This window comes from Cupressus sempervirens, chromosome 5 (genome assembly GCF_028749045.1).
Source record: "Cupressus sempervirens isolate cs-2001-9-10 chromosome 5, ASM2874904v1, whole genome shotgun sequence".
Classification (NCBI taxonomy): Eukaryota; Viridiplantae; Streptophyta; class Pinopsida; order Cupressales; family Cupressaceae; genus Cupressus; species Cupressus sempervirens.
Window position 1 is genome coordinate 1,023,032,268 of NC_143122.1, and position 72,089 is coordinate 1,023,104,356.

Genomic DNA, 72,089 nt, shown 5'->3' on the forward strand with positions numbered 1-72,089 from the left:
GAAGGGGTAGCTGAGGTAGAAGAAGAAGAAGAGGAAGAAGATAATAATGATGAAGAAGAACAAGGACAAGAGCCACTAGCACTGACCCAAGGCATGGGTGAGGATTTTGAAGAAGAAGAAGGTGCTGAACAGGAAGCACCCAAGGCTGAACCTAAGAAAAGAAAGGCACAAAAATAACCTACTGCACAACCCAAAGGGAAAAAGAAAGTAGCTAAGTTGAGCCTATCCAAGCCTACTACAAGGGTAGACACTAGGGCAACAACAAAAGTGACAAAGGAACAAGGGAAGAAAAAAGATACACAATAAGGAGGGCCAATAGAAAAGAAAAGAAGAAAATATGTGGCACCCCCAGTGTTAGATGAAGAAAGGACATACTTTGACAATGATCAATTTAGAGTGGTAAGTCATACCAACAAATCTGACCTTGAAAATGTTTGTGATAACATTAGGGATAATGCAAATTTAACTGGATTAAAAACTATTGATTTTAATAAATTGAGTAGAGAAGAGCATAACATAGTGGAAGAATCTATCTACACTACGATGGCCAAGTTCAAGACTACTCCACTCAAACTGGATAATTCTATGCCTAAAGAGCTAAGCTCCATTGTTGAAAATAAATGGCATTATTGCCTAAACATGGAGAAGGAAATAAGGGAGTCAAAATTAGCTTGTGTAGTGCTAAACCTTACAAAAGGTCAAATAAGTAAGGCTAGCAAGAAACATGGGATCAAATTTGCACCTAAATACAGAGCCTTCAACATTCTACAGAATAAAATTGAGGATGTTGTAAAGAAGTCCACACAAATGTGGAAATTGATTTATGGGCTAACTACTATCAAAGAAGGAGAAGAAGATCCCTTTGAGGGAAGAAATGATGATGAGGAAGGAGAGGAAAATGAGGAGAAAGAAGAGGGAGAGAAAGAGAAAGAGAAAGTAACAGTGGAGAAAGAGACACAGAAGGGTGATGAGGCAACAACTGAGGAGCAAAAAAAAGAATAGAGTGTCCAAGACACACAAATTCCACCACCTAGTCCTCCACATACATCACCTACATCTACAAAAACTATAATTTTAAAGGATATTCTTGACACCTTAGGTCAGAACATCAATTGACTAACTACAAAGGATCTCAAAAAGATCCTTCACCAAACAACTTTGCAATCACAGTTGTGCACAAATCCAGTTTTGGTGAGTGTAGAAGAGTTACACTAAAATTAACAAGGAAAAGCTGAGCACACAAGAACCACCTTCACAACCTCCTACAACTACAAGTGATGAACCAAAAGAGCAAGTAGCACAAGACACAATTGCTAAGGTTGATTCCACAATGACAATAATTTCAACTGTCGAGGAGTTAGCAAAGGAGAAAACATGACAAAAGGATCTTACAATAAAAATCCAAGCTCCACCTCCTCAAATCACTGTAATTGATCAAGGTAGAAGTGAAGAAGACAAGGAAGAGGAGAAAACCCCTAAGGAGAAAGAAAAAGAGGCAATACAAATAATAGTCAATTTACCACTACAGGGACTTCTACCAAGTAGCTAAGCACTAATGTAGTACCACTACAAATTTATGCACCAGGTTTGAGCTCCACTAAGGTAACAAGGGTACTTCACTATGGAGACCCTACACTTGATGAAGAGATTATCATACCAAGTTATGACTACAAGACAATGAACTTAGCACAGATAAATGAAGTGCAAGAGGCACTAGAGAGGAAGAAGAAGTAGGAGATACTTAGAAATGAGTATAAACAAAGGCAAACATTAGTAGAAATCAAATACATCTTCCTTGATGCATTCAACTTTCTAGTACTTGATGAAACAAAGCCCATTATGGAGCAATTTTCCAACATAGTGGACCAGGTACAAAATGAAGACCTTGATACTAATGTTAAATTACTAGAATGGTCTGAAAAGAAATTTAAAATGAAGGTTAATGATAAGATATCTAGTGAGATAGCACTATCACAGGTGGAACTGGATAAGAAGGTTGAGAAAGTGAAAATAGTACTTGAGAACATATTCTCATTGTACTCCAAGTTGTGTGATTCTTCATATTTCACACAAGAGACTAGCTAGAGAATATTGAGCTTGGAAAGGAACCTTAAGATATCAAGCACAAATCTACCTAAGGATCCAACTCAAAGTGAGAAGTATTTTGCAACCACACTTCACACTCAGAAGGAGTTGGCTGTATTAACAACATAAGAGGCTAATATTAAGGCCAAATTAATATAGATTCAGTCTGCAATCACCCCACACCTAGAAGTATTGCATAAAGAAGTGGCCTATGCAATTTTTTTTTTGAAAAAATATCCAAATCTTTCTACATTAGAAGGCCTAGTACATCTTGCAACAGAGACAACCATCCAACTCAAAGCACTGGAAATTGCCTTAGACAACTGGGATGCTTCTTTGAAGATAATAATGGAGGTAAATAAAACATTTTTGGCTAAATATTCCATTCATTCTTAGGACCCTTTGACATAAGTATCAAAAAGGGGGAGAAATAAAGAATGAGAGATATAATAAATTGAAGGAGATATACCCATAAGGGGAATTAATAAAATTTTGAATTTTGGGGAGAAATAAGGAGATACGACCAAAATGATACAAAAACTGCAAGGAGATGTGTGAAAGGGTGAGAAGACATAGAGAAGACAAGGCAAAGAGTGTCAGACAAATCAGTAAGAGACAAATTCAGTTTAAGGAATTTTGGTTACAGAAATGGCACATTAGCTCAGGGGGAGTTACAAGTTTTTGAGGTATATAGTCTTCTACAAAATTTTGAACAAGTCTTTGAAGTTTCGTACATATGCCAAACAAGATACATATTATACTCATAAAGATCATATTCATAATGTTTAGTTAAGTGTTTTTTCCACTCATATCAAAGGGGGAGATTGTTGGTCTTAGATTGGTTTTGACAATTGAGTGTCAACACACAACCAATTTCTAAGTTGATGTCGAGTATAATATAGATGCCAAGCCATAATATGTGCTGAGTTAGAAATTCAACAGGTGCCAAGTGAAATTTAGGTGCTGAGTAAGATTCAAGTGCCGAGTGATAAGTGATCCCGAGTCACTTTAAGTGCCGAACAAAGTATAGATTTTGAGCAAGATAGAATTACTATAGGAGCCAAGCAAGATAGAATTCCTATATGTGCTAAGCATTAGCAATCAGTAAGTGCTGAGCAACATAGAATTAGCATATGAGTTTGTGCCTTCACAAACTTAAATGTAAATCATTTTTGAGCTGACTTTCGAAGGACCTAAAAGATAAGATTGAATCTTTTGCATTCCCTATGAAATCAACATGTAGCCAATAAGACACTAATACATTAGGGGTCAATTTGCGATGGTAGGAAAATGTAATGTGTTTTTGGGATTTTTTTTCAATTATAGCCCAACGATGTCGCAATTGCGACACTAACAGGATATAAGAGAAAAAAAAAGAAAATGTTGCTCATTTGTTATACAACATCACCTCATTTGATATTGAACCTATTTTGCTACCAGACGAAATGTCGACGAATGGATGGATGATTTAGGGAAATTTTGAGGTGAGGCCATTTTCGAACTGAGTTGGCTTTGGTTTTGCTAGTGAAGGGGAGCAATGGAGCCGCTAAAGAAGCAGACAGAGTGGAAAGCCTCCCAAGCCAACCCCTCATAGGTTTTTCTTAGTTTTGCTTCGTAGGTATTGTATTATTTTGTAAGTATCCACACTTCCCTTGTTTCATCTTTTGGCTTCTTTAAATGCCCTAGCAATCGACTTAGATTTGCATTGATTCTTGTCAAACACTTATCTTAGGTCAGACATCTCTAGTCAATTTGTACCTCAATGTAGACTTGAAATTCTCTTGCAACATTAGTGTTTAATAGAATTGTTTTTTCGGTAACATGGTGATGATAAGATGTCTAAAGATAAAGGTAAATATGTTTTTTTTCATGAAAACTTGATAGAAATGGAACAATCAAGCTTTAGAAAATGAATAATATCAAGGAAGGGCTATTAAAGGCAATTTTCTATCACACAACAACTCCATAAACTTATGTCAAAGGAAATCTCAAATGAGATCTAAAATATATTAGAGGAAAAAGCATTAATATAATGCCTAATTCACTAGATGATTAGGAATGTGATCTTTGCTATGCAGGATTAGAGTCTATAGAAAACCACTTGTGAATTTTCAATTTAGTTGTCTATAGAATTGATTGTTCATATGGTTCCCTTAATATTGGAGAAACTATCCACTTTATTGCTCTCAGGAATAAAGAACATAATGCTGACATTACACATGAATACATAAACTAATATGCACTTTTAAGCATTGTTTCAATACAAAATACCACATTGATTTAGAAGAAACCAAGTTTCTCCATAAGGAAGAATATTATTGCAAGTGGAAATTAAGAGGTATTGTTGAAATTAATAGGCATTTGCATAATCCCAATAGAGATGAATGGTGAGGTTTAAGTTAATCCTAGCAACCTATTATAAATGCTCACAAATAAAGTTGTACACATTCATTGGTTTCTTCTTCCTCCCAATTTATTGCAATCTCTTGGCTTTTTTTATGTAATTTTTTTGTACTTATTAATGCACCTGACCTTAAAAACACTGTATCACTCACTTGTTTTTTCTTGCAATGAACTCTGGCATCAACAATGTTAAAGATTTTAGCTGTGATAGAAATCTTTATCTTTGATTTTTCTCTATGTATTGAAATTGAGATAATATCTATGGATTCTATTTATAGTTGGATATTTGAGATAACATTATATGAAGTGACACGTGTCATGCATTTGGAAATATGAAGAGACTTGTATTTGGAAATTGAAGAGAACATTGGTTGTGATATGAAGAGTCTCTCAATTATATATATATATATATATGTGTGTGTGTGTGTGTGTGTGTGTGTGTGTGTGTGATTGCTTTGTGTGTTGAGATAATGTATCAAGTTGAAAGTATTGTACTTGAACATTTTTATATCAATAAAAGATATATTTTCCTAGTGTGGTTGGGTCTTTCCCTTCAAGCCAAAGTGTTCTCCCAGAATAAATGTCTTGTGTCTTTTGTACCTTTTTTGTGTTCTTTTTTGCTGTTTATCCTTACTTCTGGGCAAAACATTAACAATCAAGGGGAATGAGGAATTTTTTACCAAGATTATTTGGGAATGGAGAGATTTATGGTCCAAGCGTGAATGGGTAATGAAGGTCTAATACAACACACAATGTATGAATCAACACTGGAATTAATTAATCTTACAAAATGGTTGATATTAGTTCCCCATGTTGATTGTGTCCTAGGTATAGTTGGTTCTGGTATAAGTCTATAAAGATAATACAAAAGATAAAGAAAGATGTGTCAAGAAACTATTTTATCAAGGGTCACAGTTATCCTTATTTAGGATTGCCATAAAATGATGAATAGAAAAACCCTTGATCTCTCCTTAGCAAATAAAACATATACCAATAATCTAAATGCATATCAATCCATTGAAAAAAAGTCATCTTATGTAAACTAAACTTTTTTTTTGTTGCAAGATGTCCAAATAATTAATCGGATGCATATATGCAACAAATTGAATAAAAGATAATTGAGGTAAACTTTGAAAAAAGTAAATGAATGTAGAGCTCATAAGTATATTTCTAATTAAAGATAGCAGGCTTCCACAATCCACATTGAATTCTGTAGTATGTTTCTTGAATTTGATTGTGTAACATTATTTTTATAATTAACGTTTCAAATCATACACCATGATCCAATTTTTGGTTCATTGAACTCTTTCATCTTGATGATGGATCATGGAGTATGATTCAGATGGTAGAAAGCATGTTTCAGAGCTAGAGGCTACTATCTCAGTAGTATGAGTAGCAAAGCAGCTAGGAGCCAGAAAAATTCATGTTGAGGGTGATTCACAAATTATTGTAAATGCAATAATAAAAGGGACATGACGGCTTAGAACTTGTACAACTACATAGATCAAATTAATGTAGAATTAGCTTCTCTGGATGACTCCAAATTATCACATTTGAGAAGACAAGGCAATAAAGAGGTCAACACCATGTCCAATTGGGCACTATCAACTTTATCCATTGTGATTATTTCTTTCCTTTCTTTTATTGGCCACCACCAACTTCATCCATTTAATGAGGTATGCAGGCAATGATAGTGATGTGATGGGAGTTCTTGGAGATCCTTGCTGGAAGTGCCATGTAAGTACCATCAATTAGGTTGATAATGATTGAGAATGTTTGTCTTGCATGTCCCCAGAATTGAATCCTCGATACAAGGTGGATTTGGTAACCACATTATTGTTTGAGAGGCTTTTTGCAATTGGAGTGATGGAAATTGGTTTCACTCTCACTTGCACCAAGCAACAAAATTCTTATCATGGGAAGAGTAAGAAGACTAGGATTGATAAAATTTTCAATTTTATGGACAATAAATTAATGGAGAGTGTTTTGCTTTTGCTGAGGGAGCTGTTCCACCAAGTTGAGAAATGTCACAAAACAAACATCGACATCCATTCCAAGGTCATGGTATGGGCTCTACAGTTGGATGATCATGGTATGTGCTCTGCAGTTGGGCATTGGGTGGAATGGAGGAGCTTTTTGCAAAGTCCATTCCAAGAATTGGGGTAAATTTGGGTGAAAAGAAGAGTGGACTGCCAAGGATTAAGGCACCGAGTACATGCCATTTTTGGTGGTTTGATGAAAGATTCAGAAATAAGAGGTTTATAGAGGCCAGAAAGGGATAGTTTACAATGAAAATGGTAGTAACAATCAAGTTCCTGGATGAAGATAGAGAGAGCTTTGTTTTTCACTTTGTGTCACATTTGCCGTATCATTCAACATCCCTAAACTCTCAAGAATCAGTCCTCATAAATTATTATGAGATTAATCTAGAATTTGAAGATTCTTGAACATAAACAACTTTGGTGAGAGAATGTTTTACAACTCATTAAAAGACAAGCTGAGAAATTGTAACTCTGCTAGTTCTCCAATCCAAATTGAGATACACCCCTAAATTTTGTTTTGCAAGTCAAATACTCAAAGTTTTGTGCAATTTGCAATAGGAGGATGAATAATAGCTTGCATTTTTTTCTTTACTCAGATTTAGTGTCTCAAGTGGAGGAAGATTCCCTAACTCTTCTAGTACGCCGCCATTGAAATAATTTTGAGTCAAATTCAAAATTCTCAATTGAGAACATCTGACTAGATTTTTAGGAGTGACATCACTTAGTGCATTCTTTAAAAAGTCCACAAATACTAAAATATTATTGGCAAGACATATAGATAGCGGAATAGAGCCAATTAACAAGACAGTTGCAAATTTTGTGTCACTGGAAATATATTGAAGAGCCTGCATGTTTTACTTGTTGTAATCTTTGTAATATATTGCTACAGATTGCTAACCAAAGCTCCAAAACAATTTTCAGCAGAAATAATATCAACAAACAACATTAATCATATTTAATTCAGTACAAATAAGCTCTTATGTTTGCACTCTTGAAATTCAAACTGTTAAGAAGATTCTATCAAGAATATGTATCTAGGGTAATTGAAATGTATTTTGAAATTCTCAGATACATTCTACTCATTATCAAAATTATGTAAGAATTATATATTTTATTGTGTAGATCCACCAATATTGGTCACCTTTCAAAGTGATAAGAAGTTGCTTCTTGAATAAAATCTGATTGCGCAGAATTATCTTGATTGTTAACAAAATGTTATATCTTTAATATTCAATTGCAAGCATTTAGGGAAAACTGTAATCAAATGCAATATGTGAACAATTAATTTTGAGAAATTTGGTCAATAAAATAAAGGAGAGGAAGAATCAGTTCAACCCATATAACAACTACTTCGTGGGACTTCTAACTGTATGTAAGAAGTTAAATATAAAAATTCAAATACATTAGGACCAACATAAAACCTTCATGAATTCAACGTTAAAAAAGATATTGGATAAAACTATCCATCAAAGTAAAACACTTGTACCTTGATTTTAGGTAAAAGCACAACATTGCAATCACTTTGGCAAATCCAACTCCAAAACACAACCCCACTGACACTACCCACCATCGATCCATCTCGTCTGCATCTCCATCTGCATCTGTCACTGCTATGCTATTCCTTTGTGTTTGGCCACCTATTTCACCCCCACCAGATCTCATTGCTCCATTTTCAATATGCCCTATGGATGTCCCTATCTAACTATATATCTTTTAATTGCATATAATAACTAATTTATGTGCTTTTTCATGACTATGTTTCACTCATATAATTGTGATCTCTCTAGCACTTAATATGTCTTGCTAAAGCTTGTAAATTTTGTTCCTTTTTCCATGTCATGTAATATGTCTTTCCTTGTCACTTATATGTTTTGAAATTGCTATTAGGCCTTGTAGCTTGTATAATTTGATTGTTGGAGAGCTTCTACAACCAAGCAAGAAGGCCGTTGCACAAGTTATAGCCGCATGCTCGGGTATGAAAATTGTATATTTTTTAATCTAATGTATATTTTATCTAGACTTTTAGCTTATATGTTTTGAAATTTCTTTTAATGGCTTAATGTTGTAAGGTCTCTTGAAATAAGACCTTCAGGCGGTTGGTCAAAGTTTTACAAATAATCTTATCCACAAATTTTCCTAGAGCAATTGATTGAATGTTATAAAAGGTGATTGGGTTGAATGTCTTAGGAATAAAGTCAAAGAAAGTATTTTTAAAATATTAAAGTATTTAGCTAGGTCTAAGAAGATTTGTGTACTTTTGATAGTTTTGCTTAGTTTGGTAAAGTTGTAGACCAAAGTTTTCATAGCCCAATTTTTGCTTCCTGCGAAGAACAATAAGTGAAAAACAAAATAGGGAGACAATCGCTAGATTGTGTTCTAACTTGAAAATAAAAAGTGATGGAAAATGTTATTGTCCTTGCAAAATTTGTAAGGGCTTAAACCATAGAAGACTGCTAATCAAAATAGTTAAGAGACATTGTAGGGAGAATTGTCACATTAAAGTGGGGCATGACTATCATCCACTGGTAAGTTGTTCATTATATCATTTTAACAATTTATATACATATGAAATCACTTGATGATGAGTTGATTATCATGGTTTATTTATGTTAATCAATTTTATATAGGTTGATCTCCCCAGGGAAGTACATGATATGAACCACAACAATTCGAAGAATATGGTTTTTGAAGTGGAGGAACATGGAGGTACAAATATCTAAGGTGAAGATAATGATCCCATGGAAGATGATGATCATGCACTAGAAAACACAATTGAAGATGATGGTATAAATACATTGATCCATGACACATTTAGTCCAAGCATATCTGATCATGATGATGATGATAGCCTCGATGTACCTCTACTTGAGAAAGCATACGAGCCCCTATACAAAGACTCCCAAACAACTCTTCTCTCTGCTATATTGTTTTTGTTGAACTTGAAGGTTATGAATGGTTTATCCAACATAACAATATCACATATGTTAAGGTATGTCATATATGTCTTTATAGTTAACAAAGGGTGAATAATAGACCACTAATATTGTTTATATTAACAACTTATATTTTTTCCTATAGATTGATAGGCGAGTTTTTGTTACCACCATCAAATATTATACCTTGCTCATATTGAGAATTATCTACTGTTATGAAAGACATTGGAATGGAGTATGAAGAAATACATGCTTGTCCCAATGATCATATTATATATTATAAAGAACATGAATTTGCAACACAATGCCCTGTATGTCATACGAGTAGATATCAAACAAATCAACTAACAAAAAAGGTGCCTCAAAAGGTTCTTCGTTACATCCCCATTATTCCATGGATGCGACAATTATTCAGGTGTAGTAGCTTGGCTCAATTTATGGATTATCATGCACGCAATAGAAGTTGAGATGACATTATTCGAATCCTTGCAGATGGTTCAACATTTATGCACATAGAGGAAAAGTGGCAACACGTCACAAAAGAACCTTGTAATATCAGGCTTTTATTGGCAGCAGACGGTGTCAATCCATTTGGAGAGATGAGATCTATTTACTTGGTGTGGCCTATTTTTGTTATCAACAATAACATTCCTCCGTGAATGTCAATAAAGAGGGAGCACATTATGTTGGCAATGATTGTTCCAGGTATCTTATCATTTGATAGTTATTAATTTACAGGTACTTACAAATCTTGCAGTAAAATGGTCACAATAATTATGTTATGTTACTATTAATTCAAGTAGGTAAATATCAAGTAAAAGATATGAATGTATATATTGAGCCTTTTATTGATGAGTTGGTAGAGTTATGGAACAATGTCACTATGTATGACGTGTCTAGACCAATAGGAGAAAGACAATTTCAATTCCACGCAATACTTGCATGGACAATACATGATGCCCCAGGGCTAACACATTTTTGTGGTATGTTATAGTGAATTCAAGTTGCACACGATAATTCTAATTATAAAAATCAACATATTTAATAATCTAATTATATCATTATCTTGTAGGTCTTCAAACAAAGAGAAAATTTGCATGTCCAGTTTGTGGTCCAAAGATGAAATCTCTTCATTCAAAAAGTTTAGGAAAGTAGGTGTTTGATGAGTGTAGACACTTCCTCCATAGGAATCATAAGTATCAAAGTAAAAAAAAACATCTTTCCAATGGAAAACAAGAGACTACATCAAAGCCACGAAGAATGACACCTCGCCTATGGAAGTTAGAATATAATAGAATTAATCGTCGATGTAATGCCATTCCACCTAATGGTTTATGTTTGTAATTTATATATTTCTATTGTGATTTTTGTTTACTAATTGTGTAATTGATGATCATGAAGGTCCTCAAGGCAGTACTGACAACCTTCCAAAGGGACTAAAAAGCTATCCTAGACAATTTAGTAGGTTGCCCTACTACGAGCACTTACAAATTCTGCATTTGTTTGATACTATGCATATTGAAAAGAATATAACAGAGACATTGTGAAAAATATTGGATGGAAGGTGTGACAAAGAAAAAATTGTCAAAATTTGTAATGACATTCATGAATCCAATCATGCATTGAAGAATTTCATTCACTCAAATAGCAACAGAGATCAGATTAATATAAGTGCCCTTCCTTGGTTATTAATGGAGCAGCAAAGTGATGCCATAAAAGAAGTCATACAAAAAATTCGATTTCCCATAGGATTTGCTGCGAACATAAACAATCTCATATCAAAAAAAAGTGAATTTGGGTCAGGGCTCAAAACGCATGATTGGCATACTTTCATCAAGGTAAATTATGTTCTTCTGTATTTACAATATATTCATAAACTACATGTATTGTTCGTTATGTTATGTTAGAAAACAATGAAATGATCAATTTATAATTATTGCAGTACGTGCTTCCTCTATCTCTCCTAGAGCACTTCAACAATAACATCAAACAAGTGATATACAATCTTGGAAAATACATGAAGTAAGCAGTAATATCTATTCAATTTGTTGTATATATTTATTATATTTGCGATTGGTTTTTCTTGCTATGTAATCTATTGTATATTATTTTGTAAAGTCTCGTATCTATACATTTTTTGTGACTTGAATCTCTTAATGTAGGTGGTTGTCATCTAAAGAAATCCATAAAGAAGATACAAACTATTGGAAGAGAAGAATTCCTCATTTACTATGTGAAATGCAAAAGTGTCTATCTCCAACTTTTTTTAATGCACAGGAACACTACCTCATACACCTAGTTGAGGAGATTGAATTGTGTGAACCTGTATACACTAGGTTAATGTGGATGGTTGAGAGGCACTTGAAACCTTTGAAGGCTTTGGTTCGATAAAGAGCACATCCTGAGGGTTCTATGGTAGAGGGATATATGATATACCAGACTATGGTGTACATTACTAAATATCTTTCTAAGTTTGCACCAAATATCCATGTAGATCGCATTTGGGATCTCGAGCCTTTTAAAAAATTAGAAGGGGAGTACTTGATGGGGAAAGGTACATTGAGGAAAGTGAGAGGTAATAAATTATAAGATGTTATTGTAATAAATTATTTCTTAATCTTCAAAATAAATTGGTTGTAAGTTGTCTATTTTTTTTTTTTGTACAGGTGCTTGAGAGTGGGATGCACTACATTTGTATATTGCAAACAATCTTGATTGGATGACGGTATGGATTGAATGATGTCAACATTCTAGTTGCACATTAACATGGGAAGGTGTATCTTCATTGGTTAAAGAAGCTCATCATAATGGAGATTCCAATGTTACACAAAGGGAAATAGATTTAGCATGTGGTTCAAGAGATTTCTAGGTACATACAAATTTATTAATCACCCGTATGTTTATCAACTCATGATACAATAATTTTGACATGTTTCACATATTATTGCAGGTTAAACACCATAAGGCTATGTTTTGTAATGGTCAAAAATTTTGCGTCAAAGTGTTGGATGACACGAAGAAAACTTGTGATTCAAGAATAACTATAGTCTTTCAAGTGACTAATATTTCATCTAGAAATGACTTACATACTCGAGAATCTAAAAATCAATACTATGGCATTTTGGATGATATAATTGAGTGTGACTTTAGTTCCTTCAAATTAGTACTTTTTTTTGTCAAATGGTACAGGCTACGACTTAACCAAATGATCTTGATAGAACTATTATTGAACATGATAATGGATTTACAATGGTTAATACAAGGTCATTCGAGCCAGTTGGGGATGAGCCCTATGTTCTTCCAAGCCAATGTGAGCAGGTATTTTACTCAGAAGTTCCACATAAATCGGGTTGGTCATTTGTTGTTAGACATGAACCCAGAGGAAGGCCAATAAAGTATAATGCGATAGAAGAAGAAGATACCAAAGAAGTAGAAGATAATGTAGATGGTGATCATGATCGACAGTTATTGGATGATGTTCCTGACACAAATTTCCATGAAGAAGAAGAAGAAGAAGAAGATGATGATGTTGCTACTGATGATGATGTTGATGATGACAAGGATGACGACAATGATGACGATGACGACAACAACGATAATGGCGAGGATGATGATGATGATGATGATGATGATGATGAGGATGATGATGATGATGATGATGACGAGGATGATGATGATGAAATTTAGAGGTATGCCATCAATCCTTAATCTATTTAATATTCATTTCTTGATAGAAATATATTTGTCTTTTATGGTTACATAGTTTATTCATTATCTATTTAAAAGCTACAAGTTTCAACTACAAATAGAATACTGCTAATCTAAATTAATTAAATAAAACTATTTAAAACACATATTGATGCGTGAATGTATTGAGCCTTATTTTCTTTTAGGTCAAAAACATTTGTAAGTGTTTAGTTTAGAAAAGGGAATTCATTAAATATCTATAAAAGGGAGTTGTACCTAGAATAAGATTCATAGGGAAAACATAATATAAGTGCTTACCCAATTTTTTTGTTAATAATTCTGCCTCCATAGGTGATGCAGAGACCCTAGGTGGACTTGTAATCATTCATAACAAGAGGGACTTCCATAGTGTTCTCACAACACCAACCAAGCATCTTCATAAGATCCCTCTCCTTGATCCAAGCCAACTCCATAACCTATCAGAGTGCACACCAAATCCTTATGCCACCTTAGGTTCTACATCTTTGGAATAATCCCATGAATGTCCCTCAATCTATCTAATGGATTCATCCAAGCAATCTAATCAACAAACTATCAAATGCTTACAATGCCTCAATAGGTGCCAAACTTGAATTCACCTTAACTAGGCATTTCCTCCACCTCCACACACATAAAACAAATTCAAATAGCATGTCCCTAAGGTGACTAAGCCCTCAACTCATCAGCTGATACAAAAATTGAGTTTTAGCCCTTCACTAGGCCTACTTCCCTAGTAGGCTTATAATGTGAGCCTGATTTAAGTGTTATATTGTGTACCTTTTAATGTTTTTAATTTTTATGTGATGATTATGATGGATGCGATTATGATTATGATGTGATTATGTTCACAATAATTGAATTACATTTGTAGGAAACTGAACCCCTTTCAAGAGCATCCCACATAGTCTCATGGATCGACAGGTATAAGTCAATACTCCTTATAGACAGTCTATTTAATACACTTATCAATAGTAAGATTGATGTCTTCTAAGATCTCTCCCATTTGCAAGTACCAACGAATAGGTATTTGTTAGAAGTGTCTTCCTCGAGTGAGGGAAATATAGGAATAGAAGAGGAAAGTGAGACATGTAGTTTATCTAGAATAGGGAGATTAACTAGAGGTCAAAGGACTAGAAGGAAATTCAATAAATGCATCAAATTTTTCCTTTCTCAAGGGGGGTCATGTTCTTATGATGATGAGATGGAAGGCGACATCGAGGTGCCCTTGAGGTACCAACATCTATAGAAACATTGGGTACCCAAGGAACTTCCTCCAATAAACACTATTTTTTGTGTTAACAAGAGGATATATCACATAGCACCATCATCATTACATGGTTTGGGCCTATTTTCTATGGACGACATAAAGGTTTCTTACAAAAAAGTTTCTGAATTGATGGAGTATGCTGGACCATGTTACGATTACAAAAGTTGGATGCATATTGTTCAATATAAAAAAAGTATGCGTAGGTATGCCCTCTCAGAAAATTATATACAACAGCAAGACAATAATCAAAGTAAAAGTGTGGCTATATACATTGATGGAAGGCCAAAAGCAACAGGGAATATTGCAGGTTTTATAAATAGTACATGACCTAGGTCAACTATAAAGCAACCCAATTTCATATTTGAGGCCCACGAGGGAAATCGTGTATTCATCTGTGTAATAAAATCAATACGTGTAGGGGAAGAGCTTTTTATTGATTAAAATTTGAACCACATAGATACAAATGAGGCTACTATCATGGGGGTGGTACATACTATTAAACCAACTTCTAATCAATGACTCCAACATACCATTTAGTCAATAAATTTTTGGCTAACATTTTTATACTTGATCTTTGACATAGGGGCACAATATGGAGCAACCGCTCAGAGGGGATGCTGGCGATGTTCTCGACTCATCTACACATGAGCAGGTAAAACTCATTGTAATTGTACAAACTAGATAGAAGCAAAATGTTATTTTTTTAATGTTGTTTTCTTCATTGTTTTAGAGTAATTTTGATAATACTAATACTATTGTTGTCATAGAGGGCCAGTGGTCAGAGGGAGGGAAAGAAACTTGTAGTCCCTTAGCAGCCCCCCCTGAGGAGGACCCTTTCTATATTGATTGAGCAAAGACCAATGACCCAATTGGTTCGATTAAAAAGGTGCTAAAGAAAATTGGCAGAGAAATTATATGTTTGGCAACCATAAAGCCTACTGCTCAGGAAATAAAAGATAGGGGATCTGAATTGTTGCACACCTCTAAAACCTTAAAAGTAAGTATTAATGAAATTTTTAATTATAACAAGAGTTCAATAATGGTTTTTATGTTATGCTCTTTTATGGCATTAATTAAAATATGGATGCGTTGTCTTTATAGAGTTTTTTTGCGTAATTTTGAGCCCCATTCCCATGATGAGGGTGCTGTAGGTGGTTCAGGTAGATCGCATGTTCCATTCCCCACTTGTGTTTTCCACTGAATATATATAGGAATGATCGTAATCATTGACAATACATGCTCAAACAATCCTTTTTTTTTAATGCTCTAACAATCTTGTCCATGCTAGTCCATGTGTTCTATATTTATGTATTCTCTAACAATTTTATTCTTTAGCTTCAAATCAATTGTATCCTATGATGATGCCGCCTCCATCCAGGAAAAACACAAATCTCTTTTTGACTACTGAGTCGATAACACACAGCTTATAGGCATCGACTATTGCACCATCTACTGGTACATAAATTCCTCTTTTTCTCTCTTATGACAGCAAAAAATAGTTTTTTTTTTACAACTTTTTAACATCAATTATCATTTGTTCTTTTATACTTCGTGACAAAGACTTATGAAACTTATGAAACTTTTTGCAATAAGAGCTGCAACATCATTTCCTGGATGTTCCTATGTTCCTAGTACGGGAACGGTGAAGGATGTCATATTGATCGTCAGCGACGATGAAGGCATTCCATTAAAAGTAGCAAAAGTTCCAAGTACTTTAAAGTTATTATTATTCTATAGTGATATAATAGTAATTTAGTTTTTGATCACTCTTCATCGACTAATGATCCCATGATTGTTTTGTAGGGAATTATGTTTTTTGGAGAAAACTTGGTGATGAGTGTTTGTGAATATTCAGGCCCACCCTGCATACCTGGTGGAACATCATATCCTAACTAAAACCCTAAACCACTATTTTGATTTCATATCATTGCTAGAATAGTTTTCCTTTTCATCCATTTCTTGAACTATATTAAAGGTAGCTTCACTTCATTTGTGAGTTTAACATGTTTTTTTTTACTTAAAAGGTGGAATAACCAAGAAAAACCGTTGAAGGTTGATCTTATAGAGAGCATGACCCAACTCTTTGGACCTCGTGCATTCAAGAGAAACAAGCTCCTTGAAAAAGCTAGTTTATGTTTGAAGTATATTAGGGACCAGTACAGAAAAAATTTATAGGGTAACCCTAGGTACGAGCGTCCGCCCTATGTTCCTGAGGTTGAGTGGCAGGCTCTGATTTTGGATGGAAAGTATAAAGCTGACAAGAAAAATAATATTACACCAGTAGATAGTACAACAAGGTATGTGATACTGTTGAGAATATAATTATGTACTAATTAACCTCTACATTTATACTATTTAACATATTTCAAACCTTTCATAGATTGCCTAACACATCAAAGGAAACAAAGGCAAGACTAGAAAAGAACATGACACACAAGCTCGACTTTGGTGGTTTTTCAAAACTTCAAGCATGAGTTGTAAGTATTAGTAAATGAAAATTTGTATCAAATTTTTTATATAATGTGATGGGAAATGCTAGGATAGACTAGCTTGTCTATGCTCTTGATCCTCAACTTGGATCTCAGTGTTCCTCCACACCAATATATGATGTAGAGAAACACGCTTTGGAAGCACCAACAAACTCCTAGCACCTTGGAACAACTAAGAAATTCAAGTTATCACCCCAATCCTCTATTCTCCACAAGAACATTCAAGGCTTGATTCACCTTCAAACAATTAACTAATCTGCTGTTAAAAATGCTCCTTTAATTCATGGACCCAACTCATCACATAAGCCTACATATTAGTTACTTCTCCCTTGTACCATTCAAAGCCTCATACACCCAACCTTGACACCAAGTGTTTTGGAAAACTCCAACCCTCTAACATAAATGGAAACCAAAACAAACATCAACATAACCCAAAAAAATCAGGGCTAAGGCAAACTTGCTATTACCAATCACAAGGCAGATTGCAACACTTGACCTTTATTCTACACACTCAACCAAGAGTGCAATTTGATCCTCTAGGAATCCCAAACACCAAAGACATTTTAGAACAACTCTAACATGACCAAAATAAGGTGTAACGAGGGTTGGAAACCCTGCTAACTATTTACCATTTCCTTTTGATATTTTAACTACCCTCCATTGGTTGATGAAACAATGCAAGTAAAATTCACCATCCTATGCAAAAATGTAGGGCTCAGAGTTCAAGAGATGCCTCATAGAAGAGGATAAGAGAATTGGCTTCCAACAAGGCTATAGAGCCATGGCTGAATGGCTATGAGCTAAAATCAGTGTGGAAGGTTTTAATAATGATGCATTTGAGCCACAGGTAAATAAGCTAAATGAAATTTATTTCAAATTGAATACTTTACCAATTAGTCTATTTGATGGGGCAAAATGAGCTTCCACGTTGACGTGGTTGGCCCTGTTTAGTACAGAATATTAAATGTTTCTCGAAACAAAGTGAAGCTCAATAAGATACTAAATATTTCTCTATTTTGTCCTATGTTTAGACTATTGTCCTATGCATCTAAGGCTTCATGCTTTGAACTATCATGAAGTTCTAGACTTGTAGCTTTTTTATTGCATCATTGGATCTCAGCACTGTCTTGGGACTGTGTTATCACCAATGATACGATTATCATAATTAACTAGGGAAAAAATGAGTCCCTATTTTTCATTGGATCTCATGCAATGATAGAAAGGCAATGAGAGTACAAATATTTGTGATGACACTTGAGAAAACCTTTGCGTGTCTACCTTGCATTATCATACAGTCAACTTACGATTGATGCATGTGTACAAGTTCTTAAAATTTACAGTACAATTTCCTCACTATCATGATCAGCCTCCCTTTTCCAAATGATGCCTAACTCAACAAGCGAGAGGGGAAAAAGACTGACCAACATCCACCTCATGCCAATAGATTGTAGTTAGACAATGTCAGAATCAAAAGATCATAATTCAAGTCAAGAGAAATAATTAAAATATTGCCTGTATATGATTTGCAAAACACAATCAATTTTACCAATCTTATTTATAAATTATTCGAATAGGAGGACCTATGGAAAAGATTTAGACTAACAAGATATCAAGTCATGGATATTCATAAAATAATAAAATACTAATTGACATAAATTTGTATTTAGTGTCATCACATTTAGTTCATTGTATTGAAACATCAAATGCACATAGATAAATAGTTAGTTAATAATTAAATTTTTTATTCACATAATGAGTTAATAAAATGGGTTGTGACAAATAATATAGAATGCTCATGGAATGTGGAAAAGACAAGAAAGCTTATGAATAATATAATTAGGGCCACAAATGTCATACTCAACGTCTCACCTCATTGTAATTGAGCCTAAATTGGAGAGTTCAATCTTCAGAAAAAATCACAAACCTTACTTTGATTTCCACTTTTTTGTATCATGTATTGTTTAAGTAGTATAAAAATCTAGTCCTAATGTCATTATTGTTTTTTCTTGTGAAGGTATATGGGTAGGTATGAAAACTGTGCATTATTTTGATGGGAAAACTTATGAATGGGTGGGAATAAGTCGACCGCATAGTATTACGGGTAAGGTAAGTATTATCTTCATGCTCAATTTTCCTTATCCAATTAGAAAAGTATACTATTTTAAAAAATTTCTACAGTGGTAGTAAGGGCAGGTATGGGCAAATGCTTACTGCCACTGTAGATGAGATAGGAACTTCTTAACTATAGACTGGTAGCAAGTGAACTATTTGAATTCCATCATTTAAAAAAATCAATAAAAGAAAAAGGCAATTGCCAAAATGGGAGCTTTTGAAAAAATGTGCAACTGCTGAAGTAATTATGAAATCTTACAGAAGACATGTAAACTGTATGATCCAGAGTCCAGACTATCAAAGCATAACAAGGCACATGAATTGTCTTGTCCAGACTATTAAAGTAACATGTTCCTCTGTAATATCCAATTACAAGATAGTTAAACATGGGCATTCAAATGGACTACCCAATGTTTTAAAAATGAAACTGACCTCTCTCATCTGATGCTTGTTAGAAATTGATAGATCGTTGAAGGAATGATCGATTGGGAAATTCCTACAGACCTGACTAATTAAATATATTTATGTTGTGTACATGATTTACTCACACATTTGCCTCAACCAGAGAATGAGAAAAATATGTGTTTAAAGGCTTGATTCACCTTCAAAATTTGTCCCTCATTCTTATTGAAAAGGAAAATAATATTGAAAATAAGAATACAAAGGAGAAAAGATAACAAAATTTTAGTATTGCAATTTCTTAGGAAGTCATTAAACCTATCAAGAAAAGTTGAAGAACTTAATGTTAAAGCTGAAGGATTCTTTTAATGTTAAAATTTGCCTGCCTGCAAGCAAAGCCAAATAACTTAAAGAAGAAAACTAAAAGTAAATTACCAAGCCAATTCTAGAGTTGAAGACACTAAACCTTTTCAACTGGCAACTGCCACTAACTATGCTATTATTTATCATTTTATTCATGGTCATGACTTGTACGTAATGGAAGTATCTCTTAGGAATGACTATTGTGTGATCACTCATGATGCCTAGTTCTATATTTTTGAAGGAGCCCTAAAGATAATTAGTACCCAGATTGCTAGTTGATCTGGTTAGATAGATGTAAACACAAATATGGTAAATCTAGTATTTAGAAAAACCAAAGAAGAGGTTAGAGAGAGATGTAATAGAAGTATGGTAAATCTAATTTTTAGAATGTCATTTCTCTTTAAAACTATTTTGATTGTAACATACAATGAAATTTTTTGTTAAAATGTCTTCTCTCGAGGTAGAATGTCTATATCAAAAAATGTAAGCTAATTCATATAGATTTGAACAGGTTCAAAGTAATGCAAATACTAATCATTATTCTATCCGTAACTTCTCCTCCTACATTTACATTTCCCTATTTCTTGATTTTTATTTATATATTTGTATTTTTCTACTCCTATTGTGATCCAAAATTTTCTATCAAACCTATCTCTGTTTCTCATGTTTTTTCTTTTGAGCTTACTTCATTAGTAATTGAAATTATTGAAATGACAATGCATATACAACGCTTTATTAGCAATTGAAATTATTGAAATGGACTCTAGTCATAACTTCAAGGTAAGCTTCCTTCTAGTATGGGGGTTTCCAAAGCCTAAAATTAAAAAGAAGTTGAGTACATCAACATTCTTAACAATAGTATCTCACCAACTATGAGAATTTACCAAAGGAACCATTTGTTCAAGCTAGCCTATTTTTGCTAGTGGCTCCTTGCAAATCAATCTTAGGAAATCAAACATGTTGATCACACTATCTTCTATAACCTGCATGAACTTTTAAATCTTTATTTCAATGATTTATTGATGACAAATTTTATTTACAATCATTAGCTTGTGGATTAGATTGTATTTATATTTTTAATATTAACATTTTGAATCACATTCAGTGATCTCTCTTTCATTCTAATGATAGGTTATTGTAATTCAGAAACTAATCATTATAATTGTAATAACTAATGCTAAAGATGCAAAGAAAATCTAATTCAAAAACTAATCATTGTAATTGTAATTGTAATGGATTGTGGAAATCTGATATTTCTAAAAGATTCCATATCATCATATTCAACCCATATAGAAAAATGATTATATGTTGTTTCAATCTTAACAATTTTATAATTAATTTTTATAAATGTAAACAGAGTTGTCCACCCGTAGAGTGGTTCTCCAGCTGGGTACAGGGAGGTCAAAATCTAGAGGGGGTGGCTTTTGGAAGGGATGGTGAGCTTTTGAAAGGAACACTTAGATTATTTGTTTTTCAGGGCTCCCTTCATAGAACTTGGTTGGTTGTTTTTCCATGTGGAATTTTTTTTGCCTCTTGAGGAAGCATATATCATTGTGGTGTACCCATCTGTGCATAAATAGACATTGGTGAGAAAGAGTTTGGGGTAAGAATTGACATGTTAGCTAAGGTGAAGGGATTGATGATTGTAGACATTGGGTAATCATTGTAACTCATTTTCTTGTGCCTAACTAAGAATTTTAATTTCACCTACGGGTTTTCGTTGCACTACAGGATGTATTGCGCAGAGCATTTTACCATAGCGAGTCAAAAATGGGCAGCAAGTAATTTCTTCAGAAGGGGGGCTTCAGAGTTTCTTCACAAGTAATTTCAAATCTATGTAAGACTTAATTGAATCTCATTCTTATTTGAGCAGTGTTAATTGGTAATATTTGGGCATTGGATTAGTCTATCCATGCTATTTCTAATACAAACATCTAGAATAGCCCATTTGAAAGTGATTAGAGAGGTTACACAGGAGTACCAAAATCTAATTAAAGGTTTGATCACTCATGATGCATAGTTCTATATTTCTGAAGGAGGTTGAAGATAAATCTGGTATGAAGATGGATTGAAGATAATAAGTACCCAAATTGCTAGTTGATTAGGAGGAAATGAAAAATCAAAAGAGTCCATAAAGAGGTTGACCTTATCAATGATATTTAGTAGGAGTCTGGTTAGATACATGTAAACCCAAATATGGCAAATCTAGTACTTAGAATGGCATTCCTCTTTCAAAAATGTTATGAATGAATATCTAATTAACATACATTTAAAATCTCTCTAGAAATGTAAAACATCAGAAATTGAAGAAATTGAAAAAGGAAAACTAACATGGGATTTGCATTTCTAATCTGCTACTGTTGGCTCAGTTTGGGCAGGTATTGACCCATTTAGGAATCTTATATTTGATTTAATTTATTATAATTTGTTGACCAAATTTCTACCTGGGAAGAATAGGGGTGGTCAGTATGGGCAAGTATTGACAACTGAATATAACTGAGGAATTTTTTATTATTTTACTTTGTATCTATTGCAATTACGATGTCAACCACAAGAATTGCGACGAGGTTGCTATAGCGACGACGCCATCTGCTATCACAATTGCTAGGGTGTTCATCGTAATTGCAACATCTGCCACAAGAATTGCGATGGGGTTGCTGTAGCTGCGACACTAACTGCCATGGCAATTGCTCAGGTTTTTGTCATAATTGTGACATCGGCCACAAGAATTGTGATGGGGTTGATGTCACAATAAAGTGGTTGCATAGCGACAGATAGGCGTCGTAATTATGACGGTATAGGATAGACGTCATAATTTGTGACTAGAAAACAATGACGTCTATTACTGTCGTAGTGGTGACACATTTCTATCGTAATTGCGAAACATAGCCATCCCAAATCAATTCCAAATGTATTAGTGAGAAAAATGGAGAAAGTATGTAACCAATAGGAAAAGTGTAAAAATTTGAGTAGGAAAAGAAGGACAAATACTGATTGTAGATTCATAGCTAACCCTAAGTCTTTGAAACCTTTAAAAGAAGGATGAAACCCCATAATCTGTAAGTGAAAAAGAGTTATATAGGAGAATGCTAGCGAAGTTCAAAAGGGTGTAAAGACTTAGAGAAGGAAGAGAAACATTGTAGAATTCAATTGATTAGAATAGAGCATTAGCACTTCGAATAGAGACATATCAGATCAAGAAGGATCAAATTAGATTGAGTAGAAAAAGGATCTGGAATTAGCAATTAAAGATTGTAAGTCATTAGGTCAATACATTCTAATACTCTTTAGCCATTGTATTAGGAATTAAAATCCTATGGAGATAGGTTGGTCTAACAGCCATGTTGTAAGCCTCTCAACAAGGTGTTAAATCTTTTAATAGGGTAACATTCCAAGTGAGTGTTTGTAAATCCTTTAACCAGGTCGCTTTTAACAGGGTGTAAATTCTTTAATAGGACAGGCCTTTCATAGGGCAGACCATTGGAAGTGGTCAAACTTTGTAACCTTAAACAGTTACATATTGTTGTAGTGATAATTTGTGGGTGTCATCCCCACCCCAATTTTACCTTCTCATTTTGGAGGGTTTTTGGGTTACCAAAATCTTGTGTTATCTATTTTCATGCATGTCTTTATTTTTATGTTAATTAGATATGTTAGATGCATGTGAATAATCTTAGCTAGAAGTTTTAAAAGGTTAAAGTTAGCTATTTTTGATTCACCCCTCCTCTCAGAAGTAAATGCTAAGTTATTAGAATGGCCAAAAAAGAAATTTCAAACCAAAGTTAATGAAAAGATATCGGGTGATATAGTACTGACACAAGTTGCATTAGCAACTAAGGTTGAGGATGTGAAGAAGGTACTTGAGAACATATTCTCATTGTACACTAAATTGTGCAATCCCCCAATCTTCACCCAAGAGACTAGAAGTCACATCTTGAGCTTGGAAAGTTAGATTAGTACATTAGGTGCAAAATTGCCATTGACACCAGCTTAGAGTGAGAAGCATTTCAGGACATTGCTTCAAGACTAGAGTTAGTTAGCTACATTATCAGTAGATGAGGCCAACATAAGGGCCAAAGTAATTAGCATCTAGATTGCTCTCACCCCACATATGGAAATTTTGCACAAGGAACTAGGCTATGCTAAAACCATAATGAAGAAAGATCCCAAATCTTTCTACCTTAGATGGCCTAGTCCACCTTGCTGCCGAGCTAGCTATCCAAATCAAGTCATTGGATGTAGCATGTGAGATCTAGGATGAAGCTCTCAAGATAATATTGGATGTCCATAAATCTTTTTTAGACAAACACACTATAAGTGTATAGCTCATTGACATAAGTGTCAAAAAGGGGGAGAATAAGACAAAGGGAGAGAATAAGAATTTTAAAGAGTGCAGAGTAAGAAAAAGGATAGAGTAAAGAAAAATTAAGCTAAGGGGGAGCAAGGAGAAAACAAAGTATGAAGTCAAAGAGTATTAGTTGAGGCATATTTACTCAGCAAGAGTACATAATTTTGGATGCAAAACAGACGTATCAACTCAAGAGGAATTCTCAGATTATGAGGTATCTAAGTTGTTACAAAATTTTGAAATTTTGAAGTTTTATATAAGTTGAGTTATAGGTATGTTATGCTCATGAGATTAAAGATATTAATGCATACTCAAGTTTTTTTGACACTCATGTCAAAGGGGAAGATTGTTGATCTCAAATTGGTTTTGATAATTGAGTGTCAACACACTTAAATTATTTACTTAGTTCATGTCGAACAAGTAGTACATGCTGAGCACAACATGTATATTATAGTGCATGCCGAGTTCGTAGTGAGTGTTGAGCCACTCATGTGCTGAGTCACTCAAGTGTTGAGTAGATAGTGTATGCCAAGTGATTTAGGAGCTGAGTGAATAGTGGATGCTGAGTGATTCAGATGCCAAGTCACAACATAAAGATTAATGTATGTTGAGCATTAGAAACTTAAGGTGCTGAGTAAGATATTTTTGACTTATTTGTTTATAATGGCACAAACAACTATGTAAACCATTTTTGAGTCGATGTAATGATGAATTATAATATTTTGGAGATAAGGATGAATCTTAAGTTGGATTCCCTATGCAATTACATGCAGCCAATTCAAAAATAAGAAGGATTAAGCAACAAAATGGATGAATCTCAGTCATAGATTCATAACTAACCCTAAGTCACTAAAGTATTTTTAAAAAGGAAAAACCCTAAACTCTATATGAATGAATGTTGAAAGAGCGAAGAGAGAAGTTTGCATGCACAAATAGAGCATTCATGGTGACTAACGAGTTATGAAGTGAGACAACATTGCAGAATTAGTTACAGTAGAATAGAGGAAAGGAAAAGGATACGAAAGAGAGATATTTGATCAAGAAGGATCAAGAAGACAAGTGTTTAGAGGTGATCTATTATCAAGCAATCAAGTAATACCCGTAGGATCAAAGCTCAGACATTTTAAGAAGTGATTTTAGTCAAAATCTCTTAATTGAGTAGTCCTAACAGGCTGTATTAAAATCCTTTAACATGGTGCTTACTTAGTTGTGAGTTAAAGTCCTTTAGCAAGAAACACTTCTAATAGGGTGTTGAAATCCTCTAATAAGGTGAGACCTAACTGTCTTTGTAAGCCTTTAATAGGATAGACCTTTCATAGGGTAGATCATGTTTCATGATCAAAACATTATAACCTTCATTGGATACACTTTATTACTGTAGTAGTGAAGATTTGTGGGTGTCATCCCCACCTCAGTTTTACCTTCTCACTTAGAGGGTTTCTAGGTAATCATATATGGTGTCACAAGTGTGTGAATGTTTACTTGCTTACATGTTTTAGATATATGTGCTTTACATGTTATTTCAGTTTATACATTGAATGCATGAGATGAATGTGTGATGAAACCAAGTTTAAATTGCTAATTCACCCCCACCCCCTCTTAGAATTTTATCTTACCTATTGCAATTCTAACACTTGTATTATCTATTGTATTAGTCTTATGTCTCTTCTGGTCTATTCAGACATCATTTGTATGCATTCTTGCAAATGCACTGAGATAAAGTGACATATTGCATCTGTATTTTCAATTTAGTAGTTTTGCCTTGTTTTTCTTTTTGATTCGAGCAGTGTCATCTAAGGAAACTCATGAAAATTATAGTATTCTTGAGATTCATTATATCTTGTGCCTTATTGTACATGCACTATTCATAATTAAAGTTCCATGGGGGGTTGATTTTTTGCCTTTTCTTTTCATCTTCCTTTGTCCAGTGAGTGTCCATTCCATGACATTAGCATCATGTCATGCTTGAGATTGATCACCTTAGTACACACATATGTGCTCTTTTTTGCATCTTGATCATAGTTCCTTGACATGTAGTTCTTTTGGCCCACTTTTCTAGTTGCCTGTCACCTCACCTTTTTCTGTATTAGGAGGGTTCTTTTATTGTTTCTCATACTTCCTTGGTTTGATTGATTATCTCTTTAGGCTTTGATGTTTCATGCAATCTGTATCTTTAAGTTCAGTTGTTTATCTTTGTGTGCCTCCTGCTTTGATGTAGATTAGAGTCTTCTCTACTTGGTCAGGTTCTATTTCAACAGAGGTTCCTTAGATCAATAGTTACTTTTGACAGAACTTGTAAGAATTCTTTAGAATAACTGAGAGGGGGGGCGGGGGGGGGGGTGAATCAGTTATTCAAGGTCCAAATGCCCTAATAATAATTTTTCACTACTTTTAATGAATCCATACACTTTTCATCCATCAAACTTAAATCAACCATATTAGCAAGTTACAATAAATCAACATGCAGAGATAAAATATGCAAGATCAACACATGACACAATGATTTATGTGGAAACCTAATTTGGGAAAAAACACCAGTAACATTCTACTTGATTCTCACTCTTCTAAAGTGATGCCCTGTTAAAAGCTTGCCCTGTTAAAGGCTTACAACACACTATTAAATGTGACCTTGTTAGAGGATTTCACCAAATTGTTAGGAATGAGCCTGGTTAAAGGACTTTAGAACATTCACTTGGAATGTCACCCTATTAAAGGATTTATCTCATGGCTATTAAACCAACCTACGTCCATAAGATTTAAAATATTATTACAATTGCTAAAGAGTAATGATAATGGCTTTTTGATCTGATATAACTTACAACATACTTTGTAGATTTCAGATCACACTTTTCAGTTCAATCTTTTGCTTGGCTTCAATCACTTCAGCTCTGACTGCTTGTCTTCCTCTCAAGCTTTGTCTCCTTGAGTCTTCTTTCTCATCATACCAATGCATCCATATTTGGGGTCTTCTAATTGAAATAGAGTAACTATGCTCTCTTTCCTCCTTAGCACCTCCTTCAGCATTTTATGCTTTCATGCTTGACCACCTCTCTCTCCTCTTTTCTTCATGAACTTATGACTCCTTAAATAGAAATCTGATTTGCCTTTTCCACTCAATTCTCCCTCTCCAATTTTAGGGTTTCAAATGGATTAGGTAGGATACAATGTATCTACCCCATATCTTGCTCTTATCTAGAAACTTCGTTTAGAGTATAGCTGTATCTTTAAAAAAATTCTACATGGTGTTTTGTGCCACCAAATCATCATTCTTATCTTCCATTTAATTCACAAACTTCTAGATAACAACCTTGTCAGCTTAGATCTAGTGAATCTTTGATTTTCAAAATAATGCAACAACTTGACATTATTGGTTTACTGGTGCTTGGCACCTCTGTGTTACTCGACACTATTGGTTTACTGGTGCTCAACACCTCTGTGTTACTCAACCCTTGTATTTGCTCGGCATCTAAAGTTTACTTAGTATCTAAAGTTTACTCGTCATCTGAAGTTTACTCGGCATCTGAAGTTTATTCAACATCTAAAGTTTACTCGGCATCTGAAGTCTACTCAGCACTTGAAGTTGAACTTTCTTGGCTTCAACTAGGAATCTATTGGGCACCTACTAGCTTGCTCAGCTCCCTCTCTCTAATGAACTTATTTGGGCTTTACAAAAGTCTTAGCTAAAGCTTTACATTTTGATATGTTTTAGTGTGCCCATTCTCTGTATCTTATAGTATGTCATCAAATACACTTTTTCATCAATGGTTTAGCTAATCCTTGTACTTCATTACAACATCATAACTTCAACCTTTCTCTAGGTGTTCTAGCTACATCTAATTTATTGCCTCCTCCTTGTCAATCAACTAATTGATAGTATTTGGATCACTAAAGAAATTATCATTCTTGCAAGTAGCAAGTTTGACATCAATAACAAAAAAATGATTGAGAACATTCTTTACCATTTCCATATATCATTTCCAACAATTTTCCTCATGATCTTTTCAATCATTTCCAATAATCTCCCTCTTTGGCATTGATGGAAAGCCAAATTGATCAATTAATCAACTTAGTTACCACCAAGATTGTATACGTTGTCTGCATCTTCACTATTGATCTCATATATCTCCCTCTTTCATATATATCTCCCTCTTGCTTTGTATTGATCAGGTTTCTGCATATTTCTCCCTCTTTGACATAAATGCCAAAGATGTAGCATCTTTATCATGCAAAATATAAGCTTTGGCTTCTAGTTGTTTTCTCCCTTTGTCACTATGCTTGTGACTAATTTGGAGTTTCTGCTCCTGCTGTTATCCTCTGCATCATTCTTTTGATATTTCAATGATTTATTACTGGTGATGCAAGGCAGCTTCCTTGTTGCTTTAAACTGCTTGAGTTAGGGGTATTACCCCCAACTTGCCTCTAAAATATTCATAAGCATCCTTGGGAAATGGTTTGGTGAAGATATCTATAGTTTGTTCCTTTGTGTGAATGTATTCCAACTTCACTTGTTTGTCTTCTACCAATTCTTTGACATAGTGATATTTTATTGCGATGTGCTTGGTTTTTGCATGCATTACTAGATTTTTGGATATGTTTATAGCACTTGTGTTATCACAATACAATATCACAAGTTTTGTTACCTCTTCTTTCATTCTATTCAATAGATGTGTGAGCCACTTAATGTTTGTGCAATTGACTGCTGCTGCCACATATTTTGACTCTGCAGTGGACTGGGATGTGCATGTTTGTTTCTTTCTAGTCTAGGTAACAAGCCTTTTGCCTAAAAATAATGCACCTCCACTTGTGCTTTTTCTATCATCAATGTTGCCTCCCCAATCTACATCTATATATGCATTGAGCTCAATTTTTTCATTCTTTTTTTAGTATAGACCAAAGTTATTAGTTCTTTTAAGATATCTCATTATTCTTTTTACTGCTATGAGATGATTTTCTTTAGGATTAGTAGAGAATCTAGCCACTATTCCAACTACTAATGCTATGTCTAGTCTACTATGTACAACGTATTGTAGTTTTTCAATCATAGATCTGTACATTGTTTGATTGACTTCAGCTGATTCATCATTTTTGGACAGCTTATTTCCTGTTGCCATTGGTGTGTTGTCTGATTTGGACTCCTCCAATCCAAATATTTTAAGAATCTCTTTGATGTAATTTGATTGTGTCACAAATATACCATGTTTGAGTTGATGTACTTGCAATCCAACAAAAAATTTGATCTCACCAAACATAGATATCTCAAATTCATGTTTCATTTTGTCAGCAAAGCCTTTGCAAAGCACTTCCTTTCCTCCAAACACTATGTCATCCACAAAGATTTCAGATACAACAATATCCTTACCTTCTTCTGCTTTGATATACATGTTGTTGTTATCATCAGTTCTTTCAAATCCTATTTGCATTAGATACTTGTGAAGTCTCTCATACCATGCTCTAGGTGCTTGTTTCAAACCATAAAGTGCTTTATGTAGCTTGAAAACCATATCCCTATTATTCTCATGAGAAAATCCTTCTGGTTGTTCAATGTAGACTTCTTCTTCTAGTATACCATTTAAAAAAGCAGACTTTACATCCATTTGATAGACTTTAAAATCTTTATATGCAACATATGCAAGTAAAGTTCTTATTCCTTCCATTCTAGCAACAGGGGCGAATGTTTCCCCATAGTCTAGTCCTTCTTCTTGAGCATAACCCTTGCATATTAGTCTAGCTTTGTTTCTGGTAATCTCACCATTCTCATCTAGCTTGTTTCTGAATACCCACTTGGTGCCAATCACATTCTTGTCAACTGGTCTGGGAACCAAACTCCAAGTTTTTTTTTTTCTTTATTTGATCAATCTCTTCTTCCATAGCTTTATACCAGTCATCATCTTGTAATGCACCATATACTGTCTTGGGTTCAAATTTTCTGATCAGACATGATTCATGTCTCAGTCTGTTCCTTGTCATTGGTCTTGCATTTTTGTCACGAATTATCTATTCAGCAGGGTGATGTCTTTTTACATATTTTGATAATCTTGGCTCTGTCCTTATTTCCATGTTTGATCTTTCAAATTCAGGATCACTATGTACTTCATTGTCAGGATGTTCTTCATTTATTTCATGTGTACTATCTTTAGAATCAGATTGTGAACTTTCTTCATTCTGCAACTTAGCTTTTGAATGAAACTCGACATTCACTATTTGTAACTTGGCTAAAATTGAAATTTGTTGTTGAGTTTCAATTTGATTGACATTATCCTCATCAACAGGCATTCCTTCATAAGAATACACAAAGGTTCTGTACTCTTCCATTTTCTTTGGTTCTTCAGCTTGAACTCCTGTGTGCTCATCAAAGTTTACATTTGCACTTTCCACAACTTTGTTAGTGTTAGTATTCAAACACTTGTATGCCTTACTTCTAGTGGAATAACCAAGAAATATGCCTTCATCACTTTTTACATCAAATTTTCCATTTCTATCATCTTTAAGGATAAAGCATTTGCAATCAAACACTTTGAAATGTTTTACATTGGGTGAGTGACCATACCATAATTCAAAAGGTGTTGTATTTCTACCTTTTTTGACTTGTACTCAGTTCAGTGTATGAAGAGCTACACTTACAACTTCTCTCCAATATTTTAGAGCAATAGTCTTTTCCATCATTAATATTCTGGCACGGTCAATCACAGATCTATTTTTCCTTTCAGCAATTCCATTCTATGGGGGAGTTCTAGGAGCGGATGTTTGTCTTTTGATTCCTTTATCATTACAAAATATCTCGAATTCATTTGATGTGAATTCACCACCTCTGTTTGATCTTAGGCATTTCAAGCTCTTTCCTGTTTCTTTTTCAACTCTAGCCACATATCACTTAAACATTTGAAAAGCATCAGATTTTTGTTTTAAGAACATAACAGTCATCATCTTGGAATAGTCATCAACAAACAACATTATGTATTTATCTCCTCTATAGCTTTGTATTTCCATTGGACCACATAAATTAGTATGAACTAACTCAAGTATTTCTTTAGATGTATAGTTTTTTCTTTTGAAACTTGACTTTGTCATCTTTCCTAGCTGACATTGTTTGCACATGATATTATTAGGCTTCTCCAATTTTGGTAAACCTCTAACTTTCTTCATTTTACTGATGTTGACTAGATTGTCAAAGTTGACATGACATAATCTTCTATGCCATAACCATTCATCATCAAATTTTGCAATAAAACAAGAAACATCATCCATATCAAGCTAAAATAGATTACTCCTTGTTTGATCTCCCTTTTCTATTAGTTTACCATCAGTATCATAGATTTTTGCAGTTTTGTTTCCAAATTCTACTTTGCATGCTATATTGCCTAACTATAAGACACTCAACAAATTGTAGTTTAATCCTTCAACATAGTATGCATTATCACATGAAAATTTCTCTGTGAGCTTAATGGAACCTTTTCCTTTGATTTGACATGGAGCATCATTAACAAATCTAGCACTATTTCCATCATACTGAGTAAAGTTAACAAACTTACTTTTGTCTCCTGTCATGTGATGTGAGCATCCACTGTCTATGATCCACCTGTCATTCTTGTTCATACATGTTACTAGTGCTATAGGCTCTTCTTCATCAGATTGATCCTTCATGGCTACATAAACAACTTCATCATCATTATCATCAGAATTTTCTTCAACAATATAACACTTCTTGCCTTTTTCTTTGTAATCTCTTTTGTCATCATCTCTTCTGAATTTTTTTTTGTTGCCTTCATTGTAATCCTTTTTCTGTGTACACCTGGCAGCAATATGACCTACTTCATTGCAATTGAAATAAATGATAGACATCTTACCTTTGAATTTTCTTTTACCTCTGTGAAATCTTCTAGCAAGCAATGCTTCTAATTGTTCCACATCTTCCTCATCAGTGCTACTGTCACTGGATACATATTTTATTTTTCTTCCTTTCTTTGATTTCACCTGTTGAACATCTTTCAGTGATAACTTGGCCTTAAAAGCAGATTCAAAATTCTCTGGTCTGTAGTTGTCAAAATTAGATAACTCAAATGTAGTGAGTCTACCTATTATACCTTCAAAACTTAGATTGTTTCCTGGTACACATCTTAGCTCTTGTATTGCTGATACTCTAATAACATAGATAGGGAGCAAGGTTCTTAAGTACTTACTATTAACAATATCTTCATCCAATTGACCACTTAAACATCTTATTGCACTCACCACTTCCTTTATTCTTGCGCCATACTGAGCAGCATTCTCATTTTCATCAATTTTTATATCATCGAACTTCCCTCTGAGACTTTCTCTTTTTTCTCTTTGTACATTCTGATCTCCTCCATAGATGTCTGATAGGGCTTTCCACATTTTGAATGCAGTGTCACATCCTTTGATATCATCAAATTCAGCATAGTTGAGTGCAGAGGCAATCTCCAACATTGTCTTATTGTGTTCTTGTTTGTTTTTCATATCTTCTGCAGTAAGAGTACCAATTGGATCTACATATTCAGTGACAATTGAATTTTGGGCATAATCTCCTATGGATCCAAGATGTAGCTTCATCAAGCTTTGCCATGCAACAAAGTTTTCTTTGTTGAGCTTGGGAACTTCTCTCTTAGACATTTTGATCTTTTCTGCTTATAGTCCCTTTAAACTGAATCATTAGTCTTGCTTTGATACCAATTGTTAGAATTCTTTAGAATAACTGAGAGGGGGGTGAGGTGAATCAGTTATTCAAGGTCCAAATGCCCTAATAATACTTTTTCACTACTTTTAATGAATCCATACACTTTTCATCCATCAAACTTAAATCAACCATATTAGCAAGTTACAGTAAATCAACATGTAGAGATAAAACATGCAAGATCAACACATGACACAATGATTTACGTGGAAACCCAATTTGGGAAAAACCACCAGTAACATGCTACTTGATTCTCACTCTTCTAAAGTGATGCCCTATTAAAAGCCTGACCTATTAAAGGCTTACAACACACTGTTAAATGTGACCTTGTTAGAGGATTTCACCAAACTGTTAGGAATGGGCCTAGTTAAAGGACTTTAGAACATTCACTTGGAATGTCACCTTGTTAAAGGATTTATCTCATGGCTATTAAACCAACCTAAGTCCATAGGATTTAAACTAACTGTTACAATTGCTAGAGAGTAACGATAATAGCTTTTTGATTTGATATAACTTACAACATACTTTGCAGATTTCAAATCAGACTTTTCAGTTCAATCTTTTGCTTGTTTTCAATCACTTTAGCTCTAACTGCTTGTCTTCCTCTCAAGCTTCGTCTCCTTGAGTCTTCTTACTCATCATACCAATTCATCCATATCTGGGGTCTTCTTATTGAAATAGAGTAACTATGCTCTCTTTCCTCCTTAGCACCTCCTTCAACATTTTATGCTTTCATGCTTGACTGCCTCTCTCTCCTCTTTTCTTCATGAACTTATGACTCCTTAAATAGAAATTTGATTTTCCTTTTTCACTCAATTCTCCCTTTCCAATTTTAGGGTTTCAAATGGATTAGGTAGGATACAATGTATCTACCCCATATCTTGCTCTTATCTAGAAACTTCATCTAGAGTCCAACTGTATCTTTAAAATGTTCTACATGGTGTTATGTGCCACCAACTCATCATTCTTATCTTTCATTTAATTGACAAACTTCTAGATAACAACCTTGTCGGCTTAGATCTGGTGAATCTTCAATTTTCAAAATAATGCAGCAACTCGGCATTATTGGTTTACTAGTGCTCAGAACCTCTATGTTACTCGGCACTATTAGTTTAGTGGTGCTTGGCACCTCTGTGTTACTCGACACTTGTATTTTCTCGACATTTGAAGTTTACTCGGCATCTAAAGTTTACTCGGCATATGAAGTTTACTCGGCATCTGAAGTTTACTCGACATTTGAAGTTTACTCGACATCTGAAGTTTACTCAACACTTGATGTTGAACTTGGTTGGCTTCAACTAGGAATTTGTTCGGCACCTACTAGCTTGCTCAGCTCCCTCTCTCTAATGAACTTAGTTGGGCTTTACAAAAGACTTAGCTAAAACCTTACATTTTGATATGTTTCAGTGTGCCCATTCTCTGTATCTTATAGTATGTCATCAAATACACTTTTTCATCAATTGTTTAGCTGATCCTTGTACTTCATTACAACATCATAACTTCAACCTTTCTCTAGGTGTTCTAGTTACATCTAATTGATTGCCTCATCCTTGTCAATCAAGTAATTGATCGTATTTGGATCACTAAAGAAATTGTCATTCCTACAAGTAGTAAGTTTGAAATCAATGACAAAAAAATGATTGAGAACATTCTTTACCATTTTCATATATCATTTCCAACAATTTTCCTCATGATCTTTTCAATCATTTCCAATAGAACTTTGCAGCTTTTACATGTTTCAGTGATGTTCTTCATGATCATTTTTTGTTTCTATCTTCTGGACATTCCCTAGTTTGGAGACTTCTTCAATCGTTCACTAGTTTCTTTTTAGCATATTTTCCATCTCTTTTTGGAGTAGAGTTTTTATCGTGTAGTTTTCTCTATTTCTCCTCTTTTTAGAGATTTGGTTGTGATTGGGTACTTCATTAGGCCTTGTTTGCTAGGACCCAAAATCTACTTCCAATAGTAGTTTCTAGATTTTTGGCTACTCCATAAGTTTATCTTAAGGGAAGGTGTTAGAGTAATTAGATATTTTTTAATTAACTCTAGTTTTCTTAAGCTAAACTTTAGGCATATAATAATTAATTCTTTTATTAGTTATTATAATGCAACCTAGGTTAGACCTTTTTAGGGTTTGGATCTCCTTTATAAGGACAATGTCTCTTTGTAATTATTAACCAATTCATTGTTGATAATAACAATATTTCTTTTTTGTTAGAGTAATTAAAGATTTTTTAATTAACTCTAGTTTTCTTAAGCTAAATATTAGGCATATAATAATTAATTTTTTAATTAATTATTACAATGCAACCTATGTTAAACCTTTTTAAGGTTTCAATCTCCTTTATATAGATAATCTCTCTTTGTAATTATTAACTGATTCATTTTTGATAATAGCAATAATTTAATTTTTTGAGCAAAAAGAAAGATTGTTGATGTTGATGAAAGATCAACCCCACAACTCCTAATAATCACCTACACATAAAAACTTGTCACAGAAAGAGAGAAGTAAAAACTATGGAGGTTGGAATTGCTAGATCCATAGATAAGACAAGTGTTTGCATGTAGGTGATTCTTGGGAGCTGTGGGGTTGATCTTTCATCAACATCAACATGGTATTAGAGAAAGGAAAGCATTGGCCCATTAGATCTACACATATGCTTTTGGATGATGCTTGTTTGTTGAAGGAGACTGACCCCACCTCTGATTGTAAATCTCTTTGACTAGCATGCCTGTTGCATTCTTGGGAATCCCACACCTCTTCTCTCTGTTGTTAGTAGTTTTCTAGTTTGAAAGCACATTATTTTTTTGATTTTTAAGTGCACTTAATATGCTTGGGACTACACACACATGCCATGTCAATTGGGGTATTGTTCTTAATTCACAATCTAGTCAAATGGTGTTGGGTAGTTTTGGGGCGAGCATTATTGGTGAGCAGATTCTTTTGTGGGGGATCCACTTCTAGCTTATCGAATTGTGATCATGTTCATCAAGCATATAACCCTCAAGAGCCCCCATTGTAGTTGTAGCAAAGCTCAAAGAACATTGCAAGGAACACATAGTTCATTAGGATTATGTTCATCAGTTTTAAGAACATTACAAGTCCTGGAGCTATTTCCATCTCTTTTTGGAGTAGGGTTTTTCCCATGCGATTTTCTCTATTTCTCCTTTTTTTAGAAATTCTGTTGTGCTTGGGTACCTCATCATGCTTTGTTGTCATGACTCAAATCTAATTTTTGTATTAGTTTCTAGGTTTTTAGCTACTCCCTAAGTTTATCTTAAGGGGCGGTGTTAGAGTAATTAAATATTTACTAATTAACTCTAGTTTTCTTAAGCTAAACTTTAGGCATCTAATAATTGATTCTTTTATTAATTATTATGATACAACCTAGGTTAGACCTTTTTAGGGTTTCAATCTCCTTTATAAGGACAATCTCTCTTTGTAATTATTAACTGATTAACTTTTGATTATAGTAATATCTCTTTTTGCTCATCAAGAGTGTCGCATCTATGGATTTTACAATTCCAACCTCCATAGCTTTTGCTTCTCTCTTTCTATGATAGGTGTTTACACGTAGGTTATTCCTAGGAGCTATGAGGTTAATCTTTCATCAACTTTAACATTCATATCCCTTTTTTTCAAACTTTGATCTTGATAAGGCTATTAATATCCCTGGAAATATCACATTTTCTATTTACTTTATTTTGTCCACATCCTTCTGGTCTATATCCCTTGTCCTATCCACATCCCTTTGTTCCACATCCCTTATCTTGTCCCCATCTCTTTAGTTCATATTACATATCATATTGCAACCTTCCATCCATATCCTTTAGCCTTGATCTCACTTTCCCTATTCATGTCCTCTTAGTATTCTATCCAAATCATTTTCTTAATCTTCATAGAAAATGAAAACATAAAAATTGAAAATATGTTTTCAACAACCTCTTGACATGCTTACATCTATAAATCACGTGTCAATAATTGCACCATATCATTACCCTATCTTGTCATGTCTTATCCCTAAGCTTGGAAAAAACACATTATCACATCTTGTGGATAGTCATTAGCATACAACCATTTCCAAGGTATACTTATAAGGAAATATTTGGCCTTCATCCATCTAACAGTATATCCATCAATCCCTTTCCTTGCTAGATGTTGGAGGAAATCTTAGAGTCCTACAAAAAATTCCAAAACATTGAAAAACTAACCTAAAAAAATTTCTTCAAAAATATTCAAAAAATGTCTTGAATTTTTTTTAAAACATTCACAAAATGAAATGAAAAAATTCTTCAAAAACATCATAAGCGATCTTGAATTTTTTTTAAAAACACCAAAATACATCAATTTTTTTTGCAATAAAATATCTCTGCATCATGATAACCAGTAAAATGTGATTCTTAATAAACATCAAACAAATCAAACAATAGGCTTCACAAATTAACAATGGACTCATCAGACACACCAATCAATCAAGTTAAACACCAAATCAATCCAATTAATGATCAGTAAGGTTGTTGACATAGATGATTATTTCAGTCCATTCTTGATTTATCTTTCATGATAATGTTCTTATGCTCCTCAAGGATACTATTGGTTCCTCAAATTTTTGGTCGGATTCCTATGAGTCTCGCCCACTCAATGCTAGGAAATCTAACATAATTTGAGGAACCAACAAACTGGTGACTCTACTAGGGAGAGTTTCTCATAATTTCAATTGTGAAGTTACCCATAATTTTAGTTTCATAGACCAAAAGAAATGTTTTTTTTTTCTTGAAATGTACTCTACTAGAGAAAGAACCTAACAAATTAAACTTTCCTTGAGAGAGGTGGTCACTCTACAAAATTAAAATTTGTATATAGATGCAAATTTTGGAGAATATAAAATGTATTCATAGAAACATTCATGTGAAGAAGAAACTATACTGTGTGATCAATCAAAGTTGCATAATAGGAGAAATTTTAGAATTGAAAGATATAAGGCATTAGATTTTAGTGACATTTTTGGTTATCCAAATTCTATCCCATCTGATATTAGAAACAAGCTACCAATATTCTATAGTGCAAAGGATGAATCAATAGAAAGGTACTTGCAACAATTTGAATATCTTGTAAAAGACTATGAAGTGGATCATGAAAATGTTATCATGAAACTATTTTTGCAATCCTTAAATGATGAGGCAAGAGAGTGATTCTCATATTTACCACCATACTCCATTTTTTCTTCAGAGGAAATCAAAGCAAATTTCATTTTTCAATTTGGTGAAAGGATTAGTGAAACAATGTTGCTTAGAGAATTCATTGAGGTTTGTGTTGGGGAAGGTGAATTGGTGTTAGCATTTAATTTGATATTTTTAGAAAAATTCAAAGGATTCTTGAGAACATGAAACCTAATGATGCATTTGCATTGATGTATGACTTGGGTGCCTTTTATGAAGAGACAAGTTACAAATTAAGGAGGGAAAAACCAAAAAGTTTAGATGAGGCATTCAAAATTGCTATAGATATTGAGAACATGTGGAAATTTGGAATTTCATCAATACTCCCAAAGAAAGAAGTCATTCATGAAAATAAGCAATACAATAAGGAAGTAAACAAGTGTATCATAAATAACTCACAATTTTCTATAGTACCTAACAAATCATTTTCTAGTGGAAAACATGTAGCTAGATTTAATTTAGGAAGTAATGAATCATATGAAGATGATTTTTGTAGTCAACACTCTTGTAACACATATGATCAACAATCAAATGTACATGAGCCTATAGATAGTTCCTCAAAACAATAGTTTATTATCAATAATCACAAATTGGTTGAAAGTGTAAACTACATCAAGCCCAAGGTTTCTTATCATAAAAATGGTAATATAGTAAAGACGAATACTGATGTACTATTAGAAATTAATGAAGATATATGTTGGGAAAAGAAAAATGAAAAGGGATATGTATTTTAAGAAAATTTGAATTACTCAAACTCACCATACAATGAGGACAAGAAGGGAGATCAAATAGTGCTTTGTTAAAGAATATTGGAAGATACTTTTTATAAGTTCTCTAATTTGCTGTATGAGGAAGAAAATGAGTTTGAAAATAGACAAACTATCAAGTCACTATATCATGAAAAAATGCATGGAGTTTTGGAAATATGGCTAAGTAGGGTAAGTTGGAATAATATTAGAGTTGTCATTTATGGAAACATATACTTTGTGTAAAGAAGATACTATGTACAAATGAAGACTTTGCATTTAGACATGGAAAATTATCTAAGTACAAGTTAGTTAACAAGAAAAACAAAGATAGTTTTTATGTGCGTGGTTGACATAGGAATTATTGGCTCATGCACACTTGGTACAAATAGTACATAGTGTAAGGATGATATATTTTAGAGTGCAAGTTGGTATAGATAGTACAAAATGAGTTATGGATTAAACATCAACAAAGGTAGTGTACAAAACAAAGTATAATAAAGAAGCGTGAATTATGGGTTAAGAAATTTTTTTTAATTAAAAAATTATAAAATGATTACTTGACTAATTAGGGATGGTATCTTATATGTTAATTGTAAGAGTGAAAGAGTTAATTTTGTATTTTGCCAATTGTGTGAAAGCTTGAAGGCTGATTGAATAGATATGTAAATTGAAAAGGTATAAAGAAAGGATAGCAATATGTGAAGTTGTGTGAATGATGTAAGTGATGTTGATCTCAGATTGATTTTGACAAGTGAGTGTCAACACACTTAAGCCATTACTTAAGTTCATGCCAAACTAGTAATAAATGCTAAGCACAACATGTAACTATTAGACCATGCCAAGTTGTAATGAGTGTCAAGTCACTCATGTGCCGAGTCATTCATGTGTCGAGTAGATAGACCATGCCTAGTGAGTCAAGTGCCGAGTAAAAAATGGATGCCGAGAAGTATAGGTGTTGAGTTAGAAGTAGAAATATAATGTAAGCTGAGCATTAGAGATTTCATATGCCGAGTGACATAGTTTGGACATATTTATTTGTAATGGCACAAATAACTATGTAAACTATTTCTAAGTTGACTTAAGCATAGATTACGATCTTTTGGAGATAAGGAAAAATCTATATGAAAATTCCCTATGTAATTACATGCAGCCAATTAGAAAATGGTAAGGTTTAAGTAGAAAAATGGATGAATCTTAGCCATAGATTCATTCTTAACCCTAAGCCACCTAAGTCTTCTTAAGGAGGATGAAGTCCTAAACTCTTTACAATGAAAAAAAATGTACAAGGGGTGGATGATCTAATTTGAAGAGTGATCAAGACAGTTTGCAGAGCATTCAGGGTGACTTAGAAATAAGAGTGAATTGTAGAATCAGTTAGAGAAGAATAAAGGATAGAGAAGGACACAACATTGATACATTAGATCATGAAGGATCAATTAGACATTATGTAGAGGTGATCTGTTATTAGGAAATCAAGTGCAAACTGCAAGATCTATGTTGACATTTTAATAGGTGATTTTAGTTAAATCTCTTAATAGAGTAATCCAAACAAGCTATATAAAATCCTTTAATAGGGTGGTTACTTAATTGTAAGTTGAAGTCCTCTAACCAAACACACTTCTAATAGGGTGTTGAAATCCTCTAACAAGGTGGGACTTAACAGTGTTTGTAAGCCTTTAACAAGGCGGGCCTTTCATTTTTTCAAACCATTCTAACCTTCATTAGATAAACTTTATTACAGCAGTAGTGAAGATTTGTGGGTATCATCCCCACCCCATTTTTACCTTCTCATTTGGAGGGTTTTTGGGTAATCATATTTGGTGTTATGTGTGTGTTTGATTACATGTTTACATGATTGATACATATGCTTTACATGTTATTTCAGTTTATTAATGCATGTAATGTATGAATGGTAAAATTTTTATGGGTCCAAGTTTAAACTCTGATTCACCCCCAAGAACTTTACTCTCTTCTCAATTGTAATTCCAAGAATTGGTATAAGAGCCAAGTTATCTGAAAGAGAAGATTTGCATCTTAGAGGAAAGATCTTGAAATGGAAGTCTACAAATGGGAAAGACTATTGAGAAACAAGAGATTGAAATAAATCTCATACTACATCAACTGAATGAGGCAAGAGAAGAACTAAAGAAATCCTTGAAGAGAAGGAAAGAGATTGCAATTGTAGAGAATGACACACTATACAAAGAGATAGACACCACCAAGGTATTTGTAGATGGTAACTTCAATGAATTTGATGCAGAAATTGCAGAACTAATGGAAAAGAATAGAATCCAAGATGAGGAAATCAAAAATCTCAAGCTAGAGCGAGAATCACAAGCTATACTACTATGTGAGGTGAATGAATAGAAGAGGAAATACATGGAAGACAAAGCCATGATTAAAGAAGATAGAAGAGTTATGGTAAATAGATTGGAAGAGAAGTCAACAAAGTTAACCAAGATCTCGTACATACAATTGGATACTCTAAGTCAAATGATGAATGCCAACTATAAACTGAATATCAAAGACATTGAGATAACTAAATTGAAGTTGCAAAATGAACAATTGCAAAATGACCTGAAAAGAGAAAATGAATTTACTAAAAGTCTCAACAAACCAAATGAAGCCATCAAATACTTTGAGCGATTACCGAGATCTCCTAGATCCAACAAAGATACATCAAGATTGTGCTACACAAGCACTGAAGAAGGAGAACCATTCAAAGTTGCTGAAGAAATGAACATCAAAGGTAAGAACTCCAAACCTACTTTTCATAATTTTGGTAAGAGAGGACATACTGTTAATGTGTGCAGGAGCAAGAATAAAAATTAAAATGTTAAGCCTAAAAACATGACTCACTATCATAAGTGCAAAAAGCAAGGTCATTAGGCACATGAATGTAGAACCAGGACCATGCAAAAACAAATATTTGAAGGGTATTGCTACAACTATTAGAAGTATGGACATAGAGCTTTTGAATGCAAATCCAAATCCATGTGTCATCAAATAAGCCAACAAAGGTAAGAAGCTATGGAAACCTTTATAATTGGGATTACAATACAAGATATAGCTATCATTATTGTCAAGAATATGGACATATTCCTAAGAATTGTATTAGAACACACTTTAGTGGTAAGTACAAAAGATGGTTGAGTCAAACTATATGTTTTAGCTATTTGAAGACTAGTCATATTAGCAAGCATTGTCCAACTAGGTCAAAGGCACCAAGTTGTGAATTTGATAAAGGTAAAGACAAGGCAAATATTGAACACATCAAAGATGAGATGAACAAGACATGAAAAAAAAAGAATAATTGCAACACATCAAATGGAGAAGGGATCACTTCACCCAATGGGTCAAGTGATCACAACTCATTAAACTAAACAATCAAGAGGTATGTGGGATAGATATTCAAGTGTAATATCATACATTAGTTTCAAAAGAGATAGAACCAAAAAGACCACATTACCATGAATAAAGATGCAAGATGTTGTAAATTCAAGCTAAATCTTTAAAGATTTCATCTTGTTGCTAAGCATGAAATGTTTTTTTTGTATGTTAGTGGAATGCTAGTTGATGCTAAGTTGCAGGACTATCTAGTTGATGCCAAGCCTATAGTAGCTATCAAGTGATGGTAATATCCATGGATGCAAATGATTTTGAAATTTTTTGATGTCAAGCTTACAACTGTACAAACAATAAGTATTAAATTCAAGGTTTTTGAAGGGCATATGATCATTTTTGCTCATTATTCATCATTTCAAATTCAAGCAAGAGAAAACAAAGCGAAAGGTGATTCAAAAATTTATTCAAGGCTTTATAGAGAATTTGATAGTGATCTCACACTAGTTCTTCGTATTTCAAAAGGTATTTATCATAAGTTGAGTTACGTAGTTTTACTTTGCATAAACCCTAGTTTGATAGAATGGCATCTAGCTCAAAAAATGTAGAAGGGAAAGAGGTTTTGAATGTTCAGCTTGTTAATAATAAAGTCAAACAACCTATATTTAAGGCCATCCCTAGCATAGCTTAGAAACAAGATCCTTCTAGTGCTTTATTAATGATCCCACCAAATATAATAATGGTGCAAGATGTAAGGAGATGTTATAATTACAAAATTGGTAGCATTGGGGACTTAGAAATTAGAGAAGCATATGATAGGTTATGTGAAAATGGTGTTCTGAAGGAAGAGTATAAAATTTTTGAGAAGAAGGGTTTAACACGTGCCTTAGATTGTCCTAGTGAATTTAAAACTGAATGGAGTAGAATTGTGTTGAGCCAAATACATGATGGATCTTTATAGCTGGAGGGTGGACCAATTAAGATTACCAAAAGAATAACTCAGAGTTACTAGCTACCTAACCCTAGATAGGCCCAAGACTCTTCTGAGTGATTCCAAGGAAGTAATAGAGAAAAAAACTGGAGAAAAATGGAATAAAAGAGGCATAACAATAGATAATATTTCTGATCCATTGTTGAAGTTTGTAGTTAGGGAAATTTCTTGTAAATTCTATCAATCTAGTAGATGAATAGTGTACCCTATATTGTTGTGGATGGTGGCTACAAAATTGTAAAGAAAGATCATACTTATGATTTAGTTGAGCTTCAACTACAACAAATAATGAAAAATCTTGGAGCAATTAGAAAGACCAAGCGTGCTCAATGTAAATTTGGTTCAATTCTAGTCTGCATATTCTTTTATGTGTAGAAGACATTTTCCTCTTTTGGTATTGTAAGTTGGAAAAGAAATAGGTCAATAAAAGTGCAGATTAATGTGTTAGAAATGCTTTAGAATAACTGAGAGCAGGGGTGTGAATCAATTATTCAAGGTCCAAATGTCCTATTCAAATTTTTTCACTAAGTGTGGTGAGCCCATTCAACCATTCATTCATCCAAGCATTAACTTTTCTAATTAGAAGGTTACTATAAATCAATATGCAAGCATAACACATAAAAGGTCATCAACACATAACACATTGATTTACGTGGAAACCCAATTTGGGAAAAACCACTAGTAACATGCTACTCAATTCTCACTCTTTTGAAGTGATGCTCTGTGAAAGGCCTACCCTGTTAAAGGCTTACAACACACTGTTAAATGTGACCTTGTTAGAGGATTTAACCACCCTATTAGAAGTGGGCCTAGTAAGAGGACTTTAGAATATTCACTTGGAATGCCACCTTGTTAAAGGATTTACAAATGGCTGTTAGGCCAACCTAAGTCCATAGGATTTTCTCTCTATCCTAACTGATACAATTGCTAGAGAGTAACAATTATAGATTTTGACTTGATTACAACATACAACTTAACTTGCAGATCTCAGATGACTTCTCAGCTCTTCACATTGCCTGGCCTTCAATCTCTACAACTCTTGATAGCTTGCCCTCCTTGAGTCTTCAATGTACTTGTGCAATCATCTCTTCTTGACCACTAGTAGAAGCAGACCCTTTTTTCTCTTCCTTCTCTTAGATGTCTTCTCCTTGACACCCTTCTAACTACTTCACAATTTGGCTCTTTAGCAGTAGCAACATCAGCAACATTTTCTTCCTGGTCTATGACTCCTTATATAGAAGTCTTGGAGTTCCTTTCCCACTTGATTCTTCCATTATTTAATTTCAATTTGTATGGATTAGGTAGGATTCATTGTATCTAACCCATATTTTGTTTCCTCTAGAAAATTCTTGAATAATCCTTTTGAATTTGCCCAAAAATGGTTTACATAGAATTCTATGTCACCAACTCATCATCCTTATCCTTCAACTAGTTCACAAAATTCAAGACAACATCTTTGTCGACTCAAATTTGGTAAATCTTCATCATCTAAAATAATGTAGTAGCTCACCACTATTAAAATATTGGTGCTCGACACATACTGTGTTACTCGGCATCGACTACATTTTTACAAATGCTCAGCACTTGAAATTCACTCGGCATCAACTAATATTTTCTAATGCTTGGCAAATGATACTTTGCTCAACACCTAAAGATCACTCAGCATCTAAACATCACTCAAAACAGACTAGAATTTCCTATTGCTTCGCTCCAACTGAGAATTTTCTCAGCTTCGACTAGCTTGCTCAGCACCCACTAATGAACTTAGTTTCAAGCTTTGCAGTTAACCTTGTTGCAGCTTCTTCCTCCAATGTTTCTAAATGTGACCAACCTCTGTATCTTTGAGTATGCTATCAATACATCATTTAACCATTGTCTTAACTAATCCTTGCACTTCATTACAACATCATAACTCAACCTTTTCCTTAGGTGCTCTTGTTACATCTTGTTGATCAAATCCTCTTCGTCAATCAACTAAGTGATAGTACTTGGATCTTTTAAGAAAATTTCATTCCTACAAGTAGTAGGTTTGACATCAATGATAAAAAAATGATTAAAAAAATTTTGTTAACAACAATCTCCCTCTTTGATCTTCAACAATGAGCTTTTCAATCAGGATTTCCAACAATCTCCCTCTATGGAATTGATGGCAAACTAAACTAATCAACAATCAGACTAAACTATTCAACCACAAGCTAACTAGGTTAGAACACTAAGTCAAATGTCAAATTTTTTTTTTATTACCATTAGTATCATTTTTTACATCTCCCTCTACTATCCTGATTGCTTCATTTCTGCTTCTCCCTCTTAGCTGCTGTATCATCTTCCTTTGTTTTCATTCTTTGTATGCATTGCTCTTCTTCTACTATTTTCTATTCTGATCAACTTCTTCATCTTCTCTTTAGTTGTTGATCATTTCTATCTACTTCTCTCTCTATCTTCATTTGATCAATTTCTACATTTTCCTGACATTTCTCCCTCATACTTTTGATCACATGTTGTTGATCAATTTGTCGCAACTTCTCCCTCGTTGAAAACAATGCCAAAGACTTATTAGCATCTTATCATGCAAGTGTAACATTTGCAAGTTCATTTAGTTTCTCCCTTTTTCACCTTACTTGTGACTAATTCACACTTCAATTACTTTAGGCATGAATCCTAAAGTAAATATCCTCTGCATCAATGTGTAAAATCTTCAATAATAAGCTCATTTGATGCAGGGAAGTCTTGCTTTTGCTTCAAGTAGCCTTGGCTAGAGGTATCACCCCTAACTTAGCTCTAAGATACTCAAAAGCATCTTTAGGTAGTGCTTTTGTGAAGATGTCAGCCATCTATTTTTTTAAGCTAACATATTCCATCTTCACTTGTTTGTCTTCCACCAACTCTCTTACATAGTGATACTTAATTGCAATGTGCTTTATTTTAGCATGCATTACAAGGTTCTTTGATATGTTGATAGCACTTGTATTATCACAATAAAGTATCATAGGCTCATTTACCTCTTACTTCATACCTTGTAGCAACTATTTGATCTATACAATATTGGTGCAATTTATAGCAGCTGCAACATATTCAGCTTTAGCAATGGACTGTGAGGTACAACTTTGCTTTTTTCTAGTCCATGCAATCAACCTTTTTCCCAAGAAAAGTGCTCCTCCATTGGTACTTTTTTTGTCATTAATGTTACCTCCCCAATCTACATTAGTGTAGGCTTTTAGCTCAAACTTTCCACTCTTGTAGTACAATCCAAAGTCATCAGTTCCTTTTAGGTACCTCAGTATTCTCTTTACTGCTATTAAATGATTTTCTCTTGGATTTGCAAAAAATCTTGCCACGATTCCAACAGCTAATGCAATTTTTAGTCTAGTATGTACAACATATTGCAGATTTCCAATCATTGATCTATACAATGTCTGATTCACTTCAGCTGACTCATCATTCTTCGATTACTTATGTCTTGTTGCCATTGGTGTGCTAACTAGTTTTGAATCTTCTAATCCAAATGTCTTGAGTATCTCCTTGATGTATTTGGATTGGGTCAAAAATATGCCATGCTTCAATTGATGTACTTGTAATCCAACAAAGAATTTGATTTCTCCAAACATTGACATCTCAAATTCATACTTCATTTGATCGAAAAAAATATTTGCAAAGAACATCTTTTCCTCCAAATATTATATCATCAATAAAGATTTTAGATATCAAAATGTCTTTACCTTTTTCAGCTTTGATGTACAAGTTGCTATTGTCATCTATTCTCTCAAATCTTATCTTCACAATATATTTGTGTAGTCTCTCATACCATGCTCTTGGTGCTTGCTTCAACCCATGAAGTGCTTTGTGCAGTTTGCAGACTATATCCTTGTTCTTGTCATCAACAAATCCCTCTAGTTGTTCTATGTAGACTTCCTCTTCTAGTATACCATTTAGAAAAGCAAATTTCACATCCATCTGGCAAACTTTGAAACCTGTGTATGTAGCATATGCAAGTAATGTCCTTACTCCTTCCATTCTTGCAACAGGGGCAAATGTTTCCCCATAATCTAGTCCTTCTTCTTGTGCATAGCCTTTGCAAACTAATCTGGTTTTATTTCTTGTTATCTCACCATTTTCATCAAGTTTGTTTCTAAACACCCATTTGGTACCAATTACATTCTTCTTAGCTAGTCTAAGAACTAGGGTCCAGGTTTTAGTTTTCTCAATCTAATCTATCTCCTCTTCCATAGCTTTATACCAGTCATCAGCTTGTAGTGCATCTTTCACTATTTTGGGTTCAACCTTGCTCAATAGACATGATTGATTTCGGAGCCTATTCCTTGTTATTGGTCTAGCATCCTTGTCACCAATGATTTGATCAATAGATTGATTTCTTCTTACATGTTTGGCTAACCTTGGTTCTATCCTTCTTTCCATATTTGATCCTTTAGCTCCAGAGTCATTTTGTCCTTCTTCATCTAGTATTTCATCATTTCTTTCATGTATGCTATTTTTAGAATCTGAATGTGCATTTTTTACATTCTGCAGCTCGACTTCTGAATGCAACTTGGCATTCATTGGTTGTGACTCGACTGATACTAAATTTTTTTGCTGATTCCCAAGTTGATTTGCAACATTGTTTTCAATAGTTATTCCTTCATAGAAGTATACAAAGGATCTATAATCCTTTGATTGATTAGTTCCATCAATCTGAATTTTGCATGCTCATCAAAATTTACATTTGCACTCTCCACAATCTTGTTGTTGTTAATAGTTAAACACTTATATGCCTTACTTCTAGTGAAGTATCCAAAGAATATGCCTTCATCACTTTTTTCATCAAACTTTCCATTTCTAGTGTCTTTAAGAATATAACATTTACAACTAAAGAATTTGAAATGTTTTACATTAGGTGAGTGACCATACTATAATTTAAAAGGTGTTGCATTTGTACCTTTCTTGACTTGGACTCTATTTAAGGTGTAAATAGCAGTGCTTATAGCTTCTCTCCAGTAATTTAGAGAAACATTTTTCTCCATCATCAAGGTTCTAGCATAGTCTATCACTGATCTATTCCTTCTTTCAACAATACCATTCTGTGGTGGAGTCCTTAGTGCTGATGTTTTTCTTTTGATGCCTTTTTCATACAGAATATCTCAAAATATTTTGATGTAAACTCACCTCCTCTATCTGACCTTAAGCTTTTCAGATTCTTTCCTGTTTCCTTCTCAACTTTGGCCAAATACCACTTGAACATTTAAAATGCATCAGATTATTTCTTGAAAAACATAGCAGTCATCATCCTTGAATAATCATTTACAAATAGCATTATGTATTTGTCTTCTAGATGGCTTTGCACTTCTATTGGACCACATAAGTCTGCATGGACTAGCTCTACTACTTGTTTGGAAGTGTATATTTTTCTTTTGAAACTAGACTTAGTTATCTTCCATAGTTTACATTGTTTTCACATTGTGTTTTTAGGTTTCTTCAATTTGGGCAACCCTTTGACCTTCTTCTTTTTTCTGATGCTAATAAGATTGTCAAAGTTAACATGACACAACCTTTTATGCCACAACCACACATTATCAAGTCTAACAACAAGAAAAGTTGCCTCTTTCATATCTGAGAAAAATAGATTACTCCTTGTTTGTTCACTTTTTCCTATCAGATTTCCATCAATATCATAGATCTTGGCAGTTTTGATTTAAAATTCTACTTTGCAACCTACATTGCCTAACTGTGATCTACTCAACAAGTTGTAGTTTAATCCTTTAACATAGTATGCATCATCACATAAAATTTTCTCTGTAAGTTTAATGAAACCTTTCCCTTTGATTTGACATGGAGCATTATTACCAAATCTAATACTATTTCCATCGTATTGAGTAAAGGTAATGAACTTACTTTTATCTCCTATCATGTGATGTGAGCATCCACTGTCTATGATCCACTTGTCATTCTTTTTTACATAGGTAACCAATGTTGTTGCTTCATCTTCATCTTTATCTAATTCATCCTTCATGGCCACATAGAATACTTCATCATCATTCTCATTAGAATCTTCTTCAACAATGTAACATCTTTTTCCTTTTTCCTTGTAGTCCTTGCTATCATCTTCTCTCTTATTCTTGTACTTTTTCCTTCTTTTTAGTTCTTCTTCTATGTACACCTTGCTGCAATATGACCTACTTCATTGAAATTGAAACATATGATAGGGAGCTTACCTTTGAATTTACTTTTGCCTCTATGGAATCTCCTAGCCAGTAGTACTTCTAACTATTCCACATCTTCCTCATCTGTGTTGCTATCACTAGATGCATGCTTTCCTTTTCTTCTCTTCTTTCTTGATGTCTCCTCCTTAGTGTCTTTTATTGTCATCTTGGCCTTGAAAGCAGATTCAAGGTTCTCAAGTCTGTAGTTATCAAAGTTGGATTATTCAAATGCAACAAGTCTTCCCATTATTACTTCAAAGGTTAGTGTGTTTCCTTGTACACACCTTAGCTCTTGGATGGCTGAAGCTCTAATGACATAAATAGGGAGCAGAGTTCTTAAATATTTACTAATGACAGTTTCTTCTTCCAATTGACCACCTAGACTTCTTATTGCACTTACCACTTCTTTTATTCTAGTAGCATATTGAACAACATTTTCTCCTTCCTCCATTTTCATGTCATCAAACTTTCCTCGGAGGCTCTCTCTCTTTGCTCTTTGGATATTCTATTCTCCTCCATAGATATCTATTAGGGTTTTCCACATCTTGAATGCAATGTCATAATATTTGATTTCATCATATTCTGCATAGTTGAGTGTAGAGGCAATCTCCAACATTGCTTGATTGTGCTCCTTCTTTTTGCTCAAATCATCTGTAGTAAGAGGTCTAGCTATATTTACATGTTTTGTTCCAATTGAGGTTTGTGCATTGTTACCTATTGATCCAAGCTGAAATTCATCAGACTTTTCCATGCAACAAAGTTATCTTTGTTCAGCTTGGGAACTTCTCTCTTGGACATCTTGATCTTCTTGCTTCTAGTACCTTGAAACTAAATCAACATATTGCTCTAATACCAATTGTTAGAAATGCTTTAGAATAATTGGGAGGGGGGGTGAATTAGTTATTGAAGGTCCAAATGTCCCATTCAAACTTTTTTACTAAGTGTGGTGAGCCCATTCAACCATTCATTCATCCAAACATTAACTTTTCTAATCAAAAAATTACTGTAAATCAACATACAAGCATAACACACTTTGGAATAACAATTTCTTCATCAATCACACTAGGTCGTCATTTTTTGAATTTTTCTTCCCGCTTGGCTCCTTGTGCCTAGCTTTGTCTTCAACTTTGGCCCTTGGCTTCGACCAAGCTCTTGCACTTGGCTTCAATGTTAGCTTCTGCCCCTGGCTTCATTATGGATTCCTTGTTTTAAGCTAATTTTTTTTGTATTTTCTTCCTGCCTGGCTCCCTGTACCAGGCTTCAACTTCAGCTTCGACCCTTGGCTTCATTTTATCTTTTGCACCTAGCTCATACGCTTGGCTTCAGACTCAGCTTCTATGCCTAGGCTTAGCTTGAGCATGAGTTCTGTTCTTTCTCCTGTGTCTGGATTCGACTTCCCATCTGGCTTTTCACCCAGCCTATCCTATTTTGTCTCCTACATCTGCCTTCTTTTTGATGGCTGCTTCGGCTTCTTCTCCTATGTTTAGCTTTCCAACGGTCACTTCTATTTCTATTGTTTGGGCTAGGGTTTCACTTGGAGTTGTGGGTGGTTTAGCCATTTCCTATACTGATGTGGCTACATTTGAGGCTGGTATTAGTGGTCAGACTGTGCAGCCAGGGTTTTGTGATACTGTGCATTTGGGGTTCCGTGCTACTATGCTGATTGTGGTATGTAACCCAAAAAGGCTTTATCTAAATTCTTCTATAGTTGACAAGATTTCTATTAATTTGGATGATTTCATGGTTTTTGTTGCTATCTTTTACTTTAAGGGTTTTTGGCCCTCTCTTTCAGATTTGCATGCATAGATATCCCGTGTTTGGGAACCATTCATTTCGAAGAGTGCCCAGATTTACCCTATGGCAAGGGGTTTTTTTGTTGTGATATTTGATACTGCAGATGATAAAAATGCCATCCTCAGCAATAATTTCTCTTGGGATTGGAGGTTTCCCTTGATGGAAAAAATTTGGCACAAGGATTTCAACCCTTCAACTAAAACTTTTAATAAGATCCCTCTATGGGTAAGGTTGCTGAACCTTCCCCTTCATCTTTGGTTGGAACCTTTCCTAGTGGAGGTGGGGAATGTGCTTGGAGACTTTGTGAAATCTGACTCAGATATAGTTGGCTTGTATTAGTCAAAATTTTCTTGCATTCTTGTTGAGATTGAAATTTCTAAGGGAGTCCTAGATATGATTTCAGTGGATTCTCTTCTTGGTTCTTGGAATATTCTTCTAGACTATGAGGGTATCCCCTTTTACTGCAGAAATTGCCACTTGACAGGTCACCTAGCTGCCAGGTGCTCTTCAGGTAAATCTAGATTGAAAATGTCCCCTTCTTGGTGGAAGGGGGCCTCGAATGACCACTACACATATGAGAAGGCTGCTGAGAACTCTTCTCAGATTCTTTCTTCTCCTAGCATCTTGAAGAAGGTTCCTCCGTCAACCCCTTTTGTGGTGACTGCTGCCCAGTCTCTGGTTTTTGTTCCCATTCCTAGTTTTCCTACTACTATCCTTGTTTCTAGGGTGGATTTTGCTTCTATTTCTTTTCTATCCCCTCCTTTGAATCCTTTAGTGGTGACAATAGGCCTGTCTCTAGATTTCTCAGTTTCTAGATTGGACTCTGCTCTTGTCTTTGTTGATCTGCCCTCTCCTGAATTCTTGTTGATGGATCCACTTTTGGCTCCCTCAGTTGTGGTTGTTGGTCTTTCTTCTGGTGTTTCTAAAGAAATTCCTCCTGTGGTACCTTTGCTGGGTGCCACTATTCTATCTCAGGTATCTGTTATCACTTCCTCTTCTTCATCCTTTTCCCTAGCCTTTGGGGTTTTAGGTTTTGGCTGTGATGGTGCTGATTTTTGGTGGTAGAAGGCTACTAGTTTGGTGGAGGATGGATGGACTACAGTAAAAGGAAAAAAGGTAAAGCCACCTACTCCCTCTTTTGACATGGCACTGAGGTCTAACAACAAGGGCTCAAAAGGGAAAGTCTGACTCTCCTGGCTTTTGGCTAGTTGTCCCTTGGCTCTTTTGGCCTTTTGCTCTTGGTAGTGTGTTTCATTTTGGGGTTTTAGGAGCCCGATAAAAACCTTTTTTTGTGGTTGTAATTGTCTTGTTTTATTTTTTGCCACTATGGTCACCATTTGTTTGGTGACTAGATTCTCCTTTGTTGTCTCATATAGGGTTTTAGGCACCCTTCAAAACCTAGTTGTGTGGCTGATGTGTACTATTTTATTTGTGATATCACTTTAGTCACTTCTATTTTGTGACTCGTTCTTCCTTAGGATTGTAGTTTTGTTTGGTTTGGGCTTCATTGAAAATTCTTGATTTGTAAAGGGTTTCAAGGTCCCTTCAAAGCCTATTTATCTTATCAAAAACATACAAGCATAACACATAAAAAATTAACACATAACACAATGATTTACGTGGAAACCCAATTTGGAAAAAACTACTAGTAACATGCTACTCAATTCTCACTCTTCTAAAGTGATGCTTTGTGAAAGGCTTGCCCTGTTAAAGGCTTACAACACACTATTAAATGTGACCTTGTTAGAGGATTTAACCACCTTGTTAGAAGTGGGCCTAGTAAGAGGACTTTAGACCATTCACTTGGTTTGCCACCTTGTTAAAGGATTTAAAATTGGATTTTAGGCCAACCTAAGTCCATCCGGATTTTTCCTCTATCATAACTGATACAATTGTTAGAGAGTAACAATTAAATATTTTGACCTAATTACAACATACAACTTAACTTGTAGATCTCAGATCACTTCTCAGCTCTTCACATTGCCTGGCCTTCAATCTCTACAAATCTTGATAGCTTGCCCTCCTTGAGTCTCAATGCTCAATGTACTAGTGCAATCATCTCTTCTTGACCACTAGTAGAAGCAGACCCTTTGTGCTCTTCCTTCTTCTAGATGTCTTCTCCTTAACACCCGTCTAACCACTTCACAATTTGGCTCTTTAACAACAATAACATCGTGATGTGAATATCAGGATTTAACTGTGTGATTTTGAGTCAAACTCGATGACCCATGTTTCATGAGTAGTGATTCAACATGAATCCGTCTCTCATGAGAATAAATGGAACACTTAGCACTCATTGGATCTAGGTGATGCTCACAAGGGTGAAGCACTGGGACTTCCCAGGAGGTCACCCATCCCAGTACTACTCTAGCCTGAGCGCGCTTAACTACAGAGTTTCCTCCACAGTTAAACCCAAAGCTTGCAACCCCATTTGCAAAACCTTCACCAAGTGTTGTGCCTTATGAACCATTCATTAGAAAGCCCCTTAAGCTCATCAATTGATAAGTAGGAGATGATTTCCACAGCTAGTCAAATTGTGATGTGAATATCAGGATTTAACTGTGTGATTTTGAGTCAAACTCGATGACCCATGTTTCATGAGTAGTGATTCAACATGAATCCGTCTCTCATGAGAATAAATGGAACACTTAGCACTCATTGGATCTAGGTGATGCTCACAAGGGTGAAGCACCGGGACTTCCCGGGAGGTCACCCATCCTAGTACTACTCCAGCCTGAGCGCGCTTAACTACAGAGTTTCCTCCACAGTTAAACCCAAAGCTTGCAACCCCATTTGTAAAACCTTCACCAAGTGTTGTGCCTTATGAACCATTCATTAGAAAGCCCCTTAAGCTCATCAATTGATAAGTAGGAGATGATTTCCACAGCTAGTCAAATTGTGATGTGAATATCAGGATTTAATTGTGTGATTTTGAGTCAACAATAACATCATTAGCATTTACTTCCTGGTCTATGACTCCTTAAATAGAAGCCTTGGAGTTCCTTTCCTACTCGATTCTTCCATTATTTAATTTCAATCCATATGGATTAGGTAGGATTCATTGTATCTAACCCATATTTTGTTTCTTCTAGATATTTCTTGAAAAATTCTTTTGAATTCACCCAAAAATGGTTTACATAGAATTCTGTGCCACCATCTCATCATCCTTATCCTTAATCAAGTTCACAAAATTCAAGACAACAACTTTGTTAGCTTAGATTTGGTGAATCTTCATCATCTAAAATAATGCAACAACTTGACACTATTGAAATATTGGTGCTTGACACATACTGTGTTACTCGACATCGACTACATTTTTACTGATGCTCAACACTTGAAATTCACTCGACACAAACTAAGATTTTCGGATGCTTGACACATGATACTTTGCTTGGCACCTAAAGATCACTCAACATCTGAAGATCACTCAGCACAAACTAGAATTTCCTATTGCTCAACTCCAATTGAGAATTTTCTTGGCTTCAACTAGCTTGTTCGGCACCCACTAATGAACTTAATTTCAAACTTTTTAGTCAACCTTGTTACAAGTTCTTCATTCAATGTTTCTAAGTGTGACCAACCTCTGTATCTTTGAGTATGCTATCAATACTTCATTTAACCATTGTCTTAACTAATCCTTGCACTTTATTACAACATCATAACTCAACCTTTCCCTTAGGTGCTCTTGTTATATCTTGTTGATCAAATCCTCTTCATCAATCAACTAAGTGATAATACTTGGATCTTATAAGAAAATGTCATTCCTACAAGTAGCAAGTTTGACATCAATGAGAAAACAATGATTAAAATCATTCTGTTAACAACAATCTCCCTCTTTGTTATTCAACAATGAGCTTTTCAATTAGATTTTCAACATAATGAGCTCATTGAACAGATGGGAGAAAACTTTAAGACATTGATGACAAGTTATTTTGAAGATTTTAAGAAATCAATGAAGTAAAGAATGAGGATACTAGTTTCTTTGGTTGAGAAACATTATAATGATATATGTTTTCTAGTTGATGTTGATTACACCTTTGTACAAGTTACCATTTTAAGGGTTAGATCATTTAGGCCACTTGGGTATGAATAAAATGTTTGTGAAGCTTCAGCAACCATTACATCACTCCTAGTAGAGGAAGTGGAAAAACGTGCAAAGATATTTGACAACTATGAAATGGTAAAATCAAAGATTACCATGGAGTTGAAAACTACTTCCACACTCAAGAAGAAAGATATGATGGTCAAGAAGCTAAAGACTAGATTTGGTGAAGGTGCAGATGAGGAAGAAGAGGAAGAAGATGAAGAGGATGAAGAGGAAGAAAAAGAACAAACTCAAGCACCTCTTGCATTGACTCAAGACATAGGAGAGGATAAGGAAGAGGAGTAAATAGAAGGTGCCAAGGAAGAAGAAGTTGAGGAAGCACCCACTCATGCTGAGTCAATGAAGAGAAAAGCTAAGACATAGCTAGTGACTAAGGCAAAGAAAATTGTCAAACCTAGCCTAGCCAAGCCAAGGTAAGTGTACCTACCACCAGAACAAGCACACAAGCAACAACAAAAAAGGCCAAGGAGAAGTCCAAGACAATAGAGCAAGGTGGCCAAGTACAAAAGAAACAAAGAAGAAAATATGTTGCACAACTTGATTCAGATGAAGAAAGGACTAAATTAGATTATATAAGCCAATTCAAAGTGGTAAGTCACAAACAACTCTCTAATCTTGAAAATTTGTTTGAAAATGTCAAGAATAATGCAAATTTATTTGGTTTTAGACATGTAAATTTTGATGATATGGGAAAAGAGGAGAAAAAGCTAGTGGAAGAAGCTCTATATGAAATGATGTCAAAATTTAAGATAACACCATTAGAATTTTCCAACTCAGTACCCAAGAAACTGTATGACTTAGTTGAGTAAAAGTGACATTACTATTTGAATTTGGAAAAGTAGATTAAAGAAACAACTTTAGCCCAAGTAATGCCAGAACTAAAAAAAGGGTAGATTGCTAAGGCTAATAAGAAATATGGAGTTAGGTTTACACCTAAATATAGAGCCTTCAACATTATTCAAAATAATATTGAAGATGTGGTCAAGAAATCAACCCAAATATAGAAACTTATGTATAGGTTGACTACTATAAAACAAGAAGAAGCTGACCCTTTTGACGGTAAAGATGATAATAAGGATGATGATGAAAAAGATGATGATAAGGAAGATGATATAGTGGGGGAAGAAATTGAAAATTAAACTAATGACAAGGCAACAACTGAACAACAACAAGATGAACAGAATGTGCAGGACACAATTGACGAGTGTCAATCCCCCACATGACACAATCAAGTCTACTAAAACTATCATTGTTAAGGATGTATTTGACCTTTCAGCTTAGAACATCAATCCCCTAACTACATAAGACTTGAAGCAAGCCAAGCTATGTGAAAATCTAGTTTTGATTAGTATAGATAAACTCCAGAAGGCAGTAATAAGGGATAAGGTGAATCCACAAGAACCACTTTCTATCATCCCTTCAGTTACTCAAGTAAAACCTTTGACTCAAAAAACAATAGATACATCTACCAAGGTCGATTCATTTTTTAAAATTGACACAGCTGAGTAGTAGCAGACTGCAAAAGAAAAAGACACTACTACTGGATAGTAGGAAGCAAGACAGATAGATTCATCTATACCTGAAGCACATGGACAAGGTGCTAGTCATGTCATTGTGATAGACAAGAATAAATCTAAAGAACATGAGCATGTTGGTGTAAATAAGTATTTACTAATTATACTTTACTTAAGTTTACTTAGGTCAATGTATTATTTTATTATTTATTAGTTTGACACCTAGAAGTTTGTGTACTTTTATGAGTTGTCATGTTGACAACACAGGAGTGAGAAACTCTAATTCAACACATGATGTCTACAACATAATTTTACATGCTACACCTTCATAGGCTTATCCTCTCATCATCATACTTACTCCTATGCTTAATGGATGATAATCCACTCCTAGTGGACATGTGCCTTATTGTAAGACTTATCAATGTGGTGACTTCTAGACATTCTATAAGCATTCCAGAGGCCTTTATATTCAAGCACTCCTAGTGTTCTTGTACATGAAATACATAACATTAAATGACAATAAATCAATTTTAGATATTGTTATTCTGATCATACCTTGTTGGTCTACTATTGTGCTTGTGATGGAGTTCCTTGATCTTGGGTGATTTTTTCCTAACAAAAATTCTTACATTGTATAAGAGCTATACAAATTCTTACATGGTATCAGAGCTGAGGGAAATTCTCTTCACATAGCCATTTGAGGCCATCTTGTTGCTTCAACACTTTGACTCAGATCTAGAGTATCACAGTCATTGCGAGTGTCTAGAGCCAAAATAGACCTCACCATTACGTCTGAGATGTCAATTCACTGAAATTTGACTATAAATTTGCCTACCCTAGGCCATAGTCAAATTTGAGGCAATTCTTTTTGCAAACTGACACCTGAAGGCCTGATTTGTAAATTTGGTATGATCTATTAGATCTGCAATTTATTTTAATTCAGATCATTATTTTATTTTTTTCTGTACAATTTTTTGAAATTTTTCGGCTAGTAGGGCTTGCAAAGAATTTTTTTTTGTAGGAACTGGCTAGTCAAACCTTGGCCCCCATAGGTGGAATATTCCCTACACATTGTAGGAATATTCCTTTATTTATTCAGTGGCATTTTCTATAATTTCTAGCCATTTTACACATTACCAGTGGTACTGCACAAATTTTGGAAACCTTGTCTAAATTGGCGACTGCAGACTATAAATCTAGCTCAAGCTCCAGTGGCCAACTTTATTTCACCTCCCTCTAGCCTATCTTTTCAAACACCATTTAAGGGTGTTGCACCATTGATGTGGGATATTTAACAAAAACCTTGGCAGTTGTTCTTTGTTTATCCTGCTAGCATTAACCACTTTTCCTAGCTCGTTCAAATACAGCAGGCATGAATTACACTTTCTGGTAACATGCTGACCTCCTATCACCAACCCTCTAGCACTGTCAACTTCCTGTCGTTGTTGAGTCTAAGTTTTCTTAGCCATAATTTCTAGCACCACAGTCATTAGCACCGACAAAGTAACTATAGGGATCAACAGATTGATTTTCCCGACGCTACGAACATAGAACACTAGTCGTGAGCAGTTTCTTAGCCCATCTTTGATAGCTCTTTGAAGTGACATATGGCTCCACTTACATTGTCCATGTCCCCTCCCACTTGGAGACACCTCAGGAACTCCACTAAAGTGACCTCAACTACCACTTCCAATAGCCACATCATCATTTCACTAGCTCAATGAGGACGACCAAACACATGGACCCTGTCCAGATGTCCACTCAGCAAACTCGACCCCCACATCAGCAGCCACATGGTAGGCCATGTAGGTTGACACATAGACCCATTAGTATGAGCTGTACAATAGCTCAACTACCATGTAAGCATACGACCTTGCCACGTTAGCCTAGGAACCCATTTTTTGCTACCATCAACATTTTACAGTGTTAAATTTGACAAACATCTGACCATAATTTTCATACAATTTTGAACTACTATGCCACCCATTTGACCGTCAAATTTAACCTCACAATTTTCTACCTAGACCCCTCTCCAGATTTAATTTTGATTTGACAATCTAACTTTGGGAGGCCATAACTCAGTCATTCAGATTCCAAATCAGGTGTGATTTTTTGAGATTTTGGGTAGAATTTCCTAAAATTTTTGGTGGTGATGTTATTTTCTAGTTTTTGTACATAGATTTGTCAAAATTTGCATCTTTTGGTGATTGTACCTATCTAATCCTAGATTTTGCAACTTAAAATGCTCCATACGGGCTCATATAGACACATTTTCAGGTTCTATTTTTTTTGAAAGTGCTTAATTTTTTGTCTACTTTCTAGATCAGCAATCAGATTATAGGGTTGTATGGATAGAAAAATCACTTTCAGACTTAGGGCCTTTTCTACATTGTATTGCTTTGATTACTTTTCAAAATTGTTGTATCTCTGAGCTACAGTGCTTAGTGACAGATTTGATCCTCAAAAGATAGTTGTAAATAGCAAAATCAAAAGTCCACTTTGTACATTTTAACAAGTGGCCTATTGTACATGCACTACATATAAAGTACCAAATCATACATTAGGGGGGTTGATTTGTTTTTTTTTTGCATTTTGGGGGTACATTGATTAGTACATCATCGATGAGGAAGATTTAATTACCTTGACAACACAAAACTATATGCAGTGGAGTCAATTAGTTCTCACTTATCTTAGTCAGCATAATGCATGGCCATATGTGGAAGGACTTTCATATAATGGTGAGATTGATTCCATCATTTGTCATGCCCTCTTTCTACATATGGATATGGAGGTTATAGAATCACTTAATGACATGAATTCAATTGATTTATATGATATTTGGATCTATCTTTGGGAGATGTATGGAGATCCACACATTCCTCCACTCTCGAATGATCTTTTTCCTCTAGCTGTAGCTGCATCATTTCCAGATGAGATCACAATTCCTAATGCTCCTATTGCTACTACTGATCCAGTATCAACCATAGATGCTTTTGATTCAGTGTAGTAGGAACCTCCACATCTTCCTACATTTTTTTGGGATGACTTCCTTCCAAATATTGTAGAGATTTTTGTGGAGTCTCACATTGAAGATGTGGGAGACATTATTGATGATATTTGTCTTCTCTTTGTATAGGAAAATAGCTCTTCCATTTCCATAGTGATAGGTTCATGTACTTCAACACAACAGGGTACACCTTGTCTTCTAGCTCCAACATTGGAAGATGACTTCTTGATAGATATTTTAGGTTTGTTCATGGAGTCACACATAGCAAATTTGGGAGACATCATTGATGATTTACATCTTCTCTTTGATGAAGCAAAATCTTCTTTAGTTGTCACAAAGGCTCACTCTGACCCTCTTGTCCATTCTCTACATGATCAGTCTTCATAGGTTGATATGATTGTGGATCCTTATGTACATCAATTACATGAGGTCTCTTTATCACTTGAGGAGACAATTTGTTCTTTGAGGCATGTTCTACATCCATCCTTGCTAGATATGCACTTCTTTTTTTTAGTAGTATTGGAAGGAGCAAGTATCAACATCAACACAGGGAAAATTGAGCAGGTTTCAGAGGCACCATTCATCTTTGAGATATTTTCTACACATAGGAAAAGCATCTCCCCTGTACCTCTACCATTCTTTCTTCTAAAGGGGAGGAACATTATTTGGTAGTCATGGATTAGCTTCTACATTGGAGTAGCTATTACTGATTGACACTCTACATTTGTGGGGGGACTTCCTTGTCTCCTTCTTCTTCTCTTTTATGGGGGGGACTTTTTCCTCTGATGGGGTTTTATTCTTCTCATACTTCTCTTTTGTATATACTTGATGTATGTCATAATGGGGTTGGGGGGTCTTGATTACTCCATCTATCCATGCATCCTATTTTTTCATCTCTCTTTTTGGTGGGGGTTTTCCCATGAGGTTTTACCTCTTTCTCCACTTTATGAGAGATTGCATTACATTTTGTACATGGGTACCTAACATGGCCTAGTAGCCTAGACCCATCTTGCATTTTTCATCTATCTTTTGTAAGTTTAAATGCATTCCCCTAAGTTGCACTTAAGGGGGGGGGAGGGTGGTGTTGGTGTAAATAAGTATTTACTTATTACACTTTAATTAAGTTTATTTTGGTCAATGCATTATTTTATTATTTATTAGTTTGACACCTAGGAGTTTGTGTACTTTTATGAGTTGTTATGTTGACAACACTAGAGTAAGCAACTCTAATTCAACACATGGTGTCTACAAAATAATTTTACATGCTATACCTTTGTAGGCTTATCCTCTCATCATCACACTTACTCCTATGCTTAGTGGAGAATAATCCACTCCTGGTGGACATGTGCCTTGTTGTAAGACTTATCAATGTGTTGAAGATACCTTTATATTTAGGCACTCCTAGTGTACTTGTACATGATAGATAGAACATTGAATGATAATAAATCAATTTTGGATATTATTATTCTGATCATACCTTGTTGGTCTACTTTTGTACTTGTGCTTGAGTTCCTTGATCTTGGGTGATTTTTCCCTAAGAATTATTTTTACATGCTATCAGAGCTATACCAAATTCTTATAGAGAAAACACCTAAGGTAAAGGAAAAAGAAGCCATCCAAGCACTAGTAACCCTACCAACATCTAGCACTCCACCAACATAGACTCTTTAGAAGCTAAGCACATAAGCTATACCATTGTAAATCTTAGTGCTAATCTCTAGCACTTCAAAAGTTGAAAAGGTAATTCACTATGGAGATATCACTTTTGATGAAGAGATTTTTATACTTAAGTTTGACTATGATACAATGAAATTAGACCAAATAGGCATTTTATAACAAGACTTAGAGAAGAAAAAGCACCAAGAAATGCTTAAGAGAGAATGCAGGCAAAAGTAAACACTTCAAGACATTAAGGACATCTTTCTGGATGCATTTAGTCTACAAAATCTTGAAGAGATCAAGCCACTACTAGAACAACTATTAGATATTGTGGAAAAGGTCAATAATGAAGACATTGATACTAATTCTAAACTCTTAGAATGGACTGAAAAGAAATTTCAGAGCAAGGTAAATGAAAAGATATCTAGTGATATAACACTCACTCAAGTTGCATTGGCTACAAAGGTTGAGGATGTGAAGAAGGTACTTGAGAATATATTCTCGTTGTACACCAAATTGTGTGACCCTACAATCTTCACCTAAGAGACCAGACATCATATTCTAAGCCTAGAGAGAAATCTCAACATATCAAGTACAAGGCTACCTCAAAACCTTGCTCAGAGTGAGAAGCATTTTTATACATTACTTCAGACACAAAGTCAATTAGATGTGTCAATAGCGGAAAATTGACATGTACATAGGTGTCCCTTACAAATTGACATGTATACAGGTGTCCCTTACCCCACATATGAAAATACTACACAAGGAACTAGGTTATGTCAAGACTCTACTGAAGAAAGATCTCAATCTTTCTACTCTAGATGGCCTAGTACACCTTGATACTAAGCTTGCAGTCCATATCAAGTCATTGGATGAATTGCATGTAAAAATTGGGATGCATCTCTTCAAATCATAATGGAAGTCCATAAATCTTTTTTGGACAAACACACTCTACATGTATAACCCATTTAACATAAGTGTCAAAAAGGGGGAGAAATATAGAAAGGGGGAGAAATATCCATAAGGGAGAAGTATGAACAAAGGGGGGAGCAAAGAATAAAAGAAAGGAAGAAATAAAAAAGGGGGAGCCCAATAGTAAAGTTATATCATTGGGATGATATACATTTTTGAGATATTTTTGAGATTTATTTTTGGAAAGAAAAAGCAATAAATGGATACATATATCAGCTATGATAGAGCATATCAGATGAAAGAGTATCAGATCAAATGAAAGAGTATCAAATATAACACATTGAAGTTAGAAAGGAGCACACATTTTGGATACAAAATAGACACATTAACTTAGAGGGAGTTATCAATTTTGAGGTATATAGGTTATTGTAGAATTTTGAAATTTTGAAGTTTTGTATATTAGCCGAGTCATGGATGTGTTATGCTCAAGAAGATAAGATTGATTATTGTATATTTAAGTGTTTTTGACACTCATGTCAAAGGGGGAGATTTTTAATCTTAGATTGGTTTTGACAAGTGAGTGTCAACACACTTCAACAATTTACTTAAGTTCATGTCGAAGTAGTAATACATGCTGCGCACAACATGTAACTATTAGACCATGCTAAGTTGCAATGAGTTTTGAGTCACTCATGTACCGAGTCACTCTAGTATTGAGAAAATAGACCATGCCAAGTGATTGAAGTGCAAAGTAAATAGTGGATGCTGAGTAGTATAGGTGCTGAGTCAAAAGAAAAAATACAATGTATGTTGAGCATTAGAGACTTCATATGTCGAGTAGATTTTGAACATATTTGTTTGTAATGGCACAAACAACTATGTAAACCATTTCTGAGCTGACTTGAGGATAGATTGTTATCTTTTGGAGATAAGGACAAATCTATATGTGGATTCCCTATGTAATTATAGGTAGCCAATCAGAAGATGGGAAAGTTTAAGCAAAAAAATGGATGAATCTCAACTGTAGATCCATACCTAATCCTAAGCCACCTAAGTCTTCTTAAGGAGGACAAATCCCAAAACTCATTACAATGAAAAATAGTGTAAAAGGAGTGAATGATCAAATTGGAAGAGCAAAAAAGATAGTTTGCAAAGCATTCAAGGTGACTTAGAAGTAAGAGTGAATTGCAAAATCAATTCGAGGAGAATAGAGGATAGAGAAGGAGACAAAATTGATACATCAGATCGTGAAGGATCAATCACACATTGTGTAGAGGAGATCTATTATTAGGCAAGCAATTTCCAACCATAGGATCTATGCTAAGACATTTTAATAGGTGATTTCAGTTAAATCTCTTAACAAAGTAGTCTTAACAAGCTGTATGAAATCCTTTAATAGGGTGTCACTTAATTGTAAGTTGAAGTCCTTTAACCAGGCACACTTCTAACATGGTGTTGAAATCCTCTAACAAGGTGAGATTTAATAGTCTTTGTAAGCCTTTAATAGGGTAGGCCTTTTATAGGGTAGACCATGATTCGTGGTCAAACCATTGTAACCTTCATTGGATACACTTTACTGCTATAGTAGTGAAGATTTATGGGTGTCATTTGCACCCCAATTTTACCTTCTCACTTGGAGAGTTTCTGGGTTATCATCTTTGGAGTTATGTGTGGATTTGATTACATGTTTACATGATTGATGCATGTGCTTTACATGTTATTTTAGTTTATTAATGCATGCAATTATGAATGGTGAAAGTTTTATGGGTCCAAGTAAAAATCCTGATTCACCCCCACCCTCTCAGAAGTTTACTCTCTTCCCACTTGTAATTCCAACAAGTGATATGCAAACTTATATGTGAAATAAATGTGATGTGAATTTTGATATACTATCAAAGGTATGTGAAGAGCAGCAAAGGAAAGATTAGATATTGAAGATATCCACATTGTAAAGAGGTTTTTGTATCTCTCTCTTTTGTATAAAGAACTACATTGTATAATTGCATTTTTGGGTAGTGGGCTCATCTTGCATACATTTTGTAATTGTATATATCAACTCCTAATAGGGTTGGAAAAACTCCTAATAGGGTTAAGGATATTAATAAGTCCTAGTCCCCTAATAAGGATCAAGACACTATATGTATGTAATAGACTCCTAATAGGGCCAACATCTTTAACTAGATACTTTTGTTTAGTGGATCATTTTGTGGGCACCATCCCTAGCAGGTTTTCCCTAGTTAAAAAAAATGGTTTTATGGGTACTCTTATTGCATGGTTATGTTTAATGCTCAACATTGTTAGTTTACTTTCATACGCAAGTTATGAAACAATTAATAATATCTAGTTTTGGGCTAAAATTTGTAAAATATTGATTAAGCCCTACTCTCAGTATTCCCTACTTCTAACAATTGGTATTAGTGTAGAGTTACTTAGAAGAGGCTTAAAAATTTCAGTAAGATCCCCATAGATATGGAAAAATTACAAAAGAATCTTGAAGAAGCTCTTGAGAAGATCGATCTTCTCACTGAAGAAAGAGTTAACCTGAAAGAAAGATATGGAGATGCAAAAGACTATATTGTGAAATTGAAAGACAAGATTGATCATCTCAAATATAAAAAGGAACCTAAAGAACAAATAAAAGATAATGATAAAGTATCAAAGTTAAGGAAAGAAAATGAGATTATGAAATATGAGTCAAAGATTGTCGAATTAAAATTAAGTTTGAAGAAATATGATAGCAAAATTGAGTCAGATCTAAAATCTAAAATCTAGATCTAAGATCCCATCTTAAAAAAGTAACACCTAAACTTGAATCCATCAAGTTGGAACATGTAGAACTTAAGAAATATAATACAATTTTAAAACGAGAGCCAACCTAGGCTAAGAAAGAATTAGAAAAATTATATTCCAATAGTGAGAAAATTGATGAGCAACTATATTTTTAGAGACCTTCTTATGATAAGACTGGCTTTCGATATTTTATTGGAGAAAAGTCAGCAAAGAAAATTGAATCAAGAAATGAACTAGATCTAGTTATTGAACATCTTCAACCTAAGAAGAGTGATCAAAATGAGAGTGAATCTAGTCAATCTAAAGATGCACCAAAAAAAGTTGAACAAACAATTCAACTTGAGAAAAGTGATGAACCTAAGCGAACAGAGCAAGTTGAATCACCTAAAGAGGTAAGGTATGAATTTAAAGGTGGATGCTTTATATGTGTATCATCTTGAAATGGAAGAAATTCCATGTCAAGAGTGTTTATCCCTCTGAGTAAGTGGTTTGGGGTCATGTCAAGCACCTTGAATGGGTCCTTGGATTAGATCTAGCTATTTCCCCTAATTTTGCCCCCTTTTCTGATATGTAAAATAGGATTTACAAGTCTTATAACTTTAGTTCAAATACAAATTTAATCATTGATCCAGGCAGTAATTGCATGGTATGTATTTTAAATTGTTGAAATTACAAGAATATTTATGCTTAAAACACTTAATTAAATAATGTGTTTAATGCATATAAAAGAGAACAATAATGGATGAGAGAATAAGAAAGAGAGTAAAGAAACACAAACAATTTGATATGTAGTTTGTCTAGATAGGACTATGTCTCCGGGTCCGCTTCTCAATTAGGGGACTGCTCTATTAAATCTATCAAGAAAAATTGCTTTCTTACAAATTCCAAGCTCCAAGCCTTCGCAATCTCTTTCTTCTTTTACATTTTTTGGTGTAGAATAACACCTTATAAAATCTCTCCTAAGAATTCAATAATTCCCTCCTATTAATCTCTCACAACATTTTTTTTCTCCCAAGGACTAATTTCCCACAAGGAGTTCTTCTTCCAAGTCTAATTTTTTCTCAAGGACTTATTGTCCTTACAAAAGGAAATAACCTCCTTTATTACAAAATATTTTCCTTATTTGGTCTAAAACCAAATAACAAACATAATAACCATTTTCCCCAAATAATAATTAACAAATTAACTCCCTATTTTGGCCTTTATAATTACAAGCCATATAAACTAAAACACCCCTTTAGTTAATCAAATAAATAACAATATTTGTTTGAAATATATGGTAAAAAGGGATCTAATATATTCCATTCCCATATTTTTAGGGATTATTTTTAATCCATATTTTATGTTGAGGTTTGGAAAAAAATAATATATATAATCTTCATGTTCCAAAGACCATTTTCATTTTACAAAATGGGGCTGATTTTTCATATCATTAGGATGATTGGGATTATGACATCAATGCTGATGTCATTATTTTCAACCTTTTTCTCTCTAACTTTAAGCAAGCATATCTTCTACATACTGACTCCGTCTTTGACGAAATGAGCACCATTGGAAAGTTTTTGATGAGGTCTTCAATTTAAGACCCATTATTGATCACATTTGAGATGGTAAAATTTCACCTCTTTTTATTAAGTCAACCTTTGGTTTGCCAATTTGACCCAAACTTTGACCAAGCATAACTTTTCACCATGATCTCCTTTCGACATGATTGAAAATGCATCAAGAAGCTCTAGTCACCGATGTTGATTCTATGAGATTCTGAGGCTATAAAATTTTTAGGCCTTCTAGATCCACCTGTATCATTCCTCCCCATCGGGAAGCTTTTGGACCTCCAAAAGTCTATTTTTACATAGAATGAAAGTGAGGGCATGTTCGCCTCACTCATCTAGTATCACTTGTACAAACTATTGGAATTTTGAATATTTGAATCATCACAGACATTATGAAGAATGAAATAGCATTGCTAATACAATCAACCATATGTCCATCAATGTTCATTGTTACATCCATCACCCACATAGTACCAACTAGTAGAAATAAAAGTAATAAAATTGAAATAACTGATGAAATGGAAAAAGTATCAACATTTTGGACCTCTCGTATAGAAACATCATTAGAAAATGAACCTTTCAAATCCTCTTTTACCATCTGATCCTCACTAGTTGCTGCAAACATGAGGGTTAGTTTACTACTTGCATTTACTATCATTTTCAAATGTCCCATGTTTATAATTGATCCTTCATTCTTCATGTGACGAGCTCTTATAATGTATTCAATTCGATCTTTAAACAAATGATACTTATTATGTTCCCTGTAGAAGATAGCTTTCCTATCATATAAGTATGGGCTACCCAATAAAATCCCATAGATATCAAGTGGAACCACATTAAACTCAACCTCATCTATGAGATGTTACTACAAATCTTAACTTACATTGCTTAGTTACTCATAATCTGTTATCATTACACACCCAACCTAAAGGATAAGGTGTCTTATATGGCTCAGTTTCCAATCCCAACTATTTAACAACTTCTTCTGAAATCAAATTAACTTGGGAACCACTATCTATTAATGTGCCAATTTTAGTGTTCTTTGAAATCACCCTTATATGAAAGTTCACACCTTTTACTATCTTTAGGAACAACATGACTTTTTGAAGTGGAAGCATATGAAACATAAGTGGTAGAATCAACAAAAGCTTTACCTTTCAAACCCACAGCCAATATTGTTGCCTCATCACCAAAATTTGATCCAAGATCCTCAACAACAGTTGTAGACTTTTTCTTTCTTTTGTTATTATTCTTAAACCACTTTGGTTTCAACTTTGGATGCAATTTCCAACACTTTTCTTCTGTATGTCCTTTCTTTTGACAATGTGAACAAATAGGCTTGTCACATTCCTCTTTCTTCACTATGGCTACTTTCTTTCCCTTCTTGTTACTTTCAAGAGGAACAAATTCTTTGTTTGAACTGAAACTTGTGTTTCCTCCACCTACTTCAATTTGGGTTTCTTGAACACACACTTCATCAAAGTTAGAAGGACTAAACATCAATATTGTATGCTTTAAATAAGAATGGATTCCACCTATATACTTTAATAAAGTATCTTGCGTGTAAAGAGGAATTCCAAGGGTTAATGTCTTCTTCCTAAACACCTATCTATACTCTTGTATAGACTATCATTTACCTTGCTTTAGATTTTGCTAATCCATAATGACTTGTTGCAAATAACCCAAAGGAGAAAATTGTTTCTTCAAAGAAGAAGTAAATTCATACCAAGATGAAATGATTTTACCATGTGTAGCAAGATAATCATGGATCTTAATCTCCCACCAGACTAATGTAGTACCTCCCATTCTAAGAGTAGCTAGCTAGATTTTAGAAGAATCATCTAGAATCTTTTGAACCCTACAATATACTTCAATCTAATTAAGCCAATTATCCAATTTCTCTACATCTAATTCACCATTATATACACACAAATCAAACTTCAAATCAAGCTTTAATAAGGGTGTCTTCACAGAATGTTTCTTTTTAGAAGAAGTAGATAGAGAAGAAGAAGACAATGAAGAAGATGAAGAAGATGGGGATGGAGGTTTAGGAGGGTCACTACCACCTCCTTCTCCTTTGCCTTTGTCATCTTTTGATGAAGATTTAGCTTCTTCTTTCTTCCTAACCTTGTCTAGCTTTCTCAACTGTCGTTCATTCCTCTCTTGAAGAAGAATGTCCACCAAAGCCTTCAATTCCACAAAAGCTTTGTGGAAGGTTTCCAAATCAAACTCGAAAAGATTTTTTTTAGATGCAATGACTCATGGAAAAACTCTTCTTTTCCCAATCTCTAGATTGAACTCCATAAGTTCACCTTCTCCTTGTTTCAAATTCAACTTGGTTAACATTCACCACCTACGATTTCTCTGCAAAAATAGGCTCTAATACCAAACTTGATCTATAAACTAAGATTTACAAGTTTTATAACTTTAATTCAAATACAGAAATAATCCTTGATCTAGGTAGTAGTTGCATGGTATGTATTTTAAACTATTGAAATTATAAGAATATTTATGCTTGAAACACTTAACTAAATAATGAGTTTAATGCATATAAAAGAGAACAATAATGGATGAGAGAATAAGAAAGAGAGTAAAGAAACACAAACAATTTGATATGGAGTTCGTCTAGGTAGGACTACATCTCCAGGTCTGCTTCTCAATCAGGGGACCACTCTATTAAATCTGCTAAGTAAAATTGCTTTCTTACAAATTTCAAGCTTCAAGCCTTCACAATCTCTTTCTTCTTTTACAATTTTTGGTGTAGAATAACACCTTATAAAATCTCTCCTAAGAATTCAATAATTCCCTCCTATTAATCTCTCACAACTATTTTTTTTCATCCAAGGACTAATTTCCCACAAGAAGTTCTTCTTCCAAATCTAATTTTTTCTCAAGCATTTATTGTCCTTACCAAAGGAAATAACCCCCTTTTATACAAAATATTTTCCTTATTTGGTCTAAAACCAAATAACAAACATAATAACCATTTTCTCCAAATAATAATTAACAAATTAACTCCCTATTTTGGCCTTTATAATTACAAGCCATACAAAAAACACCCCTTTAATTAATCAAACAAATAACAATATTTGTTTTAAATGTATGGTAAAAAGGATTTGAATATATTCCATTCCCATATTTTTAGGGATTATTTTTAATCCATATTTTATGTTGGGGTTTGGAAAAATAAAATAAAATATAGTCATCAAATTCAAAAGACCATTTTCATTTTACAAAATAGGACTGATTTTCCATGTCATTGGGCTGATTGGGACTATGACATCAATGATGATGTCATCATTTTAAACCTTTTTCCTATAGGAGTTGATGAAATCCAACTCCATAGTTGCCAAGATCACCTACATGCAAATAGCTTGCTAAAGAGAAATTGAAGGAGCAAGAGCTTAAAGCAAGAGAAAATATTTCACAATAGGAAAAATGAAATTTCTATGTGAATTGATGAATTTACAATGAGAGAGAGACCACTTATAAAGGCCTCAATGAAGCTTCTAGAACAAGCTGGAAGGAGGTAGAAGATAAGGTTGACAACTAAGTATTCTTCCGCAAAAAAGTGGAACATGCTAGAAGGGAACAAACTCCTGTGTTGTCAACAACTAACTACTACAACTATTAAATACTAAATATTAAATAAATGCATTAACCTAAGTAAGCTTAAGTAAATAGACTAAATAATTAATTATTAATTATTTACTCTAACACCCCCCCTTAAGTGTAACTTAGGGGAATGCCTTAAGCTCCCAAAACTAAGATGAAATACAAAATGGGTCCCAGCAGCGAGGTCATGTTAGGTACCCATGTACAATGAAAAGAGAGAAAAAAACATGAAGTGAAGGAAGGAAGGCCTCAACCAATTCCCCCCAAGGACAACTTCCATCGAAAAAGAGTCAAGAGACCCGCTCAAAACCATAAGTATAACTAGCCCCCCAATGAGAGATACTAAAGCCTCCCCAGAATAAAGGAGTCCCTAAAGGAGGGATCAAACCAATGCAAATCCAATGTGGAAGAAACAAGGGTACATAACCAGGGAATCCTTGAATGAGAGGCAAAATTGGAAAGCCTAGTTGATGCCCAGAGGAGAATGTATGAGGATCTGGAAATGGAATCCCCAAGGCAGGTGTGATGACACTGTCATGAATGTCCACTATAGTATCTACAACAAGTGTACCTGGAGTCTCAATAAATGAAGCTGGAAGATCAGGTAGAGAAAAAGGAGAATCTTGCAGAGAAGAAAAACCCTCAACTAGATGTGGCGTGGCAGTCAAAATAGGGATCTTAGGAACAATACAAAGGTTCAAGTATCTTGACTGCACCACATGATGCTCCTACGAAAGAGAAGTAGTGTGCTCCAACAATGGAGATGGTGGACCAAAGTGTGAGAAGGTGTAGAGATGAGTGGAAGGATCAACTAACCCTGTAGTAATAATACCTCCTATTACACCTTCCCGAATGAAGACTGAATCAGCAGTGAACTCAAGTGTCTTCCCTGATCTACTGCGTGTAATCTGAGAAATCGAGAGAAGGTTGGCAGACAAAGATGGAACATATAATATGTCATTGAATATACCATCTTGGATGGGAAATGAACCTTTCTTGTAGACTGGTAGTGTAGTGTTATTCCCCATGAGAATATGAGGAATAGGAGAAGCCTCAAGAGTAGAGAAAACACCTTGAGAAGATGTCATATGGTGAGAAGCACCTGAATCTAGTATCCAAGGAACCTGTGAAGGAGATGTAATGGTAGCCTATAATGCATGACCCTTTCCAAGATCCAATGTAGATGGTGAAGATGTGGAAGAAGACTAAAAGGCAGACCCCTGTGAGGTAGAAGAGGATGGAGAAGAAATGGTGTTCTTCTGAAGAAGAGCTTGCAAATCTGCAATTTGTTTCTCATAGCCATCAAATCTCTTCTGAAAACAATGTGCCTCATCATGAGATCATTTCCCACAATAGGAATAGGTAGGAGTCTCAGTCTTCTCCTTCTTCTTAGAAGATGATGAACCAATAGAAGAGGGATCTAATATCTGCTTCGACTTCTGCTCCTATGTAAGCAATGCCTATGATTGTGAACCTGAAAGTGAATCCATTTGAGTAACCTTGGATTGTTCATGGGTTAACTAATCACAAAATATCTCAAATGAAGGCATCCTGTGTCTATCACCCAAGGTATCTATAGTGGAGTAGAAAGTGGAAGAGAAGATCTGATATTGTCCCCTCAACTTTGAGAGTATAAAAAAGATACACTCATCATCTGTCTTGGTTTTACCACATCCCTGTAAAAGTGTTCGCAGAGATTTGAACTTCATCAAAAGGTCCTCAATGGTGGGAAAGCTATCAGGTGTCAAAGAAGTCAACTCTACATCTAGTTGAAGTGCCTGAAACTCATTT